At 33.9% G+C, this 70,789-nt stretch overlaps 2 protein-coding genes and 1 long non-coding RNA gene across 3 annotated transcripts; 2 read left to right on the forward strand and 1 right to left on the reverse strand.

The window, feature by feature from the left end:
- Positions 1-8,273: 8,273 nt before the first annotated feature.
- Positions 8,274-46,365, reverse strand: LOC146905556 (uncharacterized). The gene is made up of 9 exons (XM_085728573.1): positions 46,281-46,365; positions 46,069-46,092; positions 43,183-45,660; positions 41,909-42,886; positions 41,225-41,779; positions 39,627-39,761; positions 39,415-39,438; positions 9,227-9,963; positions 8,274-8,309 (listed from the first exon to the last, which is right to left on the reverse strand). The coding sequence occupies exons 1-9, from the start codon at positions 46,363-46,365 to the stop codon at positions 8,274-8,276; spliced, it is 5,052 nt and encodes a 1,683-aa protein (XP_085584699.1).
- Positions 46,366-51,058: 4,693 nt separating this feature from the next.
- On the forward strand, positions 51,059-59,233 carry LOC146905557 (translocase of chloroplast 34-like). Its single transcript, XM_085723881.1, has 8 exons — positions 51,059-51,207; positions 51,368-51,481; positions 51,639-51,746; positions 51,846-51,970; positions 52,093-52,357; positions 58,265-58,333; positions 58,421-58,582; positions 58,811-59,233. Exons 2-8 carry the CDS (start codon positions 51,380-51,382, stop codon positions 58,910-58,912), a joined length of 933 nt encoding a protein of 310 aa, XP_085580007.1. The 5' UTR covers positions 51,059-51,207; positions 51,368-51,379; the 3' UTR covers positions 58,913-59,233.
- A 4,431-nt stretch (positions 59,234-63,664) lies between these two features.
- On the forward strand, positions 63,665-64,274 carry LOC146905558 (uncharacterized). Its single transcript, XR_015019909.1, has 2 exons — positions 63,665-63,813; positions 63,937-64,274. It is a non-coding gene; the product is annotated as an uncharacterized LOC146905558 (long non-coding RNA).
- The last annotated feature ends 6,515 nt before the right edge of the window (positions 64,275-70,789 follow it).

The following is a 70,789-nucleotide window of genomic DNA, read 5'->3' on the forward strand; positions in this document are numbered from 1 at the left end:
TCAAAAAAAAAATAAATGAAAATTAGAAAATGGCAACGAAAAATAACCAAATGAGGTTCTAAATAAGGATAACGTTAAAGCTTTTGCGATTTCGGTTGTCAAGGATGTTGCAATACAAACTATGATTGTCGCCGTAAGAATTAGTCACAAAATGTTATTTAAATTATGGCTAAAACGCACTTTTTGTCCCAAGTTTCAAAATGTTGCAATTTTGGCCCCCTATTAAAAAAAGTAACATTTTTGGCCCCCTTCGTCCAAAAATTGCTGAGAAGAGGCCACGTGTCCCAAAAAAGGGGTCATAATTGCAACTTTTTCTAAAGAAAAGGGGTCAAAAAGCACATTTCCCTTATGTTAGAGGGTCAAAAGAGCATATTTCCCTAAACATGGGGGGTCACTTTTGCCATTTTTTTAAATAGGGGGCCAAAATTGCAACATTTTGAAACTTAAAGGGCAAAAGGTACAGTTTAGCCTTAAATTATTTATATTAACTTTTAATCAAGCAATTTAAATAAAATATAAACTATTCTTCGGATATCCTTTAGGTAACGACATTTTCCCTGCCGTAACAGTCTTATGTCTCGATCGTAGCGTTTCACCTGTGATTTTTGTTCACTCCATGAAAACGAACAAAAACGTTATCGATGGCTGCCATGACCGTTTTGTAATGGCTGAATCCCTCTACATGACCGATTTTTTAAAACCTTGCATTTCATTTAAGATAAGAGTTTTGATATATGTTGGAATGTCGGTGAATATGAAAATTAGGCGTATATGAAGTTGCCTTAGCTAAGATGTGAGTGCATTGGCTTGTTTCTTTATGAACCTAATATGGGAGGTTACAAGATCCGTAGCTAAGAGATGACGACAATCCTTTATGATTGCATTGAGGTCTGATCTGTTATTGCTCTTTCCATAAATATTGTCTACCACTGCTTTGAGTCCATCATAATGTTCATATTCGGCAGATGAAGGTCACTTGCCCATTCCATAGTCAATAAAAGCCGCAAATCTTCCCATGTATCCATTTCTAATAATGGATTGAGTCACTATGTTCTGACTTATACAAAAGCTCCTTGATAGTCCAAGATACAAATACTGCTACCGATAGAGTTCAACTGGCTAGAGAACGATGCATCCACATTGCAATAAAACCTTCTTGGTGATGGGTTTTTGCCATCAAATGTTATTTTCCTGGGCAAAGGTACCTCTTCTAGTCTGTGTTAGATCCTGCGTTGTTTTCCAACTCTCAAACAGATTGGTTTCTCACACAAATATTGTTTGACAATTCTCGTTGGAATCATTCCAAATTCTATTATTTCGATTCTTTCAAATTCTCCAAAGGTTTACGCTAAACAAAGGGAGCTTGGATGCCTCTTATTTATGCATAATAGGGAATGACACCTAAGCGAGTTGAGAATCAACCACAAACACATATTCGATTTTCTAGCAGAGTCTTACCTTCAGCCAACGGTTCTTGCTTTTGTTTCACATTAATAAATTGTGGATATTGTCTTCTGGTTTGTAACAGAAAACACAATTAGTGTCGCAGTCACCCCTCGTGATTGGAGTCTAACTCTCGTTGATAAACGGTTTCTCCCAACTCTTCATAAAATATTCTTTATTTTAGGAAGTACTTTTTTGCCTGCCAAATAGTTTTCTAGTGTCCTTCTACTTGGTGTTGACCGATACCATCGTTGTTAAGTAGTTGCTTGTAGGCGCTGCTGTTTTATCTTGGTTTTCGGGTGTCAAACATTGATTACGTTTGAACCTTTTAAACCGGTGATATCTTATTTTTTCTTGGGAAGGGAAAAAGTAAGCAAAACCCTTGAGAATCGAGGTCCGGGAGTTGTTTTCGCTACGGGAAGGTGTTAGGCACCCATAACGACTATAGTATCCTATAGGAACCGTCTTTAATTTCTACGCACGCGCTCTATTTTTAAATGCTATTTTGAAAGTGTTTTATTGAACCTAAAGGGATTCTAAGTGAAGAATTGGAGGGAGAAGAATGTTTTTTGGATTTTTATTTTAGTTGAATTGAAGGAATTTTGTTCCTTGCCTACGTACCCGTTTAAGGGATCAAATCCACCGTAGTTCTCTTCCAAAAATGTTTTTGTTTTTTGTTGGTTGATTTTAGGTTTGAAAATGGGAATTTGAAGAATAGAAAGAGGCCTCAAGGGCATGAGATTGTAAAAAGTGGGGGTTGAATTAGTCATTTGCAAAATATGGTCTAAGTATGATTACTTTCATTGAATTTTTTGATTAAGAAAACAAAAGGGAAAATACAATGGGATTTTGATCCCAAGGTTTATTTTGAAAATGGTTTGGGTGATGTTGTTCACATTTGTTTGGAAAATTGATTTTTCTAGGTTTAAAGCCTAAACATACATCTAGACATACAATCCTAAACATACATCTAAACATGCATATTCTAGCTATATACTATAGTGATGTGTGTGTATGTGTCGGTGCTTGTGTCGGTGTACATTATTAGAGTCCATTGTCCTTTACATCATACCCTAGATGCATTCTATGGCCTCTTTGCCAAGAAATTAAAATTGCATAAAAGTAAAGTACAAAAATTCCTAAGTTTTTACATACTAAGTCTTGACAAAACTTATAGTGCAAGAAATGAAGTGAAGCAAGGAATGAAATGGGAATGCTTATGAAGAATATGAGACATGAGATGAAATGGTTAGTAACACATGATAATATCAAAAGAAACGAAGCAAGAGAAATACTATAGCATAAAGCATAGAAAATAACCCAAAATAAAGGCAAGAATGAGTGCAAATATGGCTAAAATTTGCTCATAAAGTGCAAGACTCATGTGACTTATAATCCTCACATTCCAACACATTTTTAAAGGTTTAGAATCAGATTTTGGAATGGGAATTAAGGCAACATGACTAACTTGACACTTTAGAAGCAAAATTAGGCACATTTACATTATTTATTTACACAAGTAACTTGTAAACTAAGTAACCTACCAAAATTCACAATCATGCAGCAATATTAAACACAAACAGTGGTTAAAACCCCATAGAATCAAATGGCATAGGTCACAAGTGTTCATCAAGAAAGTGGGATTGGAATCAAGCAAATTTCCATCAATTTTAGCATAAAATATCACAAAATAGCAAGAAAATTAACACCTCACCTTTTAACCAATTTTAACATGTGAAAATTATCACAAAATGCTACAAAACTATCAAGAAGCCTATATGAATTTTTTAGGAATTTTTTAAAGGTTTAAGGCTCAAGAACTTCACAATTTTTGACAAGAAATGGTAAACATTTTACAAGAAAATACTACTTATTTTTTGATCAAGATTTAGCACATAATAACATTACAAATATATCAAGAAAATAATCCAGAACACCTAGGAATTTGTTTAGAATTTTTTGCACAAAAATTTGACATGAGGGAGGTGTAAAAAGCAAGAAACCAGTAGAACGTGCAAGAAATAGGGGGTGTGTATAGCAAGATTCACGCAGGTAGGTGATTGGGCCTAAGAATTGCAAGGAATGGGTCGGTTTGGGGCATGGAGCGGGTTGAACCATGGGTTGAACCGGTTCGTTGGCCTATATAAGGCCTTGAACCGGTTCTGGTTCATTTCCCCTCTCCACTTCTCTCTCTAAGCCGTTGCCTAGTGAGAGAAGCTCTCACTTCTCTCTTCATGATCTTCATCTTCTACCTCTGGTTTTTCTGGAAAAATGACGAACACTGATGAAGTTTCCGGTGACAGTTAGACTTCCGGTGACGGAACCACCGTGCCGGAACTTCATACTTGCATATTTTGAAAACTTTTTACACTAACGTGTTCGTCCTTCTTCCCTGAGTTCAAAAATCCACTCTATTTTTCCTAAACCTTCCTAGATCTGCGTAGATCTACGTCCAAATGTTACGGTTCCTAGGGTTTTCAAGTTTTTCAATCTTCTTTGAAATCTAACCCTAAACTGGCCTATTTTCCATGCTGATAACAGATTTGGACTCGTTTTTGCAAAATAAACGGTGAACCTTCGCGGATTTATGTGTTAGGGTTGTGATTTCAAGTTTTTTCGAATCTTTTTCACTCTTCTTCAAACGAACAAGTCTCAGGACTTGTTATCTCGCTTGATTCACCGTTTATTTTGTTCACGGACCTTCGATGAAGATTTGAAACAGAACGAGAAGGTTTTTGAGGTTTACCTGGATTTTTCTGGAGATTCGAACGATGATCCTGGGAAAAGCTTTCGATTCTTCTTCTTCTCACTCTTTCTCTGACTGTGATCGTGTGAATCTACTGGATTTGCACTTGAATTGTAGTCATCATAGTTCGATGATGATGATTCTTCGAAGAATCTCTGAGAACTAAGCACGAAATCCACTTCGATTTTGTTCAATTAGTGACTCTGGGAACTTTTAGGGTTTGCACGTGATTTAGCTAATTTCTTGCTTCCTGTGAAATTGAAATGATTCTGATGATCGTGATGGCTTTGTGACGTTGAATCTGGTGAAAATTGAAAGATTTTGTGATGAATTTGTGATTTGGAAATGGAATTGAATCGGTTAGGGTTTGAAGATTCGTTGAATCTTCAAACTGTTCTTGATTTCTCTGGATTTCGATCTGTTTTGGTGGAGTTGGAGAAACTGAAATGCGTTTGTGGTGATTTTTTTGATGAGTTGGCGTGAAGTGTGTGGTTCTGCAATGATTGGGGGCCTTTTATAGGCTGCCAAGTGTACTATTGGACCAATAGAAACTTGACACCTGGAAACTGATTCGGACTTGCTGGATTTTTGACAAAAGGACCTTTGTGCAATTTTGAGAACTTCAAGGACTGACCTGCAAAAATGTGAAGGACTAATCTGCAAATAAAAACTTAAAACAATAAAATTTTGAAATAGACCAAAGACTTAAAAATAAAACTTGAAATTTAAAAAAGGGACTTGGATGCAATTTTTTGGAAGTTTTGGACTAAAAAATAAAACTAAAAAATAAAATTGGAATAAAAAATGGTAATTTGACTAAACGTAAAGTGAAACGACTAAAATTTGACAAAACGGACTAAAACGAACCAATGGCCTAAATGAGGTACTTTAAAGTAACCTCTCTCTGCCAAAATTTCGTGTGAAATGACCAAAATGCCCCTAGGGCTAAAACGACTGAAAATGACTCAGATGCAAATTTAAAATGGACTTTGACATAGAATTGAAATAAGGACTTATTCAAACTACTTGAAAGGACTCAAACAAAATTTTAAAAGACTGAGAGAAATTTGACATAGGAAATGACTAAAATACCCTTGCATGTAAATTTTGCAATTAACATTGAAATAAAATGCAGAGAAAGATGCAATTGATCAGAGACATATCAAATGACTTGAAATGCAAGATAAGAAGAAATGAGTTAGTATTTTTAGGTCCAAAATTAGGGTATAACAGCTGCGAACTGAGTAATTTATGTCTTTCTCAAATTGCCAAACTGTTTTATCTTTTTGCATAGACGAAAATAAAGACGTGTTACAAATATGTGCCATTGAAGCATTATCAAACAATAATTAAACGGTTTCAAACTACAACATTTATCGTCTCTAATAACAGTTGAGAAATGTTGCCAGAACTATGAAAAACGTTGTCAAAGATAATAGGGGACGTTTTTCAGGCGTCTCCTATGCGAGCATCAACTATGTTGGAACAAAATGTGTTTAACATTATCACCTTTAGTTTTGATGATAACAAGGTATTAAAATGTCAATTGGATATGCTTATATTTGTTCAAGTGTGCAGGACCATAAACAAAAATTTATAAGTCTTAGAATTCAAGTATTGGTTCTGAAAGAACAAAAGAGAGCAAAGGAATTAGCAAAGGAAGCTTATGTTGCAAGACAGAGTCTGAAGACTACATAAGAAACTGACTACCAGAGTCTGACATCATCAAGCGTATGAAGACCATCAGAGTCTGAAGATCATCAGATTCTGAAGTTAAAGTAGCTGCAGTTAGTTAAAGTTTGTTATTCTGAAGACACATGATTGCAGAAGAAATAGAAGCCTGGAGCAACGACTATTTTAGAGGAATTAAAAGGCATTGGATGCCTATCCACTGAAGAGCGCAGAAAAAGGACATAGTGCAAACTACTCCACTACTCCACTCTTCATGTCTGCAATAGTACAAGCTACAATTGTATCTATGTTGGTTAATTCTCTATACAGGGAATGGATTTCAAATTGTTCTCTCATAAGACATTAAACAAATCAAGCAATAGATCATTGGTGATGATCAAGCTTCAATAACGACTATCATCAACGTATCTCTCACACCTCTATATAAAGGAGTGAAGACCCGAAGATTGTAAGAGACTCAACAACAATTTTACTAGTGTCAAAACTCTGCTGAAATTGTTGCACATCAAAGTTCACTTAGAATTTCTTAACTTTCATATCTTAGAAATTATAGAGTCTTAAGAGTCTGTATCTGATTTGTATTGAGAACATTACTGATTGTATATCAAGTGTTCAACCCCAAATATTTTTCTGTGTACTTGTGTTTGTTTAGAAGTCTCATGCTTTTGTGCTTGAGCATAGGAAATCTCTTGCAAGTGTGTTTGAGTATTGGAAGTCTCTTGTTGTATGCTTGAGCATTTGTAATCAGATATTGATTTTAGTGAACTCTCCTTGAAAGTGCAAGGGGGACAAGACTACTTTCGGACTGTGGAAGGAACCTGTATAATTGTTGTGTCTTTCTCTTATCTCTCTATCTTTACTTTATCCGCTACATTAGACTCTGAACTTTGTTCTTGATTCTGAACTCTATCAGACTCTAACCATTGGACTCAATTTAAAAAGAAGAAAAAGTTAACACAATTCAACCCCCCTTATTGTGTTTTTCTCACCTTCAAACTATAGTCTAAGGGGACGGTTTTCTCGCTCTTTTGGCAACCCTCGTCGCCTAAAGTATTGATATAAGGGACATTTTTCAAAGTCACCTAAGGCAACGATTTCGACTACACCTCTATTATTTACATCTTCCTCATCACTATGTACATCCTCCTCTTCCTTCTCACTTCCTTAATGATTTCAACTACTTCATTTTCCACCTCCAAGTTGTCACCAATACCTTGTCCGATCACTTTACCGCACTGCGTTGTTATAGCTTTGCATTGTTCATTCTTTGGATTGTTTTGTGTATTGGCTGTAAAGGTTCCTCCTTGTTGATTGGCCAATATTTGAGTGATTTGGCTCAAGTGTTGAGCTTGTTGTCCCATTTGCGTCTCAAGATTCTTTATGGACGCGGTGTTGTTTTGTTGATTGGCCTTTGTAAGTTGCATGAATTGGTTGAGGGTGTCCTCTAGCTTTTGTGTTTGGTCTTGTTGTGGTGGATATTGTTGAAAATTATTGTTGTATGGCTGTTGATTTGAAGGTCCGGCAGTAGACCTCCACGGTTGTCTGAAGTTGTTTCCTCTTTGAAAGTTGTTGTAGTTCGGATACCGTTGTTGATTTGAGTTGCCCAGATATTGACCTTGAAATTGTCCCGACCTTTGTTGATTGCCCACATAGTTTACTTCTTCTTCAAGTTGTGGTGGACAATAACCCGTTGGATGATCACCGGAGCACATTTCACAAAAATGGACTTGTTGATGCCTTTGTTTTCTTTGTATTTGTTCTTTGACGAGTTTAGGCATCTCCTTCATTTGATTCTTTATCTCTTCCATTTGTTGAGTCAAGAGCTTGGTTTGAACAAGATTTGCATCACTTGTTCCTAGCTCAAGAATTCCAGACTTTCTTAGTGCACCATGTCTATTGTGCTTTGCTGCTCGGTCATTGAGTGCCATTTTGTTGATGATGTCTACCGCTTCTTTAGGACTCAATGACATCAATGAACCATGTGCAGCTGCATCTAGAATAAGCTTTGGCTCCGGTTTTAGTCTTCCACGGAACATGTGGATTTTGAAGGTGAGAAAAACACAAGAAGGGGGGTTGAATTGTGTTAGTTTTTTCTTCGTTTTCTCCTAAGCTGAAAACACTGATCAGTAGCAGATAGAGTTCTACTTCTGAAGTGATGTTCAGGACTAATTGAAACGGATAAAATAGAGAGAGAGAGAGAGAGAGAGAGAGAGAGAGAGAGAGAGAGAGAGAGAGAGAGAGAAAGAGAGATAAGAAAGACACAAAGCAATTATACAGGTTTCTTCCACAACCCGAAAGTAGTCCTGTCCCCCTTGCATTTCCAAGGATAGTTCACTAAAATGTAATATCTGATTACAAATGCTCACTGCTAATCCTAGCAAGCGACTACAAACTACTCAAGCACAACTGTAAGAGATTTCATATGCTCCTGAACACAATCAAGAGACTTCTTATGCTCAAGCACAACTGCAAGAGACTTCTATTCAAACAGAATTATAAAGAAAAATGTTTGAGGTTGAACACTTGATATACAATGAGTGGTGTTCACAATACAAATCAGATACAGACTCTTAAGACTTTGGAATTTCTAAGATATGAAAGTTGTTAAGAAATTCTAAGTGAACTTTTGATGCAGAACAATTTGGATAGATTTTTGGCACTTGTAAATTGTTGTTGAGTCCTTGTCATTCTCTAAGTCTTCACTCCTTTATATAGAGGTTTGAAAGAGACGTTGTGAAATTGCCAGCACATCAAAATAGAGTCGTTTGAAGCTTTGATCAATCACCAATGATCTTTTGTCTGATATGGTTATTGTCCTATGAAGGATCAATTTCAAATCCATTCCAAGTATAAAGGAACATTGTTGCAGGCATAGCTGTTATTCTTGTCCTGTAACAGAGACACAAACTGAGTAGTGGAGATAGTGGTTGTACACTTCGTACAATTGTACTTTGTCAACGCTCTTCAAAGAACAAGCATCCAATGCCTTCAAATGCATTCAAAATAGTTGTTGCTTCACTCTTCTGGTCTTCTGCAATGCTTAGACGATATTAAATCCATTGAACAACCTTTGAAGCTTTAAGTCTTGCATTTCCTAATGAACTTCAGCTTCTGGTGATCTTGCTTCTGACGAGATGCTTCTGATGAACTTGGTTCTGATGACGTCATCACTTCAAGAGCACTTTAACTTCAGGAGCACTTCTCTTCAGATGCTTCAAGCTTCCTTTTTGTTGATTCCATAGCTCTCTTTTGTTCTTTCAGAACCTAATAAAGATGTCAAATTTTTGTCTATGGTCCAGTACACTTGAACAAATATTAGCATATCCAATTGAAAATTATTAATACCTTGTTATCATCAAAACTCTTAAAGGGTACTGTTAAACCCATTTTGTTCCAACAGATTTGAGTTGTATCGTCAAACCCGTGCTTTGGAAACTTTCTCAATAATGATTTGTATCGCTCCCATGCTTCACATAATGATTCATCGGCACCTTGAGCGAACATGGTAATTGCCATTTTGGTGTCCATATGCTTATGATCCAGGAAGAATCTCTCTTGAAATGCTTTCTCTAATGCATTCCAATCATTCATAATTGCCGGTGGTTGATCAAGATACCACTCCTGAGCTTTACCAATGAGTGAGTGTTGGAACAACCTTAAGAACCCAGCTTCTTCTTCGTCTTCGGATGCACCAAAACTATTAGCTAAGGCATAAAACACTGATAGATGTTGATAAGGATCTTCATGATCTAGCCCGGCAAAAAGATGATTTGAAACAAGCTGAATAGTTCCAGACTTTAGCTCTGCTTGTTTCTCCTTGTCCTTTCCAAGATGAGCTAGCCGTCTTGGACTTGTCCAGCAAGACATTACACTTTGATTGCCTTCCGGAAAATTTTGATTGTTTCCGTTTGCAGCCATTGTTTCTTCTTCGGGTATTGTAGGTAATGAAGGAATAAAGGTCGAGGATCCTTCTTGTTGCTTTTGTTTAGCTAGTTCTTGCTCTTTCTTTTTCTTACTATTGTTCTTGCGAGCCGTCTTTTCAATCTCAGGATCGTATTCCAATTCCTCTGGTGGAATTCTACCTCGCATAAAAAAATTAAAGATCTAACCAAAAGATTAGCAACACAAAGGATAATGAATAAATGATAAATAAACAAAATGAATATGTGAAAAATTTGCTTAAAACGATAAATTAGTCGCACTATCTATGATATTTAAACGCCAGTCCCCGACAACGGCGCCATTTTGATGTAATATTTTTGTACGATCAAAAGTAAGTATTATATATGATCGTCTTCTCAGGGACTAGTGCGATGTCACGGACCGTTCGACACCAAATACCATTCTAAGTTTAAAAGATAGATTGTTTGTTTGTTTAAACTATGTGGACTAAGTTGCAAGAGTAAAAGTTGAGAGTAATAAGGCGTAAAAACGTTGGAATTAGAGTTCCTTGATTAAGCGTCAAACATAACCTAATAATCACATATATGGATTTTAGTGTTTTATTGGTATTATCACGTATCTCTAAACAAGATTATTCGTGTCCAAAGAATCTTGTGAGATTAATTGTATTGTTCAATAGTTGATTTCCCAAACTATTAAACAATCCAATATTCGATCGTATCGCTTAATCGACGATTTCTCAATCTATTCAACGATCCGAAAGCTTTAAGTTTCGATACTTTGTGTGATTATCAAAACATCAATCCTATGTCTAGAATCATTGTTTTGATAGATGAATATTATAAACCTGGATCCAAATGTACTTTTCAATAACAATTAAATCAAATATAGGAAATGAATTGCAAGAATGACTTCAATATCATGTAAATTACTAGAATCATATGTTACAAGATCAAAAGATTACATTCTAAGCTCAATCAAGTACCTCTAATCCCAACTAAGGAGATTTAGTTCATCATTGCCATGTGAACATTACAAAAGTGGAAGAAAAGATGAGAATCCATGCAATGAACTTGATTTCTCCAAGAATCTTGATGAATCCACACTCAATCACTATTGCCCTATGAAAACAGTATATTTTTGCCCTATTTTCTCTCTAATATGTCCTAAGATAATGTCTGAAATGAGGGAAAAGAGCTTTTATACATATGCTGAAAAAGTGACATTTCGCGTGGCTAAGTTTGGTTCGCCATGGCGACTTCAGCTTTCTTTGCCAGTGGGTTTCTGCCACGTCACTATGATAAGATGAAACCACCTTTTTTCGCCTGGCAGGACTTTTTCTCACCATGGCGGATTGCTCTTGTCCTGTTTATCCAACTCTTTCGAACTGCTCGCCATTTGGTTCGCCTTTGCTTCGCCATGGCGAGATAGTTCGCCATGGCCATCTTTGTGGTGAAGGGGCCTGGAAATCTCTGGAGTTGCTCGCCATTGGCTTCGCATTTGGCTCGCCATGGCGAGCTGGCCTTTGTTCATTTTTGTTGATTTTGGCCCTTGTTTGATGTCTTGACACTCAATTCCTGCACAAATGGGTAGAGTAAGATGACTAAAGCGTAATAGGTCAAAATTCACTTTTCTCTCGGCTTTTCTCTTAGCTTTTCCCTAGATAACTTGTGAAACAAGTAACAAACATGCCGTAAATAAACATTTAAAATACCACTTCCTGGCACTTATCAAAACATTATTTCTTCTTCAGGTAATGTAGTTAATGAAGGAATAAAGGTTGAGGATCCCTCTTGTTGCTTTTGTTTAGCTTGTTCTTGCTCTTTCTTTTTCTTACTATTGTTCTTGCTTGCCGTCTTTTCAATCTCAGGATCGTATTCCAATTCCTCTAGTGGAATTCTACCTCGCATGAAAAAACTAAAGATCTAACCAAAAGATTAGCAACACAAAGGATAATGAATAAATGATATATATACAAAATTAATATGTGCAAAATTTGCTTAAAACGATAAATCAGTCGCACTATCTATGATATCTAAACGCCAGTCCCCGGCAACGGCGCCATTTTGATGTAATATTTTTGTACGATCAAAAGTAAGTATTATATATGTATCGTCTTCTCCGGGACTAGTGCGATGACAAAGACCGTTCGACACCAAATACCATTCTAAGGTTAAAAGATAGATTGTTTGTTTGTTTAAACTAGGTGAACTAAGTTGCAAGAGTAAAAGTTGAGAGTAATAAGGCGTAAAAACGTTGGAATTAGAGTTCCTTGATTAAGCGTCAAACATAACCTAATAATCGCATATTTGGATTCTACGTCTTACTGGTATTATCACGTATCGCTAAACAAGATTATTCGTGTCCAAAGAATCTTGTGAGATTAATTGTATTGTTCAATAGTTGATTTCCCAAACTATTAAACAATCCAATAGTCGATCGTATCGCTTAATCGACGATTTCTCAATCTATTCAACGATCTGAAAGCTTTAAGTTCCGATAGTTTGTGTGATTATCAAAACATCAATCCTATGTCTAGAATCATATGTTACAAGATCAAAAGATTACATTCTAATCTCAATCAAGTACCTCTAATCCCAACTAAGGAGATTTAGTTCATCATTTTCATGTGAACATTACAAAAGTGGAAGAAAAGTTGAGAATCCATGCAATGAACTTAATTTCTCCAAGAATCTTGATGAATCCACACTCAATCGCTATTGCCCTCTGAAAACAGTATATTTTCGCCCTATTATCTCTCTAATATGTCCTAAGATAATGTCTGAAATGAGGGAAAAGAGCTTTTATACATATGCTGAAAAAGTGACATTTCGCCTGGTGAAGTTTGGTTCGCCATGGCGACTTCAGCTTTCTTTGCCAGTTGGTTTCTGCCACGTCACTTTGATAAGATGAAACCACCTTTTTTCGCCTGACAGGACTTTTTCTCACCATGGCGGATTGCTCTTGTCCTGTTTATCCAACTCTCTGGAACTGCTCGCCATTTGGTTCGCCTTTGCTTCGCCATGGCGAGATAGTTCGCCATGGCCATCTTTGTGGCGAAGGGGCCTGGAATTCACTGGAGTTGCTCGCCATTGGCTTTGCATTTGGCTCGCCATGGCAAGCTGGCCTTTGTTCATTTTTGTTGTTTTTGGCCCTTGTTTGATGTCTTGACACTCAATTCCTGCACAAATGGGTAGAGTAAGATGACTAAAGCGTAATAGGTCAAAATTCACTTTTCTCTCAGCTTTTCTCTCGGCTTTTCCCTAGATAACTTGTGAAACAAGTAACAAACATGCCGTAAATAAACATTTAAAATACCACTTCCTGGCACTTATCAAAACCCTGGGACGATGAGGAGTCATGTCACTAGGAAAGAGGGGTTCTATGAATTTACTTTCTCATATATCTTTCTTACTTTATAAGCTTGTTAGGTCAAGCTATAATGTTGCCCTAATTTAGCCCTATTAGGGTTTGCTTTTCCCTCCTAAGCTAAGAAGTAAGGTGTATGGTGCAAGCTTGGACCGCCTCAATTAATGCTTATTCAAATTCAAATTCAATTTTCCCTCCCAAATCCTCAATTAATTATTTTCGGGACCTACAACTCAACTCATAATTGTGATTTGTTATTTCCAAAGACTCACTTGCTATTCCAATTTAATGTGCAGCCAACCCACTTTCCCAACATTTAGGGTCCGTTTGTTATGGATTAAAACAAAAGTGGTTTTTACATAAAATAATTTAGAGATTATATTTTATAGATTTTATGAAAAATCAGAATCTATTTTGTGTTTGTTTACTGTAATAAAATCACTTTTTTAAAACAAATAATCTTAGTTTGTTTGGATACAACTATATAAAAGGGATTTTTTGTTGCCAAATTAGTTCAATCTTTTAAATCATATTTTCTCTCTCCTCTAAAAAAAATCAATTTTTGAGAAACTGCTCTTAACAACTTCTCATTTGAAGTTGTTTTTAGATTTTTTTTAGATTATGATTTTTTTTAAAAAAAAACTGTAACAAACGGATGCAAAACTCTTAAAAGTGATTTTTTTTTAAAAAAAGTGATTTTTTTCTTAAAAAAACTATAACAAATGGGCTCTTAATTCCATCCATTTTTCCCTAGAAAATGTCACAAGGCTCAATGCACATTTGCAGTTGTAACACCCAAATTTATAATATTAATTTATTAGTATTATTCTTATATAATATTAGTAAATTTAGTATCAATAGAGAGACTGTCTGTTGGTGTTTTTAATAAAAAAAAAATTGGATTGTGGGCATTGAGCAAATAGATGGAAAAATAGGAGATTATGAGAAATTAAGGAGAAAGTGACATTTTTAGCAAATAGGAGAGAATAAAGGTGTATTAGTAAAATGGAGATTTAATTAAGTAAGTTAAGTAGTGTCTCAATTAATTAAATAGAAGGAGGTGAAAATAGTAGAGCTGAATAGTTACAATAGAATTACTAACAAATCTAGAGGTGTGCAGAGAGTGTTAGAGAACTAGGGTTACAACAAAACAAAACAGAGAAAAAGATAGCAAAGCAAAAGAAACTAGGGTTGAGAAGAAAAAGGCAAAGGAGGCAAAGAGAGAAGAGTTTAGGGAGTGATTCAAAATTCGGCAAACTAGAGGTAAGGGGGAGTCTCTATTCACCATAAGGGTTGTATGATCATATGGGTAGTGAAGAGTTTATGTTCTCTTTTGATTTGAATTTATAATTTTATAAAGGTAGAAATATCAAATACGGTGGATGTTTTTGAATGAAATTTCTGAAATCAGTCAAGTCAGTATGCATATACTTTTAGATTTGATAATTATAGAAGTATATGATATTTTGAATTCGCTAGTATATCTATATAATATAAATTTAGGACCTATTTCATGTCCCTTTATGGAAATAATTTTTCTTCTCTTCTCTTCTTGACATGTGTTACTCCAATTCAATCTTTTAGAATTTCCTAAACTCACGACACGTGGCACTCTAATGTTGTTTTATTCTTATGCTTTATTTTTGAAATTATTATAACTTTGCATTATTATAACTTTCACAATTAATTTTTGTAATTCATTTTTGGTATCATGTGTATCAATTATATTATATTATTGTGTTATATTATTTGTATTATAATGTAATGCAATATATAAATTCTCTAAAAAAGAAATTAATAATAATTTTTTAATGAAAAATATTGTTGTAACATTGACCGATTGATACCCTATTTAAACTAATATTTTTTTTTGGAGAGAAACCGATTAAATTTAAGACTGTCGTTGTATATTTTATAACTTATATTAAGTAGCCATGTTATTAACAAAAAACAAAAAAAACATGCATTATTTTTTTATATTTTTTTAAATGTTTTATAACTTATATCAACGAGCCATATTATTAAAAAATATATATATATGTTTTCTTTTGCTCACAATGAATTTGACATTTAATACTGTTAATTTTATTTTTATTTGAGTTTTATAAAATTATTCTAATTTCATGTGTTGCTATTCATGGAATATTAAATATATAATATACCTGAACTATTATTTTAATTGAATTTTTTCTTTCCACACACATATACACACGAATCTATTTATATCTAAATTATTTTGTGTTTGAAATTAAAAGTAACAAAACCAAATGATACACTTCATTATATTTTGTATTTTTGTTCTTAAAAAATAGCATATGTCGTATTTTCGTTAAGAAAATAAAGAAGTTTATATTTGTAATATTATTATAAAAACGGGTCAAACTTAAATGTCACTATAATGTGAAAACAATAATGAAAACAAACTATTAATAAGAATTATTATTTTTTGGTCAAAAAAAATAAGAATTATTTTTTTAATGAAACATTTAATGAGAAAATATTCACTATTATCACTGATCAAAATTTTAATTGTTTATGCTTGGATCATTACATATATTATAATAATAAAAAAACACATAAACGGAAGAAAAAAAATGACCTCTATTTTTACGATATTTTTAATTGATTATGTTAAATATATATGTCAAAATTACCTCAAACTAAGCATAGGAGATTTCATAAAAAATAAAACAAACAAAAAAAACTTAGAATAGGACACCTTTTTATGATACGCTATTAATGGCTATTAAAATAATTTATGGACATTAAAATTGATTCATGACCAAATAATTTTGTAAATGAATACCCTATATAGAACAATTGTTTTTTAAGAATGTTAAAAAAATTATGTTTATTATACCAAATTACGTTGTGAAACAAGTCTATAAATTAGAAATTTGGATTGGCATAATTTCACATCACAATTCACAACTCTTATCCCCCGTTTTTTTTTTCTATGTCACTCTTTCTTTTTCTTTCTATTTTGTTTAGTTTTTTATTCTTTGTTCTTCATTTTTTTTTACTTGGATATCAATGCTACAAGAATTATATTTCTTTTATGTTGTGATTTTGATGATTCAAATGTTCACACAAAGATTGTTTAGTTTTTTTTATTCTTTTTTCTTCATATTTTTTTCATTGATGTCAATGTTTCAAGAGTAATATTTCCTTCATGCTGCGATTTTGATGAATCAAACGTTAACTACATAAAAATAGTTTCTTCGTCTCTCCTATAAAAAAAAAATCTTCATCTCTCCTTTAATTTTTTTCCTGTGACTTATTTTATTCTTCCTTATGTTTTTATGACATTGTTTATGCTTTTTTGTTTTCTTTATTATTCTGTTTACATTTATGGATGGTTCATAAATGAATACTATATATTTTTTTTTACTTTTGTGGTTCTGATGCATACAGGTGATTTGAATCAAGAAATCATGAACAAGTACAAAAAATAAGAATAAAGATATTATTTTATAGATGAAACCGATTATATGGTGGTTGAGTTCAAGACAACATATTCTTCACACGAGGGCCTAGAGGAAAAAAATTAGATGACCTTATGACAAACTTTGAGATTCCAAAAAAAAAAAAAGTCGTTCTTAGAAAAGAATCTAGATAAATTTTCTACTATGATGAGTCACTTTTTATGTCTCTTATACAAAGAAGAATTGTATAATTTTTTGTTATAATTTATATGTAATCGGACTGAAAAATGGAACAAATGAGTATTATATTGATGAAATTAATTAATAAATTAATTATCATTTTAATGCTTTTTACTACAATTAGTTTATAATGGAGTTTATCATTTTCTCCATTTTTTAAAGTCGGTTTAGTCAAAATAAAAAATAAACATCATGCACACACACACTATCAAATGACAACACCCAAGTTTCAATTCCAAACCAGCAATCTCATGTCCTCTTTTCTTCGGTAAATTGTATATTCGTTTATTGCTTACAAATTTTAGTATTTAATTTGTTATTATTTTATTTCAATAATTTCTTTAAAAAATTATTTTTCATTATGTAGTTGACAAAGAAATCTATGACCAGTTGTTTATTGGACGATAATCAATAGTAATAATTTTTTTGTTGTTGAGGGAAGTAATAATCTTAATTGACATATTTAATTTATCCATCACAACACGATATATGTTGTAATGTAAATGGTAATTAATAAAAATAATAAAAAAAATATTAATTGATTCATATAGTTACAACTCATTTAGTCATTTTCACAAAAGAGTAGAGAGAAAACTCTTTTTTTCGAGTAAAATTTAATAATGACATGAAATAAACCTTTTTTTTTGTAGTGCCATGAAATAAACCTTTGACCAAATAATTAAGGAGTTTATATTTTATGTTTATAAATTATGAAAATTTGAGACATTATTATTTTTTAATTAAGACAAATATCTTTAAGGATCAACAATATTTTGAATGTAATTAATTTGGTATAAACTTTCTAAATAAGTGATCGCATTGTAATATTTGAAATAAGCATTGTAATATTTTGAATGAAATTAATTTGGTACAAACTTTCTAAATAGTCTATCTTTTTTTTCTTTGTTTCACGACATTTGATTCCAAAGACTTAGGAGAAATAAAATAGTTCAAGTGATTGTTATTAGTTGTTGTGTATGCTTATAGCAAGGGATCGTGACTTCCGCGTGAATACGATATAAAAAATTGTTAGGGAGTACCTCTAAATAACCTTTAAATAAGCATAAAAAAAATCTTATTTTGTTCTTTCAAAAATTAAACACATACTTTAATTGTATTAATTATAAATGATTTGTTGAAACTTTGACATGCTACAATCAGGGCTATCTTAAAAAAGAAATTCACTGAATTCTTTAAATCATTTGAGAATATAAAACAAGTTTTCCGTTTTCCATAGTCAATCACCTTTAAATGACTTTTAAACCATCATAAAAAAAATCTTTTTTTAAAAAATAAAACCCATGAATTAATTGCACTAAAGGTAGTAAACAAATTGTAGAAATTTGAAATGCTTCAATCAAGTCAATCACAAAAAACAAATTCAAGGAATATTTTAAATCAAGCAATAATAAATAGGTATGTCTCATTCTCTTAGTTGTGTTTACTCTTGACCCTCATCCGAATCTTCAATACATGTTTCTATTCTTGGTAATAGATCATTAAACCATCTTTCAAATAAAAAATAAATCAAACCAAGCAAGTTCTTGGTAATCAAGAGAATCAATCAAAGTATGAACTTCATACTGATAAAAAAATTGGAAAAAATAACTTATTTGATATTATGTGGTTGCTAATTTAAAATTTAACAGAAAAACAATGGTCACCCTTAAATTTTAAATGAAAGTTAAAGATAAGCTAATTAATTAGTTGTAGAAAATTCTATTATACTTATAAATGATTATTATAGCTTTTTATTTACAAGAATTTCCATTTTTAGTGTTTTTATTATGAATTTTTTTATTATAGAAATCATTAAAAAAATTATTTCCATAATCCTAATGTGAATTAAATCAAAATTAAAAAATATATTTTATTAGAAGAAAAATGAATAAAATTGGATATTTAAAGGTTTTGAGTTTTTTTTTGGTACAAAAAGGTTTTGAGTTTTAATATGAAAAATAATACATAATAAAAGAGAATACAACGGGTACTCTAACTCATATTATACCAAGCAAACAATTCTTTTTCCTAAAAAATAAAATAAAAATATACCTTTTTTTCTCCTGATTTTTTTTTTTTAGTAAAAGTGGGATGGGGAATTTCAATATGTCATTGTTTTTTAATGAACTGAATAGAGTTCCATTGATGAGGGAAATAAGATATATCAATGTAAATGACCACTTACATAGGAAATAGAATCATTCAATTCATTCATCGTCTAATTAAAAAAAATCATTCAAAAAAAAAATTAAGTTTAAGCAAATATAATTTTATGATCGTTATGGGTATGAAAAAAATTAATTATCGATGAGGAGACCTATTTCAAAATAAGCAAACATGTTTTTGTATCAACGCCTACATGCGTTCACATGATGGGTCGGTTTTCATTATAATCTATTACTTTATGCAATCAAGTTTCATTAGGGTGGATTAACAAATAATTGCACATATCTTTTTAACAAATATCTTATATATATATATATATATATATATATATATATATATATATAGTTAAAGGGTGCAATATTGCACATGTTAAAGTATCTAAAAGCAGCAACTATTTATTGAAAAACAACAATTATTTATTAAAAAATTACATATTAATAGAAAATACACAAGTTCCAAATCAACCATACTACTTTAAACTTCTTAACATGTGCAAATTTGCACATGATAGGAAAACTCTTTAATTAAATGTTATAAAAATTTCAAGACTTGGACTAGATTCTACTGTTTAAAATTTGAACACTTGAATTTAATTGAAACACTCTGAATCTCTATGGCATGGACCAAGTATATAATAGTGTGAACATTAGGTCAGTGCCTAGAAGAAACGTGTTGTATAGCTCAAGTACAATGTTAAATGAGTCAAAGGTGGATACATCGATGCCTGAATGAAGTAAAAAATAAGGAAGGGTCCCACACCTTTGTGAACAAGTGTGGGTAAAGAAGTTAGTTCATGAGAGTATGATCTGTTTTTGAACATGGAATAAAGGCACCCTTACTTGAACATATATGGAAATCATTGACGTTACGACTAGGAGGAAGATTAATTTTATGTTCCAACAAGAAACTAAGTGGGTGGGTGAAAAGGTGAAAGAATTAGATAGTTTAGTATTTAAGCATTGTTAAACTGGAATAGTTAGATCGAGAAATGGTGTAGGCATTATTGAGGATAAGAATGAAAAAAAAAAAGATATTGTGAATGTAAAGAGGATAGGAGATTGGATTGTAGCCCACAAATTTGTAGTTTAACAAGACATCTGTAATTTATTTTTTTGAAAGGAAATAAGACATCTTTAATGTTATTAGTGTTTACTCACCTTAGGTAGGTTTGGAAGAATATCCTAAAGTAAAATTTTGGAAGGATTTGAAAGGCTTAATTCAAGATATACCACAATAAGAATATTTTTCTAGGAGGGGATCTAAATAAGCATGTAAGAACTGTTTGATAATTTTGAAGGCGTGAATGAGGGTATAGCCTTGGGGAGAAAAATGAATTCGGTAAATCTTTCCGAGATTTTGTGTTGTCTTTCAATCTTACTTTAGGAAAAGAAAGGGGAATATCATTACATACAAGAGTGAGATATCATGTTCTCAGATAGATTTATTTCTTATTGGGAATTCTGACCTAAATATTTGTTTGAACTTAAAGTTTTACCTGGAGAGAGTTTGATTATCCAACATATAATATTGGCTATGGATGTAAGGGTTAAGAGAAGAGCAAAGATGAGATGTCATGATTGGAATACAAGGATGAAGTGGTGGCATTTATAGGATGAAAAACATAGTGTTTTCCTACAAAATATTTTAAAGGAAGGTTGTGCAAAACTACATAGAAGCGAAAATAATATGTGGAACAAGATGACATATGAGATTAGCAAAGAAGCAAAAGAGACACTAGGAGAATTAATATATTTTGAACATAGCTAGGAGTAAAGAATCTTGGTGGAACCAAAATGTTCAAATTAAAGTGAGAATCAAAAGAGAATGTTTTAAAGCGTGACATAGGTGCAAAGGTACATATTTAGGAAAATTATAAGAGAGCTAAGAAAGGCACCGATAAGGCATTGAACGCAGCAAGATCACAAGCTTTTGATGAGTTATACCAATTCTTACACGCCAATGAGGGAGAAAAGTTTTTATATTCTTGCTAAGGGACAAAAAAGTAGGAAAATATATATGGATCAAGTGAAGTTTATTAAAATGGAAGAGAGTAAATTTATTGTTCAGCAAAGAGATATAAAGAGTAAATGGAAGTAGTATTTTCAAAACTTATTTAATGAAGGTTATGAGATATATATTACCATACTCGAACATGATAGACATGAGAAAGGAGGATAGAAACTATAACTATTATCATCAGATTCAAGAACACAAGGTAAAAGAAGTGTTGAAATGGGAAAACACCCAATACCACATTTGATATCAAACAGACCTCTCCATAAGGTAATCAGTCAATTTTAAACTAGGGTAATGATTACAGTGATTAAAAGTTCAAAAATATCTCAAAAGTAGGAAGAATATTTAGAGACTTGCATGTTACATATCAATATATTTCTACATTTGATACGGGTTCCAAGTGAGTATCTATATCTCTATTATCCGCACCATATCCGTATTTTAAAATTGGGGAAAATCCAAAGCCAGTCAAAGGAGAAAACCCGTCAAATCGAGATGAGTTCAGTCAGGTATTCGCGTGAACAGGTTTTATTGCCATGCCTAAGTTTCACAAGCCAATCATAATAGGAACATGAGCTACCATGGATCTTATCAAAAAACCATTTTAAAAAGGTGAATTTGACAACAGTAAATATAAGTTTTTTTTTTTGTTTGAAATGTCAATGTAAAATATTTTTCGTGCAAATATCATTATGTTGGAGAGATTGAAACAATTGTCCTTTATTTTAATGATCGACAAATGTTAGTAATTAGTTGTTAGATTAATCTTTACTCTTTCGTTTCAGTTTGACCACAGTATCTCAAACTTCTTATTCCTTAACTCAAACCATTTGAACTATTCAACCCCTTGAAACAATTTATTAATTAGGATAAAGATACTAATTTAAAATAAAATATAGTTGTAAACTACATATACTTTATATTTGTAAAAGCAAATATCTTAATAAAACTATATAATATTTTTTACAAAAATTACACAAAATTACGAGTTATATTTTTTGTAAAAAAGACTTTACAATTTATACAAAAGTTACTTTAAATTTATACTGATTTATTTATCAAATAACTTAAATATTCACTAACTTTGTGTAGATTAATATTCAATTTAAATTATATATATATAGTTAAACTTAAATAAATACATAAATTGTTTGAGTAAAAGTAAATAAGATAAGTACGTTAATTTTTGCATTGCATATATTCTCCTACTATCATTTTTAGTTTTTATGACAAAGACAGAAATGAAAATAGACATGTTTCAAGACATAATGATATGTTTTTTTTTAACGCTAGAACATGTTGTAATTGTCATTTAAGAGAATTAGAACAAATGGTGTGTCATTGTGCAACTTTAAAAGGAAAAACTGCACTTAAAATGCATTAAGAGGTAACATTAAACTTCAAAGTAAAAAAATGTCTCCGCTGAGACACGCTTTGTTAGTGTTGTCACACTGCACTTCTCTTTGCGTATTCCTTTGTTGTAGTTTTTGAAGCAACACAAGTCAAAATTGCTTGGAATTCTGTGATGACGAGTTTAGCACCAGGGTGCAAATGACATGGACGAGACAATTAGTTTTATAAAAGTTTCTTAGACAAATAATTTATTTCAAATGGTTCTGAGATCACTTATCTCTCTTTTTCTCAAAATGAAAAGCTTATGCAAAGGAAGTGGAGAGAAACTACTCATGTTATTGTTGAAGATGTGAAGAAAAACAGCACTTCACTAATAAAAAAATAGGGATAAGGGTGATACATTTGAAGACTATCAGACATTAAGAAATTTAGCACATTCCAACCTTGATGACAATGTTGTTTTCGAGGGGCGTGTCTTTAAGGATATAGTAAAGGTTGATTAGAGTAGTTTAAGTAGTTAAGAGGTACTTTTTTAGGATATAGTAAAGAACAAACTAAGAGTTACTAACTCTACGATACCATTCAACATTTTCCATATTTTTTAGGCTGATATGTTTAAATATAAAGGATTCTCATATAAAGCTAATATTTTTTCTTTCGCTTCAACGTGCACACATATGCATGCAAGGGTGTTAATATTAATTTCGTGACTTTACATTTAATATGAAGATCTGTATATCGTTGACGATGCCTTGAAGAACCTCTGTTTGAATGAAATTGAAATGCTGCTTCAGGAAAACAGACAGTCGCTTACTGATTCCAAATCTATGCCCAGGCCAAACGCAGCAGACATGCCAACTTTAACAAACAAGCTTATCGTTGATGAGCTAAATTACAACAAAGATGAACTGGAAAAGACACACGCTGATATGTTACTGATGCTGACTGATGAACAAAGATGTGTGCATGACAAAATCATGGAGTCCGTTGATTTTGACGACGGTGGTTTCTTTTTCTTATATGGTTACGATGGTACTAGAAAAACCTTTATATGAAAAACATTGTCGACTACTGTTAGATCGAAGAGGTTAATTGTATTGATTGCTGCATTCAACGGTATATCGACTCTTCTATTAACAGGTGGAAGAACCGCGCACTCGACGCTGACAGTCCCTATTAAGATTAATGAGGCATCATCCCTTACGATGGAAAAGGATAGTCCTAGGGCAGACCTGGTGCGTGTTGCAAAATTGATAATTTGGGATGAGGCTCCAATGATGCACCGATGGTGTTTTGAGGCAGTTGACCGATCAATGCATGATATCATGTCCAAGAATGATCCCCTAAATGAGTTTAGACATTTTGGTGGAATGACAGTAGTTTTAGGTGGTGATTTCAGGCATATATTGCCTGTTGTCTGAAAAGGAACGAGGCAGGATATTGCTGATGCCTCAATCAATTCATCAAAGATATGGGCTTATTGTAATGTGTTGAGGCTTATTGTTAATATGAGATTGGGTGCATCTTCGGTACCTGCAGAGCAGGATGAAATTGTTAATTTTGGCAATTGGAGACGGCAACGACGCTTCGGATGAGAATGGTGAAATGAAGGTAGAAATTCCTGAAGATTTTCTCATATCGGACACAACAAATCCGTTGATGTCACTTATAGACTTTGTGTATCCCAATTTGAATGATAACCTTGGTGACCCGCTATTTTTCCAAGAAAGGGGAATACTCGCACCAACGCTTGATTCAGTTGAGCATGCTAACGAATATATGATGTCACTGATTCCAGATGAAGAGAAAAATTATTTAAGCTCTGATTCTGTTTGTCGATCGGGTGAAAATTCTGATGTCCAAAGCGAGTGGTTCACAACGGAATTTCTTAATGATACTAAGAGCTCTAGAATTCCAAATCACCGGTTGAAACTAAGGATGAGATGTTCAGTTATGCTGATGAGAAACATCGATCAGGCCAATGGACTGTGTAATGGTACGAGGCTGACAGTTACACATCTAGGGAAGAGCACGATAGTTGCTACTGTAATTACATGAAAAAGGGCAGGTACCAGGGTATTCATTCTGTAACATCCCGCTCGTCAGCTAATGGAAATATTACCCGTTAATCGTGCCAGAGGAAATAATTCATGGAAAGGTAAGTAATGGAAAATATTTTATGACATGTCAGCATAATACGATTAAAGTATTAGAGTCGTATTGAACACGTTTAAGACAAGGGCAATTTGGTAATTGCACGGGAAGGGATATTTATTTGGTTAAGGCACCAAAATATCCCATTTTCAATCTTCTTTCTCTCTCTAAGTTTTGGCAAGGATTCTCCTCCTTCTCTCTACTCTCCATCGCCACTCTCCCTCTTCTCCTCATCACCAACCTTCCAAAACTCATTCCTCTCAAAGATTAAGCTTATGTATGGTACTTCCAAGATCAAGGAAGAAGTAGAAGCTTTATTTGAGCCTGTTCTTCCACTCTATTCTCACAAGGGAAGAAATCATGAGATTAGGGTTTTGTTGAAGGAAGCTTGGGTTGGATTAGAGATGAGCTAGCAAGATTATGGTGCTTTGGATTGCATGAAAACAACAAGTTTGAGATGGGTTGAACAAAGGAAGCAAGAACTAGGGTTTGATGGCTTGAGCTTGGAGCTTGAAGAATTAGCAAGATTATGTTAAGGTGAGTTCCATAGATAGATATCCTACCCTTGGGATTATGTTTATGTCATGTAAGATTAACATGAAAATTCTAGGTTTCAAGTATTATGTTTAGTACCCCTTTTGTACCATTTATGATCAAATATTGTTAATTGATGCCATGCACATGATATAAGCTGTTTTTATGATGTTTTGGATGATTAGAATGAATTAGAACACTTGAATTGAGGTTTTTATGCAAAATCACGTTTTCTGCAGAATTCTGGACTGCTACAGTTTGCCAGGCGGAATTTTGCTCGCCATGGCGAGCTGGGGATCAGGGCTCTCTGGAGTAGCTCGCCATTTAGCTCGCCACGGCGAAAAATTTCGCCATGGCGGAGAGAAATTGGCCAGGCGAAATTGACTGCACAGCATGTGTTGTCAATTCGTTTCGTGGCCAGCGAGGGCTATCCGAGGCTCGATCTTGCAGTATCTTTTTAAACTATGAACCCCTCAATTCTAAGTGCCTAAAGTACAATTCCAAACAAGGTTTTGATCAAGGAAAAGGCATGGCAAATTGTTATCAATACTTGTTGATAAATGATACGCAAGAGTGATATGTTATGCAATATGTCCGGGTAGTGATGAAATAAGAAAGGGCATGAACGTAGAGCCTCAACATAGTTGTTGAGAACTAGTAAGTTAAGCAAGAATCTCTAGAATGTTAAGACGCAAAGTGTAATCTCTTCGCATAAGAGTTAAGTGCCATACGAGTATGGCAAGACGTGAATCGATTCCATATCCATTCACGAAGTAAGTTAAGCAAGCATTAAGCTTACCTCTAGTGGGATCATTTAAGGGTTCGAGGTAAAAGAGAAGGCATGTTTAAGTTTATTTTTCATGCATAAGACTAAGACTTATAAGAAAGAAAGAGTGTTATGTCTCTTGAATTCCTTCCAAGGTTGGATTCAAGGGGTTCCCCAAGGGGAATGGTTAAGCCGCAAGGGAGCCGCATTTCACTAAGCTAAGGTGCCGTGTCTTTTGTATTCCATCCAAGGTTGGGTACAAAAGGTTCTCCAAGGGGAACGGGGTAAGCCGTAAGGGACCCGCACGCTCACTAAGGGAGTCCGGTGCGCTCTTGCTAAGCATTTCACCGGTAGTAAGGGATTATCTTCCGGGGTTACTCCACTTGGGACTAATCCATAAAATGAACCAAGATAATTGTTTGTTACACGCTAACATAATCAATGAAGCTGACTATGCATATTCATCATACGTTTATGTGTTATGTCATAGAGCCTTGGCATAGACTGTCAAGAACTAGAAAGAAAATAGAAGTAAATAGGCAAGAACTAGCAAGCTAGAAAGAGTCACTTTTGCGGCAAGAGATGATATGTTGTTAGATGCAACATATTCAAGTAAGAAAGTTAAGAGGGTTATACCGACGATGATCATAGGTTTCCCCTAATCGTCCGGTTTAGAGTTGTGTCATGACTTTAGCAAGTGAAGGCCTTGATGCGTAGATCGTATCTTGGCATTGCGGTTTTAGTTTTCCCCTTAACCGTCATGACACGTGTAAGATGAGAAGCCTATAACAAGTAAGATAAGCCTATGACGGGTTTAGCATGCACTACCGTCTAGGAAAGCAAGACTCCACACACGTATAATCAACCGCCAGGTTGTATTGTAGACACATGGCGACTATAGGTTTTCCCCCGAGGTTGCATATAGCCTAGGGTTAGGTGGAACTCACTGAGACATTATGTCTCATCCCAATCCTTATTTGTTTCAGATATCAGGATGGTTTGCAAGCTAGTAGCCGAATGGATGCTGCGACAAGTGTTGGTTCGTACCCGATGCCGGATGATGTGGATTTTCAAGGATGTATACATTATGTATTAGGAAAGTTAAGATGTAATCTCTTGTACGAACGCATGTTGTTGTATAAACATTCATTCGAAGTTTTATTGTTGTAAATTTTAATGTATCCAGTACTAAAGATAACGCACGTGCTAGACTTTCTAGATACGTCTAGTATGGGTGTTACAATTGGTATCAGAGCAGGTCGATTCAGATCGTGCCATGGGTCATTAAATTACAACTAAGGTAGCGGGAACATTGGGTTCCAGGTAAATGTTCTAGTTGTTGTTGTTAGTTGAGCCTGATCAACTCAATTATACATTCGACGATTAGGATGGATGCCTGAGAGCTGAATAGGACCCAGGAGGAACGAAGTATGTGATGAAGTAGTTTGATCGTGCCAAAAGGTGGCCGGTGAACTAATTAAGTAGAAGTTTGAATCCTCCGGGAATGTCAGGCATGTTAAGAAGGAACGTTCCGACAATGTCGGGTAAGATGATAGTGATACTTAATGTACCCGTAAGCAAAGAAGTTGGATATATATATATATATATATATATATATATATATATCTAATCATGACCAAAAGATTCGGTAAGAGTTGTTGTTGGAACGGGTTTATGATATTCTGGAATGTCAGAACAAGGCTACAAGATAGTGAGAAGTCGACATATGTTGATGGAGTCAGCAGGCTCTCAGGGATAGCAATATGTGAATGAAATTAAGGACATGTATGCTCGGAAAGTTGCGTAAGTGGCAATGTAACGAAGTAAGTTATTCGTAGTGGAGGAAGTTAAGGATTCAAGAGAAAGTTTTATGTTATCAAGAGTAAGGCATTGGTTTCTGGCGTGCCAAGAATTGTATCGAAAAAGGTTGATGTTGCCATGCATATGTTATAGAATATTTTACGATGATAGGAATGAATGATGTGCATTGTATACTTGAGAATAAGAATTTTATGCAATAAATGTTTTCCAAAAAATAAAGTTGGAGAAGCTCACCAATAGCAAGCATGGGACGAAACTTCCCGTTTTGTGAAATCTACTAGTTTGTTTCTATGGTTTGCAATGACTATTGGGAAGATGTCTTCACAATAATATCTTATGTGACGAAATTTTTTTATGACATCAAGTAACGAATGCATATCATATCCTAAGATTTCCAAGGAAAAAGACATGGGCAACCATCAACAAAATCGATACGGTTTAAGGTAGCTTTGGAAGTTAATGTGTTAAGAATCAAGAACGAGCCAAGATCAAGAGTATAGAAGTTCTGGTATCTAGAAGGAAAGTCACAGATGTTTATGCAAGAGGTATGAAGTAAGAAGTTAAAGCGGTGCAAAGTTATGAGGAATCACAAGGTTCACGGATTATGTGGAATTATGACGTATCTCTCGAACCTATGTTTTGCTTAATTGACTTGCTAAGGCTCATTATGAAGTTGAACTATAAAGTTTAAAGGATTTTAAAAATTTTTTACACGTATAGGTGATTGAGGTTGATATTTTGAAAATTTACGAGATTTTCTAAGAACCGGTTTGATTCGACACTCGTAGAGCGGGCTAGACTTATAAGAGTCTAAGTTTGATGGCACGTATGTGTTATCAACTCGTTCTATGATTTTAGAGCAATGGTCGGGGCCTAAACTCAATTTATATAGTAGAAAATTTTCAACGTCAATGACCCATGCGTTAGTTTACGAAGTTTTTCTTTAAAGGAAAAATTAACGAGCAAGCATTGATATGATTAAGCAAAATATAGTATGCGAGAAGGCAAAGGTTAAATGTTTAAGATAGATTTGTTCAAGTACAAGACGAGTTGTCAAAGGAATTTGAGTTTATTCGGAAACAAGTTCAAGTATGATATGTATACCTCAGCAGGTAAATGCAACCAGCAAGGATGTAAGGTTTACCCCCAAGTCAAGTATTATGAGTATAAGATAAGTTATCACGAGTTTTGAATTTACAAAACAAGTGTAAGGTTGTGATGTTGGTTGCAACATGGAAGATCTCAAGAAGTAAGTATTCAAGTGATAAGCATGAATTGAAGTCTCAATTGCTCTAACGGATTAGAGTAATGATTTAAACCAACCGGTGGGAATCCGAGTAGCGCCATGGAAGCTAATCGTTAATCTTGAAACATGGAATTTTGGTGTGAAAAAAATTTTCGGTTGGTAATGCAAGTTAAACAAGAAAGCATCATAAGACAAGCGAGGAGTTCTCGATGCGATATGTAAGGAGGGATGCATATTCAGTCAGTGTTGGCTAAGGTAAAAGTTTTAAGTATGTGTTGTCACATAAGTAAGATAAAAAGGGCAAGAATTGCTATATATTAATTGGTCAGGATGCATGAATGATGATAATAGAAAACATGTAAGGTTCAGAAGGTTACCTTTCATGAATCAGGTAAACAATCAAAGCATCAAGAATGATGACCGGTATTCGGAGAAGGTATTAATGTTCAAGTAATAATTGAAAGGATTATTTGAAGATTCAAGTTTAGTGTTCCGAAGAAGAAGAACAAGTTAACGTCAAGAGGTTCAAGGATTTTATATGGTTATGATAAGTGGTAATACAAATAAGTATACCAGATAAGAAAGTAAGAATCCACCTTCGAAGTTTAAGCATGTTATCATGTAGGGAGATGCGACTCTCGGGTTTTGTGCAATGAGAATCATACTTTCGTATGCAATACTTGTTGAGTGAAAACAATACTTGTTAAGACATGTCAAGCCATGGTTTTATAACTTTTAAAGCTAAGATTGGTATTATGGAACTTGGGAACGATGCTTAATTTTTCTTACTCATGGAATTATACATTTTCAAAACTGCTAAGATACGTAGTAAGTAAACTCATTTAAGACGTACAAGCTTCATGACCAACTTGTTGTGGACAAGTTTGGGGCGAGTTGTTAGATCTTTTCCAAAATATAGAAACTCGTCCGGTGGTGCTGTGGTATCATTACACAATCAGTTTTGGAAATGAGGAAATCTTTTTAGTTATGTATCTGTACGTTCCAAGAACCCGAATACCAAAGTTTAAGAAAATTTCTTTAAGCAAGATGCTAGAACACGTATCGTTATCATTTAACAAGTAGTGGCAATTCAAAATATGCACACGTTATGGAAACAACAACGTTTATATGAAACCAATAACATACAGGATACACGGTAAGGTTTTAAGAATGCTTGATATATGTGCAAGTGGTTTTGCTAGAAAGTTTCAAGAGCATGTTAACCACAATGTTGGTTGTTAGATTGTCAGATAAAGTAACGATTTGATTTCACTCCTTTATGTTAAGCTATATGAGATACCCATGAGTTCGGGTGCGATAAGATGCAATGAGATTGCAATGAAATTGGAAGATTTCTCAAGGCTCTGGAAAAAAAAAAGATAAGAGATTTGTGGAATCGTCTCTACGAGTAAGGAATGTAAGAGGCATAAGTCGCAAAATGCGGTAAGAAAGATTATGTATGCATGAAAAGATGTTTTAAAGTTACAAGTAGGCTCTGCAGGGCAAACGTGGTTTTCGGTAGGATTCCAGTTAAAAAGGCAAATCCTGAGTGTTCATGTTTATGATAAGATATCTTTATGAATGGTTCATGCTAAGCGGGTAAGATACAAATCTGAAACAATAAGTCTATGTGTAGCAAGATAAGCTTCAAATCACAAGTTTCGAGATAACTCTAGATTTTGTGAAGGATATCAAGAATGAGAAAACTTTATACTTATGTGTATGAATTAAGAAACAAGATGAAATGCATGTTTTGAAGGGAAAATTATACGATGAACTTCTTGAGAATGTATGACTTAGAGCAAAGACAGTAAGGATTCGTTATGATGATTGGTAGATGATCTCTAAATTTCGAGGACGAAATTTCTTTAAGGGGGGTAGAGTGTAACATACCGCTCGTCAGCTAATGGAAATATTACCCGTTAATCGTGCCAGAGGAAATAATTCATGGAAAGGTAAGTAATGGAAAATATTTTATGACATGTCAGCATAATACGATTAAAGTATCAGAGTCGTATTGAACACGTTTAAGACAAGGGCAATTTGGTAATTGCACGGGAAGGGATATTTATTTGGTTAAGGCACCAAAATATCCCATTTTCAATCTTCTTTCTCTCTCTAAGTTTTGGCAAGGCTTCTCCTCCTTCTCTCTACTCTCCATCGCCACTCTCCTTCTTCTCCTCATCACCAACCTTCCAAAACTCATTCCTCTCAAAGATTAAGCTTATGTATGGTACTTCCAAGATCAAGGAAGAAGTAGAAGCTTTATTTGAGCTTGTTCTTCCACTCTATTCTCACAAGGGAAGAAATCATGAGATTAGGGTTTTGTTGAAGGAAGCTTGGGTTGGATTAGAGATGAGCTAGCAAGATTATGGTGCTTTGGATTGCATGAAAACAACAAGTTTGAGATGGGTTGAACAAAGGAAGCAAGAACTAGGGTTTGATGGCTTGAGCTTGGAGCTTGAAGAATTAGCAAGATTATGTTAAGGTGAGTTCCATAGATAGATATCCTACCCTTGGGATTATGTTTATGTCATGTAAGATTAACATGAAAATTCTAGGTTTCAAGTATTATGTTTAGTACCCCTTTTGTACCATTTATGATCAAATATTGTTAATTGATGCCATGCACATGATATAAGCTGTTTTTATGATGTTTTGGATGATTAGAATGAATTAGAACACTTGAATTGAGGTTTTTATGCAAAATCACGTTTTCTGCAGAATTCTGGACTGCTACAGTTCGCCAGGCGGAATTTAGCTCGCCATGGCGAGCTGGGGATCAGGGCTCTCTGGAGTAGCTCGCCACGGCGAAAAATTTCGCCATGGCGGAGAGAATTTGGCCAGGCGAAATTGACTGCACAGCATGAGTTGTCAATTCGTTTCGTGGCCAGCGAGGGCTATCCGAGGCTCGATCTTGCAGTATCTTTTTAAACTATGAACCCCTCAATTCTAAGTGCCTAAAGTACAATTCCAAACAAGGTTTTAATCAAGGAAAAGGCATGGCAAATTGTTATCAATACTTGTTGATAAATGATACGCAAGAGTGATATGTTATGCAATAAGTCCGGGTAGTGATGAAATAAGAAAGGGCATGAACGTAGAGCCTCAACATAGTTGTTGAGAACTAGTAAGTTAAGCAAGAATCTCTAGAATATTAAGACGCGAAGTGTAATCTCTTCGCATAAGAGTTAAGTGCCATACGAGTATGGCAAGACGTGAATCGATTCCATATCCATTCACGAAGTAAGTTAAGCAAGCATTAAGCTTACCTCTAGTGGGATCGTTTAAGGGTCCGAGGTAAAAGAGAAGGCATGTTTAAGTTTATTTTTCATGCATAAGACTAAGACTTATAAGAAAGAAAGAGTGTTATGTCTCTTGAATTCCTTCCAAGGTTGGATTCAAGGGGTTCCCCAAGGGGAATGGTTAAGCCGCAAGGGAGCCGCATTTCACTAAGCTAAGGTGTCGTGTCTTTTGTATTCCATCCAAGGTTGGGTACAAAAGGTTCTCCAAGGGGAACGGGGTAAGCCGTAAGGGACCCGCACGCTCACTAAGGGAGTCCGGTGCGCTCTTGCTAAGCATTTCACCTGTAGTAAGGGATTATCTTCCGGGGTTACTCCACTCGGGACTAATCCATAAAATGAACCAAGATAATTGTTTGTTACACGCTAACATAATCAATGAAGCTGACTATGCATATTCATCATACGTTTATGTGTTATGTCATAGAGCCTTGGCATAGACTGTCAAGAACTAGAAAGAAAATAGAAGTAAATAGTTAAGAACTAGCAAGCTAGAAAGAGTCACTTTTGCGGCAAGGGATGATATTTTGTTAGATGCAACATATTCAAGTAAGCAAGTTAAGAAGGTTATACCGACGATGATCATAGGTTTCCCCTAATCGTCCGGTTTAGAGTTGTGTCATGACTTTAGCAAGTGAGGGCCTTGATGCGTAGATCGTATCTTGGCATTGCGGTTTTAGTTTTCCCCTTAACCGCCATGACACGTGTAAGATGAGAAGCCTATAACAAGTAAGATAAGCCTATGACGGGTTTAGCATGCACTACCGTCTAGGAAAGCAAGACTCCACACACGTATAATCAACCGCCAGGTTGTATTGTAGACACGTGGCGACTATAGGTTTTCCCCCGAGGTTGCCTATAGCCTAGGGTTAGGTGGAACTCACTGAGACATTATGTCTCATCCCAATCCTTATTTGTTTCAGATATCAGGATGGTTTGCAAGCTAGTAGCCGAATGGATGCTGCGACAAGTGTTGGTTCGTACCCGATGCCGGATGATGTGGATTTTCAAGGATGTATACATTATGTATTAGGAAAGTTAAGATGTAATCTCTTGTACGAACGCATGTTGTTGTATAAACATTCATTCGAAGTTTTATTGTTGTAAATTTTAATGTATCCAGTACTAAAGATAACGCACGTGCTAGACTTTCTAGATACGTCTAGTATGAGTGTTACACATTCCCTGGATGAATCTTATTCCGAGTGATCCAGGACTACCCTTCAAATTCAGGCGCAGACAATTTCCATTGACGCTTTGTTTTGCAATGACAATAAATAAAAGTCAGGGTCAATCTTTATCTCGAGTGGGAGTTTATCTTCCTAAGTCCGTGTTCACGCATGGACAACTCTATGTCGCTGTCTCTCGAGTTACTTCTAGAAAAGGTTTGAAGCTGCTCATCTTGGATGAAGATAATAATGTCTGCAAGGAGACCACAAATGTTGTGTATCGTGAAGTTTTTCAAAAAGTATGATCATTGATTATGTTTTAGAATTGTTGTTGTTATAATTTAGAAAATAAAAGTTGCGTATTGTTTGGAAGTTTTTTTGTTGTTTAATTTCTTTGTAAGGCATACTGGTCATTACAGGACATGCAATTTCTATATAAGCAGATCGTCCTGTCATTGACTTTTAATTGATGCACTTTTCAGATATAACAATACGCGGAACGTTTTTTTTTTTTACATCGTTGTTACCCTAAAATACAATATTTACATTAGACCATTGATTTTGTAAAAAATAAAAACAAATAACAATCGGCGTTTCTGTAGCCCAAACTATACTTATACACACCCGTAAAAAATTTAACGTTTGCATTCACAGACTAGGTGTGTACATCCGACACTGACTATTATATAAAAAAAAATACAAATTTTTTAATTTTTATGATTAATAAAATACATTATGTCAACAAATAATAATATACAGTACATTGACGTATTTTTGCAAAAATATTACATATGCTAAGTTTAACAATTAGTACCTCTTATACTACAAATAATTAGTATAAGTATAAATCCAAATACTTTAATCGTTATGTGCAATGTTTAGATATTTCAAAATATATACAAAATTAAGATGATATTTTTTTTCCATATCAAATTTAAATTATAACCACACTTATAACTTTAATATAACATAATATAAAATCTATACATTTGATCAAAAAAGTTTTTTATTTCCCGTGCTTGGCACGGGTCACTATACTAGTATATTTGAATATGCATGAATCCAACGTCTATATCCATTATTTACTAAAATTGTTTTTTAATGTGAATCAACTTGTGCACCGTATGACATCATGGTTAATATATAATTGCTTGTGTCGATTCTTTTCATTATTTTGATGGACTCTTTGTTTTGGATGTGCAACCAAATTAGGGTGTCTTTTTACTTTCACAAGATTCTTGGGTTGTTTGTTTTTCGGTCTCCATAATATGGTTAAAACCTAGTTCTTGATGATATTTGTGATTATCTATTATGCTCTATCTTATATCAATGTTTATAACACATGTCGGTTTACTGCTTCTAGTAACTAATGAATTAGAATTTTTTTATATATGATAAAAATTGAGTTTAATAAGAGGAAGTAAAGGTAGTTTCATGATACTGCTATTGGGGTGTGGTTATGGTGCATAAGGAGATCCTTATGCACCGTGCATAATTGCTTTCTACACCCCAAGTGAAAGTTTTTTTTTATTTTTTTATTTTTATTTTTTTAATTTTTTTTATTTTTTTTTCCAAGTGAAAGCATAAAACATGAAGAACATTAATAATTCATTATAATTAAAAAAAAAACATTTTTCATTGATTTAGTTGCTGATGATGTAAAACAAAATACCTTCAAAACCAAAATAATTGTCTAATGGTTTTGCTATGGGTATGGTTTCTATGAGTTGTACTTCAAAACCATTTTGCTGTGAAAATGGTTTCTGTGAGTTGTAATCCAAAACCATTTTGCTGTAGAAATGGTTTTTGTGAGTTGTACTCCAAAACCATTTTGCTGTGGAAAATGGTTTCTGTGAGTTGTACTCCAAAACCATTTTGCCGTGGGAATGGTTTCCAGCAAGAACAACATGAACAATATTTTCCAGCAATTCATTTTTTGAGCTTTCACTACAAATTCATCAAACATTTTTCCAGCAAAATTCCATAACCTCATGAACATTCATATGCATTTTTCCAGAACCTCAAGAACACATCCATAGTGTTCATCACAAAACTCATCAAACTACACAAAAACTCACAAAACTCATCACTGTTTCGATTTTTTTCGAATCCAACACTCTCAAGGGTTTGCAAATCCGAAACCAAACGAAACTGAAACTGAATCGAATTCCACCATAAACAGAACTGAAACGTATGAAAAAGGATTTTCGTGTTCTTGAGTTGTAGATCTAGGCTTCTGTGTTCATTATTTTCAAAATCTAAATCTGGATTTGTAACAAGGATAAAAAAGGATATCCGAATATGTGTTTGTTTTCAAGTTTGGGAGAGTTTTGAAATTCCGGCGCAGCGGCGCCACCACCGGCCACCGCGTCGGAATCTGGAAACGTATGAACATTGAAGTGAAGAAGATGAATATTGTTTAGTGAGAGAAGAGAATATTGTTTAGTGAAGAAATGAAATGGAAAGGAAAAAGAGAGTTCTCTAAAGAAAGAGAAACTTAAAAAGGATGGGCATAAGTTAACATTTTAATCATGTGTGCTCCTCTCTTCCTTTTTAAGATACACTAGCAAATCATGATCCATTAAACAAATCTGATGGTTATGAAGTTCTTATGCATGGTGCATAAGGAAATGGCTTATGCACCATAACTTACGCCCTGCTATTGTTCGGATTCCTAGATCACTTCACTACATGTTTGACAATTTCTTAAGGGGTAAATTAACAAATTGACTAGGTTAATAGGCTATATGCAAATTAGTGTTATGTCGTTTCTCGGCATATTTGTATACTGTCCATTTGTTTGTATTTTGTGTATATGATATTTCATTTTATACATGTTTATGTATATATGATATTCCAAGAGATGACATCACGGGTAATTATACACATAGATTTGAATGGCTTAAATTTTATTCAATTCAAGATAATAATATAATAAAGAGTCATTATTATTTATGATTTCATTTTAGGTGTAATAAAGAAGTAATCGATGATGTTTATTGATGTGTTATTTAATAATGTAATTGATGGATTATTTGACATATGATGTTGATTAATGACCAAATGATGATGTTGTATAATGTTGATTAATGACGATGCAAATGACGAGTCTGATAGATGAATTCTATTGTATTTGTGAGTTATTGATGATGTGTAAATATGTGGTATTTAGAGAGTCTTCTCTCATGCATCATATCATCTTTAGGACCATGTTGAATGACGAATGTTGTATGTATGTTCAGTAACACAACTCTGGCATACAAATGTTGATTAGAAGCCGGTACCGACATGCATATAGAGTCGAGTTAGGGACATTGCATACATAATTGCAAGTCTATTTGAAGACGTGTGATTAAAAATGTGTTATTTAAAGATGTGTAACTATTTAAAGATGTGTTATTCAATGATGTACTTCTATAAGATTATGTAAGTAAGATTTGTATTTTGCTAAATGACTATTCAATATTCTTAAATGTTGTTGATGCTTACATGTCATTATAAGATGTTGACTTATGCCTATTAATTTTATTAAATGAATGCATGTGTTTAAATGTGAATATTTCTTGACTGTGATGTATACATGCCTAAATGCAATTGATGTGTTCTCTTATCTGAATCTATACATGTGCTTATGCACCTCTTGTGTTGGATATATTCTCAACCTCTATTTGGACTGTACCCTCGCTTGGTACAGGAAGAAGAAACTTAGGAGCCTTTCTCGTCGTTTTTTCTCGCTGCTTGGAGTCTTTTATTTTATTTTGGGTCAAGCTCTGATTCTGTAACACTAGGGATTGAGGTTTATTCTTAATTATTATATTTTTTTGGAATTCATTATTTGAACTTAGTTAATTTTTAAGACAACGTGACAATGTTTGAACTTATTTTCCGTTGCGATATTTTTAATTAATTTGAAGTGGTTTTTGAATGATGAGAATGTGCGACACCCTTGTGTGTTGAATTGTTATTTGTATTTTAATTTATAAAATACTTGTTCGGGTTAGGGTGTTACAACAGTGACTTTGGACTTCTACTCCTTGGATGGTCAATATGCGGTGGTATGTGTTTCCAAAATCCTTCTTCTCAATTTTTCAAATTCTTATGTTTTCAACAATGAACTTCTCCTCCTTCTTCATGAGAGCGATACAATGATCTCTCACAGTTTCTCGCCTAGCCAAGCCACGTATATGTGTTTGGGCGTTCCTTTTGAAAAGTGGAGACAACAATTTTGATCTTAAATACGCTGAAGCCACCGCCTGAGTTAAGTCTTACACGTTGTTGATTAGGTTATGCTAGCCAGATTGTAAATCTCGAGGACTCATTTTGATGTGTGCCGTGCAGCTATAACTTTCTCGAGAAAATCTGTGAAATTTCAATCAGAATTCGGTGAAATTGTAAGTAACGGAGTGTGAGGATTGGAGTACAATGGTTGGCATGGAATGTCTTGCATCAGTTTTAGGTACACTCCCTCTCACTATCTTCCTCTAATTTCTAACAATTTGTTAGGGTTTATAAATCTCTACCACCATTTTATCTTTGCAAAGCATTTTCTCTTTCTACTGGGTCCGATTTATCTTACTCGGTGGTTCAATCAGATTGGATTCTACATCTGAGTGTTCCTTTGGCGAAAATGCAACTATTTGACAAAAAATCAAAATAGAACAATTGGGGTTACAAGTATTGGAGTTTTTTTTTAATTTCAGTTGTTATTTCTTTAACCTACTCATATGCAAGAAAATTGTTAATTTTATGTTTATAGAAGAAAACTATGAACTTTTCAACTCAAAATCGTTGGTTTTACTTTTTTTGTGAAATTTTGAACAAAACCATTTGCTCGATTGGTTGTTTTATTAAGTTTTGTTTTGAAAAGTCTCAAGCTTTATTTAAAATATTTGAAGAACTAAATGGGGTTGTGAATTTCTGTTTTATAGAATTATATAATTTCTATTACGAGATGACGCCTTATTTGTGTGTTTACTAATGTTGTTTTGCTTTGTATTTTACTTTGTTTTTGTTACTCATGGTGGCTGTTTTGGTTTTGTCCTTAAACCGCCATCTTTCTCCTTGAATGTTTTAGGCGCTGTCATTATAGTCCCTATTTGTATCAAAACTGCAAACTGGTAATGTTGTCATGTTACTTAAATTGGAAAAGATCAAAGAATAAAAAGCAATCAAATTGTGATGTTTTGTATCCAATTTTATTTGTAGTTTTCAATTGGTAAAGATTAAGGAAACAAAGGATAACTCAGGCTTTCTTTTAATTTTTTACTTTTGTTAAATTTGACAGGTTTCTTTTTTTATTAATGAACTTCGCGTTGTGATTTTTTTTCCTTCTTATTTTAGGGACGGTGGTTTGGCTAGATTTGAGTTCTTAATTTATGGTGTTGAGTGAGGCTTTGATGAGAAGGTCGTGCTTTGGAGTGACGGACCCAGGAAATTTGAGTAGTGAGGGCAGTATTTAAAATAATGAATAAGTAAATTCAATTTAGGTTTAAAATATTAAACAAAGTATGTTTTAAAAAATCAAACAAAGTAAAAGAAGAATAAAATTGGAAAGAATTTAATTAGCGTACTCTATCGGTGTATAATTATTCTACACATACATCCAATGATGTGCTGCTACAAAGAAAACTATTTTTGACTAACAAAGTGTATAATCAATGACTATTTTAAAATTTTGATATATTTAGGGACTATTGTGACTATTTGTTACACATCTAGAGACCAAAAAGATCATTACCCTATTATTATATTTTATTATACTTATAAATATATGACATTAAAAGTCAAACTACAAGGTAAACTGTAACGCCCACTTTGATAGTGTCTAGAATAATCAAAAGTGCGTTAAAACTGATATTGGATACATTAATTTTACAATACAACTTAACACCAAGACACAAGTTCAACAACCAAAGTCTTATGATACATTATTCTTCATAGAAGTTTGTCGTACAAGTCTAATTATACAACCACAATACTACATGTGCTAATAATTATACATATGCATCAACTACTTTAACACCAAGATGAAATCCTTGCAAGCCCGTTAATCCTGCACCTTTCCTTTACCTTTACTGCGAGAAACCTGAGATCCTGAACAAATAAGGAGAGGAATGAGACATAATGCCTCAGTGAGTTCTATCTAACCCTAACTAGTGATAACCTCGGGGAAAGCCTATGGTTACCACGTGCCTACTTTACAACCTGACGGTTGATTATACGTGTGTGGGTTGCTTTCCTAGACGGTAGTGCTTGCTAGACCCGTCGTAGGTTCAACTTACTTGTTATAGGCTCAATATCTCTAAGTATGACATCGCGATTAAGGGGTAAATCTAAGACCGCTATTCCAAGATACTCTCTAAGCATCGAGGTCTTTGCATATGTCACATTACTAAGTCGTACGATTAGGGGATAACCTAAAATCGCATATGTCACATTACTAAGTCGTACGATTAGGGGATAACCTAAAATCGTCATCGACAAAACTATCTTTAACTATTCTAGTCTGAAGCTTAAACGTATCTAACGTTATCTCATAGTCAACAATAATTGAATTAAGAGTTAGCGTTGAACAATAACAATATCTGGATTCATTTTATGGAAAGCCCCGGGGTGGAGTAATCCCGAGCGCAAACCCTATCTACCCGATGGAAACCTATCTAAGGTATGCCAACGAAACTCCCTAAATGACGTGTGGGTCCTTTACGGCTAATCCCGTTTCACCTAATGGAAACCTCTTGAAACCAACCTAGTGTGATCACAAGAGACACGACACATATATGTTGTTAAATCATTCTTAGTGAAAAGATATCTAATCGTATCACAATCTATCATTCATCGTCTAAATGATGCTATTCTATTCTCGACAAACTATGTCGAGTCTCTATGTTTCTTCCCTTGATAAACTATTACTTTCGCTTTCACATTCAAGCGATTCGTTCACAAGTAATTCTTAATGATTATGTTATGATTGCCATGATTTTTAATTCGAGAATCGTTACGTGTTAGATGCATTGCCTAGATGTCGTTTTGGGGTTATAAGGTTGTAAAACGATGAAAGAAATGCTTCGGAACGCACCACCGACCCGAGGAAGGGCCAACAGGCCAAAAGTAAGTTGGCCATTCCAGAAGGCTGCGCTATTAGCGCCCCTGGAGCGTGGCTTTTCTGGGGAATTACGCTATTAGCGTAGAATTTCGCTAATAGCATAGCTTTTCGGGTCTGTGGTACCAAAATTGCAATTTTTGACCCAAAACGCATCCTAATGCCTCCTGCAATGCACCAAAACATCCAGCAACATACTAAAGCAATAAATAACATATTTCATGGCAAACTTAACAAATAATCATCATGAATTAGCTTTAAAGTTCATAAACACATCTAGCGCAAATCATAGCTTACACACTAAGGAAGCTCAAACCAAAGGAAGGTTTTCTAACTAAGAACTCACCTTGCCCAAAAGAAATAAGATTCAAGTGTTTCAAAGCTTAGACCAAACCCTAGGTAGACAAGAATCAAAAGAGGGAGCTTGCTTCTACAATCTTTAGGTGTTTTCCATCAAGAACTTCTTATCCATTTTCATGATGCTTGCCTCAAGGAATTAACACAAGGAGTGGATGAATTTTGAGGGAAGATTGGGACCGAAATTTAGAGAGAAGGGAATGGGAATTATGGTTGGAAACCTGGAGAGAGAAAGTTCAAATGAAAATGAATATTTTGGGACCTTTTATCCTTAAATACCCCTAAAGCTCAAATTCCAATTACGCCCCTAAGCTCAGACGCGCACTTTCTTTCGTTAACTGATATTACTCGCAACATAAATGGATGGGGTATTACACTCTACCCCCTTAAAAAATTTCGTCCTCGAAATTTAGAATTTACCTGAAAACAAATGCGGATACTGCTTCAACATTTCTGATTCTAGTTCCCACGTAGCTTCACCATCCGGTGAACCTTTCCATACTACCTTCACTATAGGAATCTCTTTGTTTCTGAGGGATTTGACATCACGATCTACTATCATGTCTGGTTCCGGCTGAAATGTCAAATCCGATTTCAACTCTATAGAATCCAATTCAACTGGTTGGAAAGGATCCGGTACGTACTTCTTCAGTTGGGACACGTGAAACACATCATGTATACCTGACATAGCTGGAGGTAGAGCTAATTGATAAGCCACTGGTCCGATACGCTTGAGTATCAAAAACGGTCCTACATACCTAGGACACAATTTCTTAATCTTGGAAGTACCCCTCAAGCCCAATTTGGGAGTAACTTTTAAGAGTACATGATCACCTTCATTGAACTCTAAAGGCCTTCGTCGATTGTCCGCATAACTCTTTTGATGACTTTGAGCTATCCTCATCTTTTCCTGAATCGATTTAATCTTCAAGGTTGTCTCTTGAATGATTTCTGGTCCAAGAATACTCTTATCTCCTACCTCAGCCCAACATAAAGGAGTTCTACACTTCCTACCATACAAAGCTTCATAAGGTGCCATCCCAATACTAGAGTGGTAGCTATTGTTATAGGAAAACTCTATCAAAGGTAAGTGATGACTCCAACTTCCACCATCTTCCAATATGCAAGCGCGTAACATGTCTTCTAAGGTCTGGATAGTTCTCTCTGTTTGACCATCAGTCTGCGGATGATGAGACGTACTCAGCTTCAAGCGAGTCCCTAAAGCCCTTTGGAAAGCCTTCCAGAAGTGTGAGGTGAAGATGGGATCTCTATCCGACATGATACTCACTGGAACACCGTGTAACTTAACTATTTCTGAAATGAACAATTCTGCATATTGAGAGGTTTTGTAGGTAGACTTAACCGGTAAGAAATGAGCCGACTTGGTTAATCTATCCACAATTACCCAAATGGAGTCATGTCTCTTCTGAGTACGAGGTAAACCTCCCACAAAATCCATAGATATCTGCTCCCACTTCCATTGAGGAATTTCTAACGGTTGTAGCAAACCCGCTGGTCTCTGATGTTCAATCTTAACCTGTTGACACACTAGACATCTTGCTACAAAGTCAGCAATATCTAATTTCATACCAGGCCACCAATAATCTTTCCTTAAATCGTGATACATCTTGGTAGCACCAGGATGAATCGAGAAACTACTCTTGTGTGCTTCTTCTAAAATCATCCTTTTGAGTTCTGCGTCATTCGGTACACAAATTCTTCCTTCGAATAAAATCGCTCCATCCGAAGCTATAGAAAATTCTGGATGACCAATTCTCCTTCGTAACTCACCATCTGTCTCCTGGACTTGTATAATTCTCGACCGCAAGTCACAGGTGATTTCTAACTTGTGTAACCAAATACCATCAACATCCTCTGTGGCCTCAAGATTAAGGTCTCTAACCTTCTCGTGCAATTTACAAACATGCATTTTAACTTCGGCTTGAACCAAGGCCTTACGACTCAATGCATCCGCTACAACATTGGCTTTTCCTGGATGATATTTCAAATCAAAATCGAAGTCTTTAGGTACTCCATCCAACGCCTCTGCCTCATATTCAGATCTCTCTGATCGAACAAGTACTTCAAGATTTTGTGATCACTAAACAACTCAAACTGTGCTCCATACAAATAATGTCTCCAAATCTTCAAAACAAACACTATGGCTGCCAATTCTAGATCATGGGTGGGATAGTTTTCTTCATGAGTCTTGAGCTGCCTAGATGCATAAGCTATCACTTTGTTTTCTTGCATGAGTACTCCTCCAAGTCCTTTAGACGATGCATCACAAAACACAACATATCTCTTCTCCGGGTCTAGAATGGTCAAGACTGGTGCTTGTGTTAACTTCTTCTTCAGAGTCTTGAAACTCTTCTCACATTCTTCATCCCACACAAAAGGTACATCCTTCCTGGTGAGTCGGGTTAAGGGTAAAGCAATCTGGGAAAATTTCATAATGAAACGGCGATAATAACCAGCTAGTCCCAGAAAGCTTCGAACTTCTGACACATTCTTTGGTCTAGTCCAATTCTGAATGGCCTCTACTTTCGACTGATCCACTGCTACACCTCCCTGAGAAATAACATGACCCAGAAATCTGACTTCCGTTAGCCAAAACTCACATTTACTGAACTTCGCATACAATTGCTTCTCCCGAAGAATGTCCATCACTATTCTCAAATGTTGAGCATGTTCCTGCGGGGTCTTGGAATAAACCAAAATGTCATCAATGAAAATAATGACAAACTGATCTAGATAGGGCTGAAAAATCCGATTCATATAGTCCATGAAAACTGCTGGAGCATTAGTTACACCGAATGGCATGACTAAAAATTCATAGTGGCCATATCGTGTTCTGAAAGCCGTCTTTGATACATCTGAAGACTTGATACGAATCTGATGGTAACCCGATCTGAGATCAATTTTCGAGAACACTGACGCCCCCTTGAGTTGATCTAACAAGTCATCAATCCTTGGTAAGGGATTCTTGTTCTTTATGGTCACCTTATTCAGCTGGCGATAATCAATACACAACCTCATGCTGCCATCCTTCTTCTTGACTAACAATACAGGTGCACCCGAAGGAGACACACTAGGCCTGATGAAATGCTTTTGAATAAGCTCCTCTAACTGGGTTTTCAATTCTTTGAGTTCTAGGGGGGACATTCTATAAGGCGCTACTGATACTGGCTCTGCTCCTGGAATCAAATCAATTGAAAACTCAATTTCTCTTTCAGGAGGTAAACTTGTGATATCTGCCGGAAAAACATCCAAATACTCACTGACAATTGGAATGTCGCTAGGGCTTAAATCTGTTTCTGGAGTCACAGTGAGCATAACATAAAATCTCTTATCTTGAGCACAGATAAACTGAGCCATCTGATATGTGTGCTTAATCAATTCTGACAAGGCTACTCCTTCCACCGTATCACTAGTTGGCATATAGATACTCTTTTCTGCGCAGCCTATATACACATGATTCGCTGACAGCCAATCCATTCCCAAAATCACATCAAGTTGTTTCATCGGAAGACATACTAAATCTATATAATAAGTCTTGCTAGACACGGTGATAGGACAATTCTCACAAACATAATTAGCTACAACTCCTCCATCGGTGGCCGTAGTCACCATCATAGGGGGATTTAGTAATGCAACGGACAATTGAAGAGTTTCCACACATTGAAAATAAATAAAGGAACGTGAGGCACCACAATCAAACAAAACTCTAATGGGATTCTGACCAAGAAAACACATACCGCCGATCAAGTCTTCATTTTCCTGAGCCTTCTTCCCATCTAGTGAGTACACCCTGCCTCTAGTCATTGTAGTGCTTGCTCCTTTGCCTTTGTCTCCTCTATTTGGACAATTTGCCATGTAATGTCCCATCTGGCCACAAGCATAACAAGAGTTGTCACCCAGCTTACATTCCCCCGTATGAGCTTTTCCACATTTCTTACAAGTTGGATAGGATCTGAAAGAACCCGACTGTTTACCCCTCTGAGGAGACCCCTTTGGCTTCAATTTCTCATGATGTCTATCAACAAAGCTACCTCTTCTTCTATCAAAAGCAGTGGTACCTTCTTTAACAGCTTTGTCAAAACCTCTTTCCGCTTCCAAACTATTATGTACCATTTCATCAAAGTTTGTCAATCTCTGTTGACTGACCACCGCATACAACTCGCCCCTCAAAGCATGCTTATAATGATTAACCTTCCACATTTCATTACCCGCATACTCATTGTGAGTTGAGTAATGAGACAACTCCTCGAACTTCTTGGTAAAATCCGCCACGGACATGTTACCCTGTCTCAAGTGAAGAAATTCTTGTTCTTTTCTGACCTGGAATGTCAAAGGAAGGTACTTCTCTTTCATCACTTGCTTAAAATTCTCCCAATTCAACTCTAGCCCATTAGCCTCCATCCTACGCCGAGCAGTTTCCCACCAATCCTGGGCTGCACCTCGGAATTGATTAGTTGCAAAGATCACCTTATCTTCCTCGGTACAGTTAGCCATAAGGAAAATCTTTTCCATATGCTTAATCCACCTCTTAGCCTCTGGTGGTTCACCGCTACCATCGAACTCTGGAGGATGGTTCCGATTGTACTCTCGGAAAGCTGGGTTCCCCACAACTGGAGGTGGAGGATACTGTTGATGCACTCTTGGACATTGTTGCATAGCTGCAGCCCACTGCTGATGGGATTGAGTGTTCTGCTGGATCTGTTGTTGCATCATTTGCTGATTCTGCTGCATCAACTGTGCCCACATCTGAGCACTAGGATTCTCATTCTCCTCAACATTCTGATTAACCCTTGGCCGGCCTCGTCCTCTTCGCGCTCCGGACATTTTCGCACTAACTGCCATATTTAAGTCAAAGTGATCAATTTCAACCAATATAACAATGAGGACAATATCCTAAACTCAAAAGAACGACTTCTTGGATTGTAATATTAATGACCCAAGGCACGATCTGGAACGACCTGCTCTGATACCAAATTGTAACGCCCACTTTGATAGTGTCTAGAATAATCAAAAGTGCGTTAAAACTGATATTGGATACATTAATTTTACAATACAACTTAACACCAAGACACAAGTTCAACAACCAAAGTCTTATGATACATTATTCTTCATAGAAGTTTGTCGTACAAGTCTAATTATACAACCACAATACTACATGTGCTAATAATTATACATATGCATCAACGACTTTGACACCAAGATGAAATCCTTGCAAGCCCGTTAATCCTGCACCTTTCCTTTACCTTTACTGCGAGAAACCTGAGAATCTGAACAAATAAGGAGAGGAATGAGACATAATGCCTCAGTGAGTTCTATCTAACCCTAGCTAGTGATAACCTCGGGGAAAGCCTATGGTTACCACGTGCCTACTTTACAATCTGACAGTTGATTATACATGTGTGGGTTGCTTTCCTAGACGGTAGTGCATGCTAGACCCGTCGTAGGTTCAACTTACTTGTTATAGGCTCAATATCTCTAAGTATGACATCGCGGTTAAGGGGTAAATCTAAGACCGCTATTCCAAGATACTCTCTAAGCATCGAGGTCTTTGCACATGTTACATTACTAAGTCGTACGATTAGGGGATAACCTAAAATCGTCATCGACAAAACTATCTTTAACTATTCTAGTCTGAAGCTTAAACGTATCTAACGTCATCTCATAGTCAACAATAATTGAATTAAGAGTTAGCGTTGAACAATAACAATATCTGGATTCATTTTATGGAAAGCCCCGGGGTGGAGTAATCCCGAGCGCAAACCCTATCTACCCGATGGAAACCTATCTAAGGTAAGCCAACGGAACTCCCTAAATGACGTGTGGGTCCTTTACTGCTAATCCCGTTTCACCTAATGGAAACCTCTTGAAACCAACCTAGTGTGATCACAAGAGACACGACACATATATGTTGTTAAATCATTCTTAGTGAAAAGATATCTAATCGTATCACAATCTATCATTCATCGTCTAAATGATGCTATTCTATTCTCGACAAACTATGTCGAGTCTCTATGTTTCTTCCCTTGATAAACTATTACTTTCCCTTTCACATTCAAGCGATTCGTTCACAAGTAATTCTTAATGATTATGTTATGATTGCCATGATTTTTAATTCGAGAATCGTTACGTGTTAGATGCATTGCCTAGATGTCGTTTTGAGGTTATAAGGTTGTAAAACGATGAAAGAAATGCTTCGGAACGCACCACCGACCCGAGGAAGGGCCAACAGGCCAAAAGTAAGTTGGCCATTCCAGAAGGCTGCGCTATTAGCGCCCCTGGAGCGTGGCTTTTCTTGGGAATTACGCTATTAGCGTAGAATTTCGCTAATAGCGTAGCTCTTCGGGTCTGTGGTACCAAAATTGCAATTTTTGACCCAAAACGCATCCTAATGCCTCCTACAATGCACCAAAACATCCAACAACATACTAAAGCAATAAATAACATATTTCATGGCAAACTTAACAAATAATCATCATGAATTAGCTTTAAAGTTCATAAACACATCTAGCACAAATCATAGCTTACACACTAAGGAAGCTCAAACCAAAGGAAGGTTTTCTAACTAAGAACTCACCTTGCCCAAAAGAAATAAGATTCAAGTGTTTCAAAGCTTAGACCAAACCCTAGGTAGACAAGAATCAAAAGAGGGAGCTTGCTTCTACAATCTTTAGGTGTTTTCCATCAAGAACTTCTTATCCCTTTTCATGATGCTTGCCTCAAGGAATTAACACAAGGAGTGGATGAATTTTGAGGGAAGATTGGGACCGAAATTTAGAGAGAAGGGAGAGGGAATTATGGTTGGAAACCTAGAGAGAGAAAGTTCAAATGAAAATGAATATTTTGGGACCTTTTGTCCTTAAATACCCCTAAAGCTCAAATTCCAATTACGCCCCTAAGCTCAGACGCGCACTTTCTTTCGTTAACTGATATTACTCGCAACATAAATGGACGGGGTATTACATAAACCAAGCAAGTGACATATATATATATGAATGAAAAAAATTAAAATTGGTGTGAGGGCCTTGGCCCACATAGCTCTCTATGTGGGTCCGTCCCTGGAGTTAGGGCTGAGAATAAAGAACCCACAAGCATATGAAAGCTTCAGAAGTTAGTTTACAACATCATTATGTATTTGGGATTATTTTTTAGCATTTTTACTACATCTATGGTTGGATGAGATTTTTAATAGTGAAACAAATGAACCACTTGCATGAATGTTTTGTTTAATCTATATGTTATTTAATATCTTTGAAAATCAAGTTAGAAAGAGAAAAAAAATACCTCTGCTACAATCTTTGGTTCATTACTCTTAAAGCTTACTCATATAACTTATAAACTACAATATTTTTGTAATGATTAGTATGTAATGGTTTGAATTTAGGAGAACAGAAACAACAAAGCGTCAAAATAAGGGTAACATACATTAGCTTTAAGGCCATGATAAGTAAATAACTAAAAGCTAATATTCTTCTACACATTAGATCATATTCCTATTTAATGCAAATATTCCTATACATATTAGATACATAAGATTGGGTTGTTGCAGTAGGATTAGAAATTGTGTTCTGTTTGTTAATGGTTTCTTTGTTGAAACGCACTTAGATCATCACAAGGACTGACTTATATATATATATATATATATATATATATATATATATATATATATATATATATATATATATATATATATATATATATATGCTACTTTCTGGACATGATAATTTGAGCAGTAGTTAGGTAATTTGTCAACCCATTTAGGTCCAACCTGCCATGCTTTACATTTAATTTATAAGTCATTTTAGTTTTAATTTTAGATAATGTTGACAGGCTAATTGATAGAAGGAGAGAAGTTTACAAAGATGGAAAAGAAAATGGAGGATAAAAATATGTTACTTTGTGACTTTATCAACCAAATATTCTACTTTTAATTTTTAATTATTCTCTAAACTTATTCTGAAGATACTTGAACACATATAGATTAAAATACCTGATCTACATGTAAGAAATAAGTGATATTTAGTAATGTTCTTTTGTTAGTATAGTTTTTTAATGTCAAAGGTCAAGTATGGCATCCGAAAAAGTGTAATTAATTAATTTTTTTTTTTTTTTGCATTTTTACTTATCGGTTGACCTCTTTGGATGGCTTGCATAGGGTCATTCACCTATTTTTTACTTGATCACAACTTGACATTATTGTGAGGTATCAATAAAATAGTCAAACATGTTCCAAAATTTTTTAGTAAGCATCATAAAGGAATTTTTTTTTTAGGAAGTGCAAATTGAATGAACACAGGTAGCTAACATGTTTCAAAATTGAAGGTTCCAATTAATATGTTTTTTCAATGTTTTTTGCTATAGCTTTGTCCAATAATGTGTTAGCATAACTCCAAAATATATGTTAATGCAATCTATGTTTTGGATTTTCATATTCAGATGTTTGTGTGTAACTATTCAGAGTTGGTTGAAGGTAATTCTCTATATAATTCTGAGAGAGTTCGAGGTAATTTTCTCCATAATTCGGAGTTGGATTTTGGCGTGTGGACTGTTGTTGCGCAGTAGAGGTGTTTCTGATTGTAGCTGCTATATAGCAGTGTCTCTTCCACCCTTGCATTCTGATCTGTGTCATTGTGTTCCAGCTGCAACATATCTATTTTATTTTCTTCTCTTAGTTTTGGTCTACAAGTGTTTTTCTTTTGTTTACATATTTTTGTTGCCGGTTTTTGTTGGCTGTTTGTAATCGTCTCCTAATGGTTTATCACTATAGGTGGCCACAGTTTATCTCTTAAGTGTCGTTGGGTTTGATTTATTTTTTTAGGGGTAGTTTATGTCCTCTCGATCTTCTTTCATTTTGTTTCTTATGTTATATGATATCCATTCAATGCATGCGGTTGTTGTCAGAGATTTTGGTTGCTTCTTTTAATACACAGGTGTAGGTATTTGTTTTGTAGCCTTAGTTTCTACATGCACATTGATTTGATTAAAAATTCTGTAGGCAGGAATGTTGGTTTCAATTTATCACATTTACTAATGGTTACTCTAATGCTTTGGAATTTTGAAACTGGTGTGTTTTGAGGTAAACAAAGTTATTTCCTCTTAAAAAAAAAAGGTAAACAAAGTTATGAGTAATAGTAGTTTGATAGTCATAATGATAGGTGTGAGTTTTGGTTTCATTTTTGTAATTCTTTTGGACCTCTGTGTGTTTGCAGGTAGTGTACACCTATGTAATATCAATTCACTGGCTATGCTCATTTGCATTTTATATATCTTTTATTTTTTTGTTATTTTGAATTTTATAAAGGTCTTGCTTTGTGATTTGGTGCATCTTATTTTGAGCCATAAAATGTCTCCTTAGATGGAAAATATGATTTGTTTTTGGAATTTGTTATCATATGGATCATGAGGGATTTTGAAAGCATGCATAATTGTTCTTTAATCCATTGTTAATAATAATTGCATTTCCAAAAAAGTAATGCTTCTCAAATATTCATACGAGATCTTTTACAATTTTGCATCTAACCGTAAATTCTACATCAAATCAATACATCACACGAGTAAGATCATTTATCGCCTTGAATCTAGTTGAAGACAATAAAAGTGTTCAATCAATAGGTTCATGGTCCTTGAATCTAGGTTTGCTCAAACTGTTTGTTTGGACTAGGGATTTCAACTGCATTAACACATGTTTTTATATGCACAAATTGACCTCTTCCACTAGATCAATAGCTGATTTACTTTTCATAATTATAACGATAATCCGAGGTAGATTAAGATGTAACTAATTTCTGTTGTCATCGATCTAATGTTAACCTAAGGAGAGATAAGATGTAACTATTTTCCTTTATCATCGGTATAACGTTAACTTGAGATGGTAGCCGTAATTGTTTTTTGAACCAAACGCGGTATGCATGATTTTTTTTAACCAAGCACAATAAGCATACAAAGAAAAAATAGAAAAGGAAAGTACATTAAAAAAATTGTGTGTGGAGACAATTCAACCATACAAAACAAAATCACTAAAAAGGGTATAATAACAATAACCATAATAGGGCCTTGGCCCCTCTTTATCCACCAAAAAAAAAAAAACAATAACCATAATAATTCGATTGCTCAAAAAAGAAAAAAATTGAAAGTATATTAAAGTACACCATATAAGGAGTATTTCAATTTTATTTCATCTATTTTTATAAAAGATATAAACATTTTTCTTTAAAAAAAAAAAAAACCAGCAAACATATGAGTTATACATTGAAGCCCATTCCATTTATTTTGAAGAGGCAGACCCATAATCATATCATATGTCATCAAATACAAATCTAACGCTCTATTTGCCTTTGTAGTTGTATCAAAAATACACAGTCGGAGTTGCACCGGCGCAAACTCAGGTGAGTTCATTGTTTATGGAATTTGTTTGACAAATAAAAAAGACCTGAACTTGGGGGTTATCATCAATTATTTTTATTTTTATTGGATATATTTTGTGTATGGGTTTGTGTCACTTAGCTTTGTTTACGTTTTATGTATTGGTTTTTTGTTTTGAGTTAGGACAAGTTGTTGATGATGTCGTTCGCAACAACGCATGAATGGTTAGGATTCAACACATTTGCACCAGCAACCCAGACCAAATTGCTTGAATTTTTGGCAAAAATGAAGGAGGAGGTTTCATTTTATTTTAATTTTTTTCATTTAATTGCAATCTAAACTTATAGATATTTTTAATAGATTAGAATGTTTTTTTTTTTTTGCTTAGTTTTATTTTCGTCTGAATTTTGGAATTTTCTTATCATAGTTTCCTCCATCTTATTGTATGACATAGAATGTGAACAAGTTAACAATACTCGTGTTGGGGAAAGGTGGTGTTGGAAAATCTTCAACTGTTAATTCAATTCTAGGAGAAAGAGCTGTTTATATCAATCCTTTTCAGGTAAATTTTTCTCCTTTCAGTGAATGAGACAACAGTTGAATTTAAAATGATTAATATCTTGCACTTGAAATTAAGTGGGTATGATTTTTGTTTTGGAAGTCGGAAGGATTTAGACCTGTAATGGTATCAAGATCAAGAATGGGATTCACATTTGACATCATTGACACTCCTGGACTAATAGAAGGGGGATATATCAATAATCAAGCAATGGATATTATTAAAAAGTATGCTATCTTTTAAAGAACTATATAATTATCTAAACATTCGCAATATATTATGTTATCATTTTCCTTACCATTTCTTTTTTACTGGTTTGTGTTTTGGGTGTTGGTGGTTGTTGGAGTAGTTTCCTTCTGAACAAGACCATAGACCTTCTTCTTTATGTGGACCGTTTGGATACTTATAGAGTGGATAACCTTGATAAGACGGTCATCAGAGCTATAACAGATAATTTTAGCAAAGAAATATGGAAAAAAGCTTTGATAGTTCTTACACATGGTCAATTTTCACCGCCAGATGGAATACCTTATGATGAATTCTTTAATAGAAGATCTGAGGAACTTCTAAAAGTTGTCCACGAGGGTGCTCGGTTGAAGAAAGATTACAGTTTGGTATGTCTTGCCTATTTTCAACTTTTAACAACATAACTATTTTGTTTCTTGCTCAAATGAGTTTTAGATCATAAGTAGTCTGCCTTTAATGGCTAGTAATTCATCTTTTAAAGGTGAATAAGCGGGGCGTCTAGAGTTTAAACTCCGCCCTTGCATATAGTATGCAATGTCACTGCCAATTGAGATAAGCTCACGGGAAACCGAAACAAATTTTATTAACCCACTAAAATGGTACAAGTAGTTAGAAACAAATTTTCGCTGCATAATTTTTAATTGTTCTATAACACAATCACAATGTACCTAAGATCATTTGAAACTCCAATTTATTTCCATCATGATATATTATAATATACAATGCATTATAAAAAAAAAATCATGAAACAACCAACATTGATCCATTATACCATTCATGCTCCATGCCACCAAAATTTTAATTAATAAGCCAACAATATTCAAACACACATATGATATGATCTCCAAGTCTCAAGTCCAGTTACCACACACCTTATCACAGAAAACTAACACATAATGAAGACAAACATGACAATAAGAAGTGTTTGGATAGATAACTTGCGCAGCAAGTTACTATGCCCTAGCTAGTTTTCACTTAGTTTCAGTTAGTTAGAAGAGAATTGTTACTCTATGATACAACCTATTGTAATATTGTGCACCTCCTAGCAACTATATATAGGTGTATCTTGTATTCATTCAATAATAATGAGAATTTTCCTTGTTCATTCTTTCTCTCATAATATGGTATCAGTGACTTTTCCCAATTGGTTGGAAAAGTTAGTTACGATTCAGTTACATCGCTTCCGCCATTAAAGCTTCATCTTGAAGCTTCTCCTTCTTCCTTCTTTCTTTCTTGCTTCATATTGAAGCTTCTCGTTCTTTTTCTTGCTTCATTCTGAAGCTTCTTGTTACTCTGTTTTCTGCGTTTTTTTTCCTCGCAGTTTCTTCTTTCTTCTTCTCTCGTTTTTCTTCTCTGTTTTTCCATGGCACCACGCAATAATTCTCCAGATACTGATTCTCCATTTTACGTTCATCCTAGCGAGAGTCCTACATCTCTCACTGTTTCTCCCAAATTGGATGGATCCAACTACCTTGCTTGGAGCCGTTCTATGAAACGCGCCCTTGGCACAAAGAACAAGCTTGTGTTTATTGATGGATCCATACCAATTCCTGATCTTGACGATCTTAATCCCAGTGCTTCGGAACGTTGCAATTATCTTCTTCATTCTTTGATTTTGAATTATGTTTCTGAATCCATTGCTCAAACCATTGTGTTTCATGATACTGCTATCTCAGCTTGGGAAGATTTGAAAGAGCGTTTTGCCAAAGTTGATCGTGTTCGTATCTCTAACTTGCGCTCTCAAATCAACAATCTGAAGCAAGGTACCAAGTCTGTGTTAGAGTATTTTCTTGAGCTTCGTACTCTTTGGGATGAATTGAACTCCCATCGTCCTATTACTACATGCAACTGTGTTCATACATGTAGAAATGATGCAATTCGTATGGCAAAGAATTATAGAGTTGAGGACCAGATCATGCAATTTTTGACTGGATTGAATGAGTCATTCTCTGTGGTTAAGACTCAAATTCTTCTTATGGATCCTTTACCTCCAATAAACAAAGTGTATTCGCTTGTGGTTCAGGAAGAAAGTCAAAACTCTTTACTTCCCACACCTATTTCTCTTGATGAATCTAGTGTGTCTGTTAATGCTTATGATTCAAAGAAGTTTGCTGGTAACAAGGGTAAAGGACCTGTTAATGCTTCTAACAACAAATCAAGTGGTAGATATTGCACCTTTTGCAATAGATACAATCACACTGTTGAATTTTGTTACTTGAAACATGGGCATCCCAACTCTACTAAGTCCCATAATTCAACTAATGCCACTACTATTGAAGCTTCTGATGCAAGTAAATCTTCCTCAACTTCTGATATGGTAACATCTGGTTCTAGTTTCAGTTTGACACAAGAGAAGTATGATCACCTCGTGGCCTTATTGCAACAAGCAAATTTACTTTCTTCAGCTTCTCCCTCTTCAGGACCTGTCTCAAATCACATCAACACCTCTTCATTCCCAGATCATTCATCTGGTTATGCTTCTCAGACAGGTAGTTTTAGTGTCATTTCTTGTTCTATTCAAACAAATTGTGATTTTTGGCTTTTGGATTCTGGTGCTAATGATCATATATGTTCATCTTTATCTTCCTTTTCTTCATTTTATAACATCAAACCTACATATGTTAATTTACCTAATGGTAGTTCTGTTATAGTTGATCATGCTGGCACTATCTCTTTTACTTCTCACCTATACTTAACCCATGTTTTATATTGTCCTTCTTTCAAACTTAATCTCATTTCAGTTTCCAAATTGTGTGAATCTCTTTCCTGTATTGTAAACTTTTCATCTAATAGTTGCATTATTCAGGGACTGAATTCCAAGAAGATGATTGGTTTGGGTGAGAAGACAAATGGCTTATACAAACTGGTGGTGCATGCTTCTACTTCTAGCCAACCTTCTCTTTCTAATAAAATTTCCCCCACCCTTTGTAATGTTTCTGATTCCAATAAATCCTCTTTCAATGTAATACCTTCTTCAACCATTTGGCATTTTAGACTTGGACATATCTCTCATCAGAGAATGTCTCATATGAATCATTTGTATCCATCTATTACTTGTGATAATAAAGCTACATGTGATATTTGTCACTTTGCTAGGCACAAAAAGCTGTCTTTTGTTCTTAGTAAATCTCATGCTTCTTCAAAGTTTGAATTGCTTCATTTAGATATTTGGGGTCCTCTTGCCATTTCTTCAGTTCATAACCACAGATATTTCTTGACTATTGTAGATGATTTTAGCAGATTTGTTTGGGTTATTTTACTCAAATCAAAATCTGAGGTTTCCCAACATGTCAAAAATTTTATCCACCATATTGAAACACAACATCATATCACTCCTAAGACCATTAGATCAGACAATGGCCCTGAATTTCTCATTCCTGAATTTTATGCTTTTAAAGGGATTGAACATCAAAGATCTTGTGTTGAAACCCCCCAACAAAATGGTAGGGTTGAGAGAAAACATCAACACATTTTGAATGTTGCTAGAGCCTTATTATTCCAATCCAAACTCCCTAAACATTTTTGGTCATATGCAGTTCTGCATGCTACCTTTTTGATCAATAGAATATCCACTCCTTTGCTTCAAAATCTTTCCCCTTATCAGGTCTTGTATGATTCATTACCTGATCTTAACTCTTTTAAAGTCTTTGGCTCTCTATGTTATGCATCCACCCTTCAAGTTCATAGAACTAAACTTGATTCAAGAGCCAGAAAATGTGTTTTCTTGGGTTACAAGTCAGGTTTTAAGGGCTTTGTTCTTTATGACTTGAACTCCAGAGAAATCTTCATTTCTAGACATGTCACATTCCATGATCACATTTTACCTTACATCAATCCTAATGTTACTCATTGGGAGTATTTTCCCTCAAAACCATCTCTTGTTTCAGATACTGCACCTGACAGTTCACCTGCTGTTCATCCTTCCACTTTTGATAACCTTCCCTCTCAGTCTCTATCTCCTCCTTCTCCACCTCCTGAAATACCTCCCCTTATCAGATCCTCTAGAACTAGAAATCCACCATCACACCTCAAGGATTTTGTATGCCATCTCTCCAATCAATAATCTTCTCCTTCCTGCAATAATATTTCTGCTTACCCTATTACTGATTTTCTTTCTTATAATAAATTGTCTAACCAACATTTCAATTTTGTTTTGTCACTTCAAACACACACTGAGCCTAAATCATATGCTGAAGCAAGTAAATTTGACTGTTGGAAAAAGGCCATGAAGACTGAACTTACTGCTCTTGCTCAAACTGGAACTTGGCAGATTGTTGATCTGCCTCCCAATATCAAACCTATTGGCTGCAGATGGGTCTATAAGATCAAACATCATGAAGATGGCTCCATAGAAAGATTCAAAGCACATTTGGTTGCTAAGGGATTTAACTAAATAGAGGGTTTGGACTATTTTGATACATATTCACCTGTTGCCAAGATGACAACAGTCAGGCTTGTCATTGCTTTGGCCTCCATACATAACTGGTTCATTCATCAGTTAGATGTGAATAATGCCTTTCTTCATGGTGAATTGCAAGAAGTTGTGTACATGCAATTACCACCAAGTATCACAGTCTCTAAACCTAATCAGGTTTGCAAATTGGTTAAATCTCTCTATGGATTGAAACAGGCTTCAAGGAAATGGTATGAGAAGCTGACATCTTTATTGTTGGATCAAGGATACAAACATGCCAACTCAGATCATTCTCTCTTCACCAAATCAACTGCTACTACATTCACTATACTTTTGGTTTATGTAGATGATATAATTTTAGCAGGCAACTCTTTATCTGAGTTCAGTATCATTAAATCCATCCTTCATGCCTCTTTCAAGATCAAGGACTTGGGTCAACTTAAGTATTTCTTGGGCTTGGAGGTTGCTCATTCTAAAGAGGGTATCTCTTTATGTCAAAGGAAGTATTGCTTGGATCTCCTCTCTGATTCAGGTCTCACTCATTCAAAACCTGTTTCAACTCCCTCTGATCCTTCCATCAAGCTATACAATGACTCTAGCCCAGCTTACACTGACGTTTCTGCTTATAGAAGATTGATTGGAAGATTGTTATATCTTAACACAACCAGGCCTGATATTACATTTGTTACACAACAATTAAGTCAGTTCCTTACAAAGCCTACTCAGATTCATCATACTGCTGCCATGAGAGTATTCAAGTATCTCAAATCTTCTCCAAGCAAAGGCTTATTTTTCCCTAGAACTTCCACTCTCCAATTATTTGGATTTTCTGATGCTGACTGGGCTGGTTGTTTGGACTCCAGAAGATCTATCTCTGGGCAATGTTTTTTTTGGGCAAATCCTTGATCTCTTGGCGCACCAAGAAACAAATAACTGTTTCCAGGTCCTCCTCAGAAGCTGAATATAGGGCACTTGCAGCTGCTACTTGTGAGCTTCAGTGGCTTCTTTATCTGCTTCAGGATTTAAAGCTTCAAACTGTTAAGCTGCCTGTCTTGTATTGTGACAATCAAATCGCTCTACATATTGCAGCTAACCCTGTCTTCCATGAACGCACTAAACATTTGGAGATTGATTGCCATCTTGTGCGTGACAAACTCCAGGCTGGTGTAATGAAGCTGCTTCCCATTTCTTCCAAAGCACAGATAGCTGACTTCTTCACCAAAGCTCTTCTTCCTCAGCCTTTCAGCATCTTATTATCCAAGTTGAACATGGTTGACATTTACCATCCTTCAACTTGTGGGGGGCTAACACATAATGAAGACAAACATGACAATAAGGAGTGTTTGGATAGATAACTTACGCAGCAAGTTACTATGCCCTAGCTAGTTTTCACTTAGTTTCAGTTAGTTAGAAGAGAATTGTTACTCTATGATACAGCCTATTGTAATATTGTGCACCTCCTAGCAACTATATATAGGTGTATCTTGTATTCATTCAATAATAATGAGAATTTTCCTTGTTCATTCTTTCTCTCATAATAAAAACCAAATTCTCCTTTACTGAAACACTTCTTCAACAATGTTACTTCTGATGTTGCACCGGAAGTTACCAACCTAAAGTTACCCAATTTTAATCTATTGGCTTTCCATTTGTTATTAAACATGAATGCTTTGGGGATATTAAAAATCTTGAGTTTATTCTGTAATATGTACTATGTTGGCATAAGTCTATTTTCCATATATGATATCCTAATTTCTGCTTAATTATATTTTGCATGCAATAATGTGTAAATACCTTTCATTATTCATTTATGTTATTTTATAATTGATTTGACTTTAATAGTTTCTTCCTTTTCTTGTAGGCTTCTAGCATTCCAATAGTTTTGGTTGAGAATAGTGGGAGATGTAATAAGAATGTAAATGATGAAAAGGTTGGTATTTCTTGTCCTTAAATGGAGTTAATTAATAATTGACCTTTTACTTAGTTTGCCTTTGTTTGTGTGCTTGTTTTGTGACAGGTTCTTCCAAATGGGATTGCTTGGATTCATAATTTGGTCAAAACAATCACAGAAGTGGCCATGAATGGATGCAAATCTATTTATGTTGATAAGAAGTTGATTGAAGGCCAAAATCCTAATCAGAGAGGAAAAAGCTATATTCCTCTTATATTTGCTCTCCAAGTAAGATTTTATTAGATTTTTTGGTCGTCCTTATTTTCTTTGAGTTAAGAATATATAATGTATTATACTTTAGTTGTTATGGACATTTTTCAATTTTCAGCACCTTCCCAGATCCTTTTCAATGCATGTTTAAAAGGAGAAACATTTTTCCTTTCTTGATTGATTGTGCAAGAATACTTATAACACATTAGTTCTAAATCTCTCCATATTTGTTTTTTTTTTCAACAGTATTTCTTCGTTATAAAGCCAATACAACGATCAATCAAGAGAGATATAGCACGAGCGAGGAAACCATCATTGGCGGCACATGATGGAAAAATCAAGTTTTGATTGGCTGTTCTCCCTTGATGTCATGATACTTTCTCTGAGATGGGTGCCAAGTTGCTCATGGGTTTTCTAGAATTTATATCGTATCTCACTCTTTTTTTCAACTGAATCAAGCTACACCATATAATGCAATTCTATAGCATATGAAAATTCTGTCTCAGAATGTAGTCTTAATTTGAGTGCAATTTGTTTCTATCCAACTAAAGTGTCTGAGGTTTAAACTCATACATTATAGATTCAACGAGACTATGGTTGCAACATGATGCTAGAAAGTACCAAACTCTTCTAAATTCCAATAATGTATGATTGATTCTTGTGATAAAACTTTCATTTGTCATATGTTAGTGTATTTTAATATGTGTTGAGACTTATGGAATGCTCAAAGTAGTAATCTTCACTTACCTTGAAGAACTTGATTTTTTTTATTTTTCTTTTCGAAAATAACTTAGGTGTAGTTCCTTCGGTACTCTTCATATGGTTCTTAACTAAATTATCTATGATTTCCTCAAATCTATAATTTTTTCAAAGGTTTGTTATAAGCAAAAAAGATGTATTTTAGTTAAGAATCGTATGAAAATCATTTAAGCAAATTCATCTAAGTTTTGTCCTTTCTTTTTCAATATATCAAGTTGGGTTGGTTTCATGAATCAATTTCATTAAATTTGACTTAGTTTTTTTCTTCTCTGTTTTCTTCCACTTCTCTTATCTCCATATTTAAAATATGATTGAATGGATAAAAATTTAGGCTTTGGCGGATGTAGTATGAAAAGGAAAATTACAATTTCAAAATGAAATATATTCAATGATGACAGAGGATGGACAATATATATTTTAAATTATTTTGTAGGGATGGTTGGTGTTATCCACATGGTAATCTAGTTCCTCTTTTAGTGAAAGGTATTTTTATAGAGAAGAGATGATACTAAGGTAAATTGTGAAGACAATGGTAATCATAGGGCTTTCTTATTACTACTGCTTAGGGGGGTCACTAAATTTAACCGATAAGATAAAGTTTATGTCTAGATGTTACGACTTAGATTTGAGAGGGATTGGGAGTAATATTGTAATAGGAAAAATAAGGCTAAGATGTATTCGTAGTTGTTATTAAAGCTAAAAATAACATACAACAGGTGAGACATATGTGTATTGTAGAATAGAGCTTATGGTATTATTTTGCCCTCACACTAATATGATGTTGTTTATTTCACCATCAGATGAACATGGTCGGCCTTAGGCCATAGGCCTAGGGCCCTTGCTGGTAGGGTGCCCAATTTTTTTTTTATTTTTTTTTATGGACGAGGTGTATATAGAAATATTTTGTTTATGGGGATTATATATAGTAAATTTCACATAAAGGCATCAAACATTGACATGATGAATGACTGTACTGAAGTCTATTAATGTTTTTGGCCCTTTTGACGTGATTTACTATATGTGTCCCTTATAGCACAAAGATTTCTATATACACCCTCCATATAAAAAAAAATTGGTTGTTCTTAATAATGTGTCAAAAAAATATCGAAGAAATTGATGATATTTTTTTGGGTCCTTTGTTCCTAATAATGTGTTTCACTAATATTAAAAATATTGGTGATATTTATTATCTAATAAATTGGGATAATTTTCATAACAAAATAAATTATATTTTAGTTGAAAATGGACCTACTAGAGAAATTAATTTTAATCTTTTCTTTCAAAGGTTCCAAAAAAAAAATAAATTACATCAATATAATAATGTCAACTTTCTTTGTACCAAAAAAAAATGTCAACTTTCTTGAATTGATTGAAAATTTAATTATGCGATCCTTAGTTAAATTTGATAATGCAAAATCATGCAAGATAATGCAAGATCATATAAAAATAGGAATGATGTACTTCTAGTATACAAAGGAGTTCTTGTATATATGATTCCTCTAAAAAGTTTAACTCTAATATTGTTCATGTATTTTGCATCCAAAAGTTTAAAATTTAGTTAATTACGTGTTGATATACCTTTACTTTTTTTGTGTTATTATTCTTAGGTGCTAAATTTCAGTCTACTTCGCATGTGCTAATATATTTTATTTTGTTTTGATGTCTATGGTGTATTTGATTTATTTTCAGATGTTGCCTAAAAAATCATTTATTTGGTAGTGGAAAGCGGAAAAAAAAGAATTGAAGAGTTAATAAAATCACAACAATGAGCTAACAAATTTTATGATGTATTATGTAAGGGGGCCTTTTCAGTTTAGATGTACCTTCGTGTTCAGTTTTGAGAATTTTCCAAGCATCCTTAGCCACAGTGCATTGCTTGATCAATCTGAACATGTTCTTGTCCACTCCATGGAATAAAGCGTTCAAAGCCTTCGAGTTTTCAAGAGCTAATTCATCTTCTTCCTTGGACCACTCTTCTTCTGGTTTCAGACTAGCTGTCTTGTTTCCATCATTGCCAAGCACAACAGGATGTTCCCAACCCTTCAGATTTGCTTTCCATGTCTTGCTATCTTTGGATTTGAGGAAAGCACTCATGCGTGATTTCCAATCATCACAGTTGGAGCCATCCAACAAAGGAGGTATGTTCACAAATCCTTCTTCCTTGTCCATAATGCCAGAAGGTATCTTCCCTGGAGCTCACCCTAAAACATAGGGTGCCTGCTCTGATGCCAATTGAAATTCTGGCGCACTTGCAACCAAATGTTCTATGAGATGTTCCAACACCAGACACAGATTACATATGTTGAGTGTAATGTTTAGAACATCGTGCTAGCAGTAAATAAAAATAACAAGGGAAATAAAGAACAAAAAATTAAAAGGCACAAGACAATTGTTAACCAAGTTCGGTGATAAACACACCTACTCTGGGGGCTACCAAGCCTGGAAGGAAATCCACTAGTGTAGTCATTATTCTAAGTTCTCAGCAAACTCCTCGTTTACAACTCTAGACCTAGGACCTACCCGTCTTGACTTCAACCTAGGAACTCCTAGATCTGAGATCCCATCTCTCTTCCCTCAATCAATCACAAGCCCTGTGATTATAAGATTACAACTCAATATGGTGAAGTTACCTTCAAACAATAAACTACCTCCTTGCTTCAAAGATTTGGTGTAGCACATGAGCTACAACTCAATAAACAATGCTTAACATGTATCAAGGTGATACAAGAAAGGCTCACAAATAACAAACAGTCCTTGACTTTCACCACAAACAATACAAGAGAAGAACACATAAAGAACACGACTCAAAACCCTAAAAACTATTCTTTTAGAATGACGGCTTGAATCCCTAACTAGGTCTTGAAGTCTTTCTATATATATATATAGCCTTCAGTAGTAACATATATTTGAATCAAATATTCTTCTCAGAAATATGTTGAAACAAACAATTCTTCAGAAATATATTTCCAAGATTCCTTCTAGAAATATATTTGCACAATTAAATCTTCCTTCAGGCCAAACATATATTTGTGTCAAATATTCTTTTCAAAAATATATGGAAACAAATATTCTTCAGAAATATATCTCCCGAAATCTCTTTTGAAAACATATTTCACAAATAAGGAAACTCCTAAAAAGTAGGAACATCTTTAGGAACCACCAAACAAACCACCAAAGATTCCTAAAATATTGTTTATATTTTATAAAAAAATCTTCCAGCTGATTCTGGACAAAAATATGTTGCTTGGTGAACAAGAAAGAAGGTGTAGTTTCCTTAAAAGATAAAGCTCGCGAAAACCAAGCCACACAAACAAGGCACACTGAACCGTGCCAGTATGTTGGAACATCGCATCCAACATCATGTATGAATATTTGTTTTAGCAAAAGTGAAGCCAACATACAAATACCCAACAATATCCATTCAATGCCTCTGGTTGTTGTCGGAGATTTTGGTTTCTTCTTTTAATACACAGGTGTAGGTATTTGTTTTGTAGCCTTAGTTTCTACAGGCACATTGATTTGATTAAAAATTCTGTAGGCAGGAATGTTGACTCAGCAGGAATGTTGGTTTCAATTTATCACATTTACTAATGGTTACTCTAATAATTTGGAATTTTGCAATTGGTGTGTTTTGAAGTAAACAAAGTTATTTTCTCTTAAAAAAAAGGTTAACAAAGTTATGAGTAATAGAAGTTTGATAGTCATAATGATAGGTGTGAGTTTTGGTTTCATTTTTGTAATTATTTTGGACCTCTGTGTGTTTGCAGGTAGTGTACACCTGTGTAATATCAATTCACTGGCTATGCTCATTGGAATTTTATATATCTTTAAGATTTTTTGTTATTCTGATTTTATAAAGGTTCTTGCTTTGTGATTTGGTGCATCTTATTTTTAGCCATAAAATGTCTCCTTAGATGGAAAGTATGATTTGTTTTTGGAATTTGTTATCATATGGATCATAAGGGATTTTGGAAGCATGCATAATTGATCTTTAATCCATTGTTAATAATAATTGCATTTCCAAAAAAGTAATGCTTCTCAAATATTCATATGAGATATTTTACAATTTTGCATCTAACCGAAAATCTTTATATAATACAAAAGGATACTTCTATGAGCATAAGTACACGTGGCGCCTCATTTTGCTTCTACCATTTAATGCTCCTCAAACAAATTTTTTGCAATGCATTAGACCTTTGATCAAGAAAGTTGACTTAATTGTGTATTATGTATCCATTGCATTTAATATTTTTATCAACCAATTAGAATGGATCATGACTCATAATTTTTTTCTTAACCAATCAAAATAGATCATGACTCATTTATATTTTATGAGCCAATCAAAATTGATCTTGACATGATTTTTTTCCTATATATAGACAATTTTTTTTCATTATCTTCATCTACCATCTTCCTCTCATAAAATAAAAGACATTTTGTGTCCATAATTTAGGTTTCGAGTATACTTTTTATGATTGTTTTTCATTCTGGTTGTATTTATGTGCTTTTTGTTATAACATGTTGGTGTGAAAATTTTGTATTTAGTTTTCCTTCATTTTTTTATCCAGTTCCTTTTTTTTTCTCTTCTTCTAATTAACTATTTGCATTTTCAGGGTAACAAAATTCATGCTATTGTATGAAGAAATATGATCTATAAATTTGAGAAGGATTTGAAGGAAGGAAAGGTCTACTTTGATATTGCGCTACAAATCTTGGATCTTATCAAACAACGAAACATGACTACAAACAAAATTTTTAGTTTAACACAAAAATGAAATTATGCGGAGTGAATAGTGTACCTTCGGATATTTCAGTTCAGATATTGATTTGGTGTTTCTTATTATGTCATTTATATGTATAATACTTTTATTTTGTTCGGATTAGTTTTTTCATCACAACATTATTTTCGATCTTAAAGAGGTAGTACAATCTATTTGGAGGCTTTGATAAACTTTTTTTTTTTAAAGAACGAGGCTTTGATAAACTTGATCATTTGTTATTTACACAAGTACAAAAAAGCAACCATTTTTAGAAAACTCCAATATTGTTTTAAACAATTATAAATTTGAAACAATTAATTGGACTCAAAGTGGTTAATGAGTTCTACTAAAGGATGAATTATTTAAGAAAAATAATTTTTGTTAAGTCTTTAATTTCCTCTTTGCTCGAATTACCCGGGTCCTTTTCCTCTGGGACCGGAGGGTTAACCCCAACAACAAAAAAACATATTAGATTTTTTCCACTATATTTTTAAACAAGTCTATGAATAACAAGATAAATGATACACATAAATGTATCAATCATGCAAGATAAATGTCTTTTGTTACTAAATGATTAATGATACACATAAATGCATCAATCATGCAAGATAAATATGGAAGCTATTTGTTTGACCAAATAAATGAAGGATATTATTATGAATGTGTTATGAATAATTGAAAAAGACATTTGTACACCCTCCGGTCACTAATATAAGCAAAAGTTTGATTTTTAAATTCATTCATTAAATGATGTATGTAGTCTTTATTATAGACTACATACGTCATTTAATGAATTAATCTAAAAATTAAACCTTTGCTTATATTAGTGACCGGAGGGTGTACTTTATATGTGTCATCACTTATATTATAAGTCATTCAAATGTTAACATATGTCATTGATAATTTCCAAGCCAAACAGATTCAAACACTTTAAAAAGGAACAAGATGTAAAAAAAAAATTAGCATTTATCTACAATATTCTTTTCTTTTTTTTCCGAATATTACAAGTTTTTTTTTATGGTATATCAATGTATGCAACAAAATAATAGTAAATGCAAAAAAAAATTATATATATAATCAAAACCGTGTATATCAATGTATATGCTCTTTGCTAAAACCATTTATTATTATTGAATGAATATGCATGTTTTTTTTTTTTGCTAATGAAATTTTTATTTTGTTTTTTGTTACTGCTAACGAATGAATATGCATGTTTGAACCCAAAAAAGTAGTATAGAATATGAATGGCCTAGACATTTAAGAAAAAAATCGTATACTATCTATAAAAATGAATGAAATGAGCTTTCAAAACCTCTATAAAGGTAGTATTATAAAAATAAAAATCATAGCAACACACACTTTTCAACATACCTTTTTTATTGTTTGCAATTCGCACATGTTCCACCAAATCATGTGAGACCCATATAAATTTGGGGGAACTCAAGTGAGTTTTAACCAATCAAAAGAGTGTGTTAAAAAAATGTATATTAAAATGTGTGTTACTAGCATTCCTCATTATGCAAAAGAAATGAAATTATTTTCCATGAAAACCGGTAAAGGTTATTGTCCCCTTTTTCTTATTTGATTTCTTCAATTTAATTGCAATCAACATTTGGTCTTCACAGTTTTTTTGCCAATCATAGACATTGATAAAATCAAGTGTACGTATTTTCCAAATGGAAAGGAATTATTTAGGAAAAACCTTGTATTGAATTATATCATCAGAATAAAAGTTGAAAATTAATATATTTTAATGTATATGTTAATTGTGGGTGTTTACTAATTTGTTAAATAAATGTCTTTCAAGTGGTACTAACATGTTTTCCTAATTCAACTTTCAATTTATGGATTTCTCCCATTTAGTATCAAAAACATATATACTTACTCAATGAAGACTTGGTTCAATTGTCGTGAGTTTAGTTTTCACTGCTAACGTGAAAACTTCTTGATGGGTGGTACGTAAGTATCTCGATTAGAGCTCGATAAATCTCAAAATCTATCCTAATTCAGATGAGCCCTTGGAGTCTGAGTCACTAAACTTTCACTTATAAAAAATAAATAAATTAAAAATAACAAGTTTTCTTTGTGAGAAAAACATCCGCAATGCAAAATATATTCTTTTATTTTTTTTTCAAATGTATTTGGTAGTTTTGAATATGTCCACCAACAAGCATATTTTTCTTTTGGTGAATTTTAATGGAATGCTTACTAACAATTATATATACATCATCGTTCATAAAAAAATAAATAATACACATCATCGTAAATATAGATATTTTCTTCAGTTTGATGTAAATATGATTTATTTTCAATTTAAATGACTGAATAAGTATACCACTTCTTTTTACGATCACACCCCTTAATTAAGGGAATGTTTAATATGACGTTTCTTTTTACCATTTCTTTTTTACTTAATTAAAAAAATATCACATCATTTAAAATGTTAAATAAATATGTAATTTATCAGCTCAAGTAACACATCAATATTTTTCCATGGTTACTTTCCAGCAAATAGCCAAATACCAAAAGTCTTCTCATGGATAATCACATTAGGCTAAGAGTAACCACAAAGATGAAATTGGCACCACATCTCCGTCCTAATCTTTAACGCACTAGGTATATAAGTCATCTCATTTATATGTTTCTCACCACATACTCTTGCATCCAATATGAAGTTTTAACTCATATATGACATATTAAGTTATTAACATATCTCCTTTACGTGTGAGACTTTGTACATTTGTAATCTGGTAACATAACCAAATAAGATTGGAGAAAACATAACATGCTATAAAAGTGGGTTGGTGGTGATTTAATGGATGAATGTTTTTATTCTTTTCATTCATGAGAAGAGAGAAAGTAAATTAGAAAAAGATAGAAGACAAAAAAGCAATTCAAACATGAGAGAGATGATAAGAAAAAAAGAAATGTTTGTGCTTTGTCTATGAGAGTATATAGAATAGAGTGAATTCCTGGTGATTTACGAGTTTGTTGAAGGAGTTCGAAATTTTTTAGTATATGTTTTACCAAAAAATTAAACTAAATAAAAAAAGTCACATTGTTTTAATAATAAATACAACAACCCTTTATTTTGTCAAATTAGCAGAACACATGCAATTTTTCATTGTCAAATCCAACCAAAGATCAAAAGTGAATGAATTTGAAATAATAGACGTTAAATAAAAGATATAGCATGCAAGTGAATAACAACCAATAGCTAAAATTTAAGATAAAAAATTAACAAATGTCATCCAATACCTAACAAAGTAGTTTATCATAATTTTGGGATAATGTTCAGAATTTCAGATGAGCCTACATTGAGTTAGATCACCATATTAGGTCAAAAGAAACCATATAAGTGAGATTGCCACACCACATCTTCACAAAAAATCTTAAGTCATTAAGTATATGTGTCATCTCACTTATATGTTGTTCGAAATCTACTATTTTATCCAATGTAGAACGTCAACTCACACTTGATACATTAACATATGTTAATCAAGTGTATGACTATCCACATCTGTAAATATGTGACATAGTCAAATAAGGTCAATCGTAGGCACATCATGTTCAAAAAGGTAGTTTGATAGTGATTTCATGGAGGCAAATTTATGTTTATTTATTTCATGATAATAGAGAAAGAAAATTAAAAAGAAAAAATAGAATACGAAAAAAGAATTTGAACATGATAAAAATAATTAGGGAAAAAAATATATGTGGCATGCTTTATCCGAAAAATTATTGGGAATAAACTGAGTTGCCGGTAATTATATGGGTTTGTTGAAGGGGTTGAAGATTTTTGAGTAATTATTTTACCAAAAAATTAGACTTAATTAACAAAGCGTCACATCATTTTCAAATGTCTAATAAGCATGTGCTTTGTCAACTAACATAACACATCTGCATTTTTCCATTGTAACATCCCACTAAAGACCAAATGTAAAGTAATTTTAAATGATAAAGGTTGAATATAAAATGGCATGAGAGCGAATGACATCCAAAAACTATATTTAAGTTAAAAAATAAATAAACAAATGACATCTAAACACCAACAAAATAGTTCATCTTAATGTTGGGACAATCACACAATGGAGATTGACACCACATATCGACTTAAAATATCTAATGAGCTTATGAGTATGTATTTTTTTTTCAACTCAGCATAACACTTCTACATTTTTCAATTCTTAGATCCCACCAAAGACTAAAAGTAAAATGGTTTGAAATAATAGATATTGATTAAAAAAAACATCATCAAAGCAAATGACATCCCTAAACTATAAATTTTAAGATGAAAAAATTTAATAAATGATATCCAAAACTAACTAAATAGTTCATCATAATATGTGTCTTCTGAGGGAGCCTATTTTTTTTTTTTTATATATATATAATCAGTTTAGGCTAAGATCAACCACAAAAGTAAGATTCACACCACATCTTCATCTAAAATCTTAAGACATTATGTACATAAGTTATCTCACTTATATTTTCCTCACCATCTACCATTGAATTCAATGTGAAACTTTAACTCACATATGACACATTAACATCTCTCTTAAATGTGAGACTTTTTGCATGTGTAATATGGTGACATATCCAAATTATAAGGACAAACTGAGACCTAACATGAAAAAGGAATTTTTTACATGAGATAGATGGCAAGGAAAACATGTAAGGGGTGTGTGCTTTAACCTTTAAAGTATAGCAAATGGATTGAGTTGCTTGCAATTTTGTAGGTATGTTGAAGGATTAGGAGATTTTGGGGTAATTACTTTACGAAAAAAATAGACTCAATTAAAAAACGTCACATCATTTTAAAATTTCTAATAGGTATATATTTTCGTAAACTCAAAATAATACATTTATCTTTTTTCATTATCAGAATTCACAAAAGACCAAAGTCAAAGAGTTTGAAATAAGGAATGCTGAATAAAAAAACAATGAGCGTGAATGAAATTCAATAACTAAAATTTAAGATAAAAAAGTTAAACAAATGACATATAAAAACTAACAAAACAGTTCATCATAATTTTGGGACTTCTAGGGGATTATGCATAGAGTTTGATCACCATCTTAGATTAAGAGAAACCTCACAAGTGAGATTGATATCATATCTTCGTCCAAAACTTTTAGGCATCAGGAGTCATCTCACTTATATGATGTTCAAAATCTATTATTCCATCCAATACAGAACTTTAATACACATTTGATAAATTATCATTCAACTATCCACCTCCGTAATTACATGACGTATTTAAATATGGTCAATTGAAATCACAAAATGTTCAAAAAAATTAGTTGGCAGTGGTTTCATGGAGAGGGGTTTATGTTTCTTTCTTCCATGAGAAGAAATAAAGAAAATTAAAAGCAAAAAAAAAATCAAAAAAGGAATTAAAACACAAGGGAAGATAGGCGAAAGAAAATAAGTATTGTGCATTTTTTTTTTGTGAGTATAGAGAATATTGTGAGTTGCTGGTTATTTTATGGGTTGGTCGAAGGAGTCCGAGATTTTTGGGTAATTATTTTACCAAAAAATTAGATTCAATTAAACAAACGTCACATGATTTTTTTTTTTAAGGAAAACGTTACATGATTTTAAATTGTCTAATAAATATATATTTTTGTCAACTCAGCATAACACGACGACAATTTACCATTTTCACCTGCTACAAAAGTCCAAAAGTGAATAAATTAAAATAATAGACGTTGAATGAAAAAAAAAACATATGGAAGAGAATGCCATATAAAAACTAAACTTTAAGATGAAAATAAACAAATGACATCCAAAAACTAAAAAACCGGTTAATAACAATATTGTGATTTTCGCATAATCCTACATTGAGTTTGATCATCTCAACATACAAAGATAATCCAAACACGTGAGTTTGACACCACATCTTAACCTAAACCTTAAGAAATTATGTATATGGATCATATCACTTATATGTTGCTCAACATCTACTCTCACATCCAATGTGAAACTTTAGCTCACAGTCAGCACATTAACATATCTCACTTAAGTATAAGACTCTCCGCAGCTGACATTTGTCACTGGGATTCACCCATGCTTCATTCGCAAAGTCGAACCGAGTTATAATATCATCATTGAACCTTATGGAAAGAGCCAACACTGGTGTTAATCTACTCATTAGACATAGAGCAACCACATAAATGAGAATAATACATCTTCATCCAATGTTTTAATTACGACGAAATTCTAGCCCGTGCTTGGCACGGGTGTCCATACTAGTACTACATCAAATCAGTACATGATACAAGTAAGATCATTTATCGCCTTTTATTACACTCGATTGGACCAGTGCACCGCACGGGTCTGCGATCTAGTTGAAGATAATAAAAGTGTTCAATCAATAGGTTCCTGGTCCTTGAATCTAGATTTGCTCAAACTGTTTGTTTGGACTAGGGATTTCAACTGCATTAACACATGTTTTTATTTGCACAAATTGTCCTCTTCCACTGGATCAATAACTGATTTACTTTTCATCATTATAACGATAACCCGAGGTAGAATAAGATGTAACTAAATTCCATTGTCATCGATCTAATGTTAACCTAAGGGGGGGGGGGGGGGGGGGGGGGGATAAGATGTAACTAATTTCCTTTATCATCGGTATAATGTTAACCTGAGATGGTAGTCGTAATTTTTTTTTGAACCAAATGCGGTATGCATGATTTTTTTTAAGCA

The sequence above is a fragment of the Medicago sativa genome, chromosome 7 (genome assembly GCF_051527215.1).
Source record: "Medicago sativa cultivar Bolivia chromosome 7, Bolivia_mono, whole genome shotgun sequence".
Taxonomy (NCBI): Eukaryota; Viridiplantae; Streptophyta; class Magnoliopsida; order Fabales; family Fabaceae; genus Medicago; species Medicago sativa.

Coding starts and splice junctions, on each gene's coding strand:
- LOC146905556 (XM_085728573.1), bottom strand. CDS start 46,365: ATGCTTAGAGAGTATCTTGGAATAGCGGTCTTAGATTTACCCCTTAAC. Junction 42,887..43,182: donor TTTTGTGTGGGATGAAGAAT/GTGAGAAGAGTT, acceptor AAAATCTTGAAG/TACTTGTTCGATCAGAGAGA. Junction 41,780..41,908: donor CATATTGGAAGATGGTGGAA/GTTGGAGTCATC, acceptor GGGCTGAGGTAG/GAGATAAGAGTATTCTTGGA.
- LOC146905557 (XM_085723881.1), top strand. CDS start 51,380: ATGATGTCGTTCGCAACAACGCATGAATGGTTAGGATTCAACACATTT. Junction 51,482..51,638: donor TGGCAAAAATGAAGGAGGAG/GTTTCATTTTAT, acceptor TGTATGACATAG/AATGTGAACAAGTTAACAAT. Junction 51,971..52,092: donor GCAATGGATATTATTAAAAA/GTATGCTATCTT, acceptor TTGTTGGAGTAG/TTTCCTTCTGAACAAGACCA.